Source organism: Leptosomus discolor, chromosome 1, assembly GCF_034619465.1.
Source record: "Leptosomus discolor isolate bLepDis1 chromosome 1, bLepDis1.hap2, whole genome shotgun sequence".
Taxonomy (NCBI): Eukaryota; Metazoa; Chordata; class Aves; order Leptosomiformes; family Leptosomidae; genus Leptosomus; species Leptosomus discolor.
Window position 1 is genome coordinate 19,394,899 of NC_141391.1, and position 71,672 is coordinate 19,466,570.

General features: G+C 41.6%; 2 protein-coding genes across 2 annotated transcripts in view; both read left to right on the forward strand.

Moving 5' to 3' along the window:
- PARP4 (poly(ADP-ribose) polymerase family member 4) overlaps positions 1–19,639 on the forward strand; it is a 23,346-nt gene extending 3,707 nt beyond the window's left edge. Inside the window, 18 exon segments of the mRNA XM_086475121.1 lie at positions 309–361; positions 364–406; positions 621–813; positions 1,569–1,586; positions 1,588–1,671; positions 4,560–4,720; positions 6,193–6,280; positions 6,680–6,807; positions 8,318–8,321; positions 8,490–8,689; positions 8,923–8,983; positions 10,461–10,620; positions 13,108–13,235; positions 14,319–14,484; positions 14,842–14,960; positions 16,771–16,849; positions 17,643–17,740; positions 19,406–19,639. Of these exon segments, the coding sequence (XP_086331247.1) occupies positions 309–361; positions 364–406; positions 621–813; positions 1,569–1,586; positions 1,588–1,671; positions 4,560–4,720; positions 6,193–6,280; positions 6,680–6,807; positions 8,318–8,321; positions 8,490–8,689; positions 8,923–8,983; positions 10,461–10,620; positions 13,108–13,235; positions 14,319–14,484; positions 14,842–14,960; positions 16,771–16,849; positions 17,643–17,740; positions 19,406–19,639 (2,017 nt within the window).
- A 10,762-nt stretch (positions 19,640–30,401) lies between these two features.
- On the forward strand, positions 30,402–56,033 carry MPHOSPH8 (M-phase phosphoprotein 8). Its single transcript, XM_086475399.1, has 14 exons — positions 30,402–30,677; positions 35,175–35,330; positions 36,228–37,082; positions 39,339–39,435; positions 40,557–40,805; positions 41,260–41,385; positions 41,472–41,560; positions 42,708–42,848; positions 44,500–44,586; positions 46,459–46,613; positions 51,047–51,201; positions 52,526–52,653; positions 53,356–53,439; positions 54,358–56,033. The coding sequence occupies exons 1-14, from the start codon at positions 30,402–30,404 to the stop codon at positions 54,397–54,399; spliced, it is 2,640 nt and encodes an 879-aa protein (XP_086331525.1). The 3' UTR covers positions 54,400–56,033.
- Positions 56,034–71,672: the final 15,639 nt, after the last annotated feature.

The following is a 71,672-nucleotide window of genomic DNA, read 5'->3' on the forward strand; positions in this document are numbered from 1 at the left end:
CTTATCTAATAACCAAAAAATTATTTTGAATATTTGCCAATGAATCCTGTAAATGCGTTGTTTTCTGCTAAATGAAAGCTAACAGACTTTATTGCTTATGTAATCAGTGTCTTGGTGATTAATATGACTTTGGGATTTATGTTTTTATGAATAGAATTGTTTTTTACTTGAGTGTCTATGGATGGTTTCTGTAAAGTGTATTTTGTTTGACTCCTCTGTGACTCGTAATTGCACAATGTGTATTAGCCCACACGCTGTACGCAAAAGTATTTTGTACTTCATTCACTGTGTGACCTTTTTTTCTCTAGACGACTCCTCATGCCGAAAGCGATTACTGAAGATCATGGCCTGGAAAGAACGGACTGGGGCGTCTGGGCAGTGGCATTTACTTCAGTGATTCTGTTAGGTCTCAAAAATTACAATATCTCTTTACTTTATCCTTTGTGTATTCTTTTGCTTTTCAAATTAAGTTGATATAATATTAATACTTTTAAGGTAATTTACTTATAAAGTTTATTCCTGTCCATCTGTTCAGAAGTACTTGTGTATCCTTAACCTCCTACGATGTTTACATTAATATAAATTCTAATAAAATATATATGATATTTCTTTAGATATAGCACCAGTATGAAGTGTCCTTCACCCAGTGAAATGGATGGATGGATAGAACCCAGCTCCCGGCACTTTGTGATGTGGCACCTTGGATCCTGCTTAGATTTGTATGAACAAGTTTGTTCATTAAATAATGCGCCATCAGGTTATAACAGTGTGCGTGGAGTCCATAAAATGGCGGACATCTCTTCAGACGTTGAGGTACTGATCCTGCAGTATTGGGCATTTGAAAAGGCACCAAGTTTTGGGTTTATTATACCACTGATAGATAATAGAATGAGTGTAACCTGCATTTCAATTCAGACACTAAATCACTAGACAGAGGTGCATAAAATCACTTTTGTCCGTCATTGCAGCCTGTAAAGTGCATATAAAACTTCAAAGCCTCTAAGCTGCTCTTTGTAAAGAACTCTTGTAAGAAAATAATACCTAGAAGAAAGATGTAAATATTGTATTTCATTATAACTGATTCGTCATATAAATATCTGGTCTGTGATATTTAACTTGTTACTTGGAAGCAATATTCTGTTTTGTATGGAATAATGAATCACTACCATAGAAGATTCATTGCTTTGTAAATGAATCCAGCTGATACAAATCCCTGTCCTTATAGGCTGGTACTCTAAGGCACGGATGATAGTTATAGTGGCACACTAACGGATACAGTTGCTGTCTAGATATCCACCACTTTTTACTTTTTTATTCTTGGTTATTTTGAGGAATGATTGTGCTTTATGGAGAAGAGGAAATATAAGGAGTGTGGAGCATACAAAATAAGAAGATAAGAGATCCAGGTGGGACTGATACAGAGATTAGGAAAGTGAAAATAAAAGCTGTCAGATTCTATTATTTTTCAAAAATTGTCATTTATGTTCATCTCTTAATCAATTTGCTTTTTTTTAGATATTATCTACAGCTTTGTTTTTATTGTAAAATACTTTCTTTGTTTCTACCAGGATGATGAATTTGTTGTGTAAAAAAACCTATGAGGTTGAAATTACATACATTGTTAAGTTTTGCCTTGCTGAAGATCAAACAAGAACCCTTTTCAGAGTAGTTGTATGAAGATAACATAGTAGAAAATAATTTGTAGTTTATTTGCAGATGTTGCTGAATTAGTGATTACCATGTGGCATCTGTGTAGCATCTGTTTAACAGATTTCCTGTAGGCATAACTACCAAGAGCAGTTGCAACTCCTCCTGTCACAGTGTGTTTCAAGAGGCGCAAAGGAAGCACTTTTGCGTAAATCATCAGATGGTCTTATGGTCTTTAAAGAATTCAGATGAAAGGTTCTAAACAAAGACCTTGTAAGACCTTAAAGAACTGTCACGAACTCATAGTCCCTTAGACAGACAGCCTACAGCTCAGCAGTACAACACAAGTATTCATACAGAAACTATTACTTCTGTGTTCTGAATTGCACAAATAAACATGGACTCTTGATTAGGAAGGATGATTGAAACTAATCCTGAATGTATATTTCAAAAAATGTCTTTTTAATCTTTCATAAACTCTTTATTTAGGCTCTGCGTTACCAAATGCAAATCTTTTGAATCCTGTAGAAACTGGTCTTCAGGACAGATTGGGAAATCCTCTCTGTCTGGAAGGTGTTTATATCAAGGCAAGGATAATAGGCTTTGTAGCACAAGTGGTGTATGCTATTTATTGTCCTAAATATTTAAGTATAAATATTTATATATTGTCCTAAATGTCCTATATATTTATATATTGTCCAAAATGTTTATTTCCATAACTCAGCTCTGAAAAATTAATCCGTTTGTTAAACAGTGTTTTAGTCAAAATGCTATTTAGTGTTTAGTTAATTGCCAAAAAAAAAGGCAATTTGATCGCTAAATGAAGGAAAGTCCTGAAACTGAGTGAAAACAGGTTTTATTCTTAGAGATGTACAGTCAAACAAATGCCAAAAGCCCTTTGGTCAGTGGAAGGCTTGGCTTTATATTTAGGTCTGTTTTCTACCTATGCATAATCAAGTCACCGTTGTACAGAAACTTTCTGCAGTAGTGTATGCGTTCTGTTGCCTTTATGAGATCTTCTTGGTGATCTGTGTGCCAGCTGAATTACAAACCAGTGGAAAATTGTAGAATCATAGAATGGTTTGGGTTGGAAGGGACCTCAAAGATCACTTAGTTCCAACCCCCTGCCATGGGCAGGAACACCTCCCACCAGACCAGGTTGCTCAAAGCCCCATCCAGCCTGGGCTTGAGCACTGCCAGGGAGGGGGCAGCCACAGCTTCTCTGGGCAACCTGTTCCAGCATCTCACCACCCTCAGGGTGAAGAACTTCTTCCTTATACCTAGTCTAAACCTGCCCTCTCCCAGCTTCCAACTGTTACCCCTCATCCTATCACTACACTCCTTGATAAAAAGTCCCTCCCCACCTTTCCTGCAGGCCCCCTTCAGGGACTCGAAGGCCACTCTAAGGTCTCCCCAGAGCCTTCTCTTTTCCAGGCTGAACAAGCCCAGCTCTCTCAGCGTGTCCTCACAGGGGAGGTGCTCCAGCCCGCTGACAGTCTTGGTAGCCCTATAAATTAAAAAAAAAAAAAAAAAATATATATATATATATATATATATATATTTATATATAAATACATAAATACCTAGGATGATTAAAGGTTTTTGGAAATGTCTTTTGTGTTTTCTTTCTGACTTTGGTTAGACAACCTAAATTAGCTGTCACAAGTAAAATATCAATCAATGCAGAAGAACTTGCTATTCTATCCTGAAAATTAGTTAATAAAAGTTAGCCAAGCAGGTTAAAATAAGTCCCAGCTTGTTTTTTAGTACATGTGCCCTAAGAACACATTCTGTCAAGTCACAAATCTTTTCCAATCCTGTGACATAATTCCACAGTCTCCTCCCCCTTCAACTACATCCTGCCTGGAGCAGTCTTGATTATGCTAAATCTGTGGATTCACTGAGTTCTGTCACACGTGTGTCTCTGCACAAGAGTCTCTATTCAGGGGTTTTCAGTGCCAAAGTAGCTTCATAAACAATGGGTTTTTTCTATGTTGTTGCTAAAGCCTTAGAAAGCGAGCAGGGGAAAACAGGAAAGAAAAGAGTTTGAAAGAATTGCCTACAGATGAGTCTTTGCTTAAACTGTTCTGACACAACAGTCATCTGTTTGGTTTAATTCCTTTGAACAACTGTTGTTCTCATAAGGGGTTGTTGTGGGGGGTGGTGTTACGTTTGGTTTGGGTTTTGGTCTGGTTTCCTGTGGAATGTGTTACTATCCAGTGGCGTGTGTTCTATGACCCAGTCCATCAAAGCAGAAAACAGTCTATAAGGCTGAGGTACAGGACACAAACCAGAAATGATCATATGACAAGGGACAATAAGAATGGCAGCAAAGGGGAATGAGGAATTGCTAGAATTTTGCTGAAGTAAACAGAAGAGCGGATGTGAGAAGAAAGTCAGATCTGCCACCTGAGAGACAGAAATTCTGTCATTAGAAGATGGATCCTTTACATATAGAAGTAACATGCTTTTCCAAACATCCCTTTAGTATATCATAAAAACAGAACAATTTTTGTGGAGGTTTACTCTTCCTTCTTCTTTAGTCCTTACTGGCTTGAAACTATTACAGACATGCTGCAGTGATGGCTTCTTTTGTAGGTAATAGCTTGACAGCTCCAGCTCTGCCAGTATATCAAATAACCTTTAGAAGGTCATGTTTTACTTTTCTGGAAGAGATTCAATTAATGATTTAGAGATTAAAAGTTCTATGGCTCCTTGCACGTTTCTAGAAATATCTATTTGTCAAGCACTGATGAATGTTATACCTTCGTTTCTAAGGTATAAATAGAAGTTCCAGTTGTGGCATGCCTACTGACATTTTGCGGTGCAAGCAGTTATGCTGTTACACTTGAAGTGTTGATGTTTTAATCACATTTTAATCATTACAGTTACATAAAAAATATTAATTTCAGGTAGTAATGTTTCTGACCTACACCAATCAAAACAGTAAACCAATTGAAGCTAAATATGTCTTTCCTTTGGATGATAAAGCTGCTGTTTGTGGATTTGAAGCTTTTATCAGTGGAAAATACATCATTGGAGAGGTAAAATGTATTTGTACTTTGCCTTTGATGTAGGTCCTTCAATCTCAAGATCTGAAAGCACTTAATTATTAATGAATGCAACACTAATGTTGGTTTCCGTCATGTCCTATATTGTTAGCACTTGACTGGATTTCAAGGTAGTCATGTCATTTAAGAGAATATTGGTTATGTTTTCTGTCTGTAGAGATTAAATGACTTATTTTGGAACAATCTTTCATAGTTTAAAGAAAATAAATAAGCACATAGGGAATATCAGAAAGCTATCAGACAGGGTGATGGAGCTTATCTAATGGAGCAGGATGCACCAGTATGTTGAATATTATGGTTTAGTACCTACTTGAAAATTTTGCAGTTGTTGAATTACAGATTCTTTGCTGAATCATGTCTTTGTTGGGAAACTCCTTTTTACTAGAACTTATTTGGACCATACATTTGACCATCGTTGAAAACAATAATTGTTTCTTTAAATATGTACTATGGCTTGCACAAAACAGGTATTTATCTTTCAGGTGGACTCTTTTATTAAAATAGGCCCATGTAACAAAAATGCTGTGAGACTGACAAACGAAAGGCTATGTGTAGATGAAATGATTGCAGCTCTACACATCTACACCCTGGGAGATTGTATTCTGGGATACAGTGACTATCACTAACCCAGGGTTTATTACCCACCCAGTGAGTCAACAACCTGGAATGAACAACCATTGTGATACTATGGCAAAAATAGCTAATACAGTCCCAAAATATACAAACCAAAAAGTAGTGAAGATCATCTTACTTTGTCAAGCAAGACTGACTGGAATTGGCAAAATGCCAATCTAAACACCTTAAAAAAATAAAAAGCTAACCAAAACATAAAAGATCCAAAACACAACAACAACAACAAAAACAACCTCGAGGACACACACATTGACCTCTGTCTGCAAACTGGGAGGTGATTCCATGACATCATATGGTACCTTGTGTCTTTTATGTATCTTGTATTGCATGGTTGCACCTATCAAATTGCTTCTTCATGTCGTTACAGAAATAAAGTAAGAAGTAAAGACTGGAAATTAAAGCTGAGTAAGAAAAAAAGACATGCGGTTTTAGCAGTGAGGTTTGGAACAGTTAGCCAGGGAAAACTATGAACTCACCTTCTCTAAAATCCAGTTTTGGTGTCTGTTATGAAGCTTTGCTTTAGACAATAAAACTTTAGGTTAAATGAGAAGATAATTGGCTAAAATGTTATGTAATGTGTTATGGAGGAGATCAGGTCAAATGACCTCTTGATCCCTTCTAACATTTTAAACGATGAATACCCGTAGTGAATCAGCGCGTTTATTCTTTGGGTATCCTAGGGACCGAAACTTGTCTAACTAGTTCTGTATTCTCCACTTTCATCCAAAGAGTTAAAAAAAGGACAGGAAACATTGCTCCTTTTCATGGAGATGTCATGGCATGAAGATTAAACATCATCTTCCCTGGAGTGCTATTTGGGTTTTTTCTTCTTTTTATTTAGTGGATTTTCCATGGATATGTCTATTGAGATGCCATTTAATATTGAACGCATATGTAGTTGGACTCATAAACTTAAAATAAAGGTAAATTAATTTCACTGTAACTATGCCTCTGCCTTGGCAGTTCTGTGTATTTAAAATGGAACTTTTGTCCTAGAAAAAGCTTGTGCCAGATCTGTCTGGCTTTCTGCACTGTTCATTCTGCAAACAGCTTGATCCTCCTTTCAGATGAAAATTTCTGTTCTGCTTGAAGCCTTTCTGTTTTGGTTGTCTTCTTATCTAAAAATACATGCAGGAAAGTTAATGATATTTTAAAGAATGTGGTATGTAAATAGAAACTGTACCTTGTAAAATTTCTATAACCTTTTTCACAAAAAGCTTTGGGAATACCCCTATTAAATCTGCTGTCATTACTCCCTGTCCTCACAAAGTAAATAATATTCACTGTATTGTTATTAAATAAATATTTAACTGCCTGTCTTTCTTCTAGAAAACAAGGCTGTAATTAAGACTATGGAGAGCAGCTCCTTGGACATTAGCGGTTTTGTTCTAGATAAGTGGATTTCTCACGTCTGCCTACCTCAAATATGGGTAGAGAAGCATCCCAAACAAAATGAGTGAGGTACTGCATAACTTGTACTGTTCATGAGGTAATACTGAATATGCTAAAACATAATAAACAGGAACAGCTTAGTTTTGATGGGTAAAAGATGAAGAACAATTTCATACCATGGCCAGTGATCGATTTGATCTATTTTATTAAGCTGAGTATTCTCCAGAAATGAGTTTTCAGTTGCATAGAATCTTGTTGCTTTTGTTTTCTCCTTTGCCTTGTAAATGTTTCAACACAGTATCCAATCATTTCTCTTAAAACACTTTTTTTCTAACTGTTGTGTTGCTGTTTGTATTTCACAGAAATGTGACTACAATGTTTGATACAGATGTTGCATTTGCAGAAGTGCAAGTGAACAAATAAGTCATGGCTGAGGCTGGAAATAAGTAGCTTCAGTCATGCAATCTCTATACTAATACTAATTTAAAAAATATAAAATTTTAAACCATTACATTTGTAGGGCTGTATTCACAACTTACAAATATTTATAGAATCTGTCAGTGATTTGTTTTAAGGCGCTTGGCCTTCCTAGAAGATTTTGCATTCTGTTGTAGTTATTACTGCTGCATTGATTATTCTCAAAGGCATTTGAATCTTCCTTTTCACTAGTAAGTTAAAAAGACATAGCTAGCACTTCTGGTACTCTGGAGCACCCAGAAACAGAATCCAGCTGTGCCTCTGTCATGGAAGAGCTCATTGTCACCACTGAAAAACATTAATAAAAGGTTAGGTAGGAAAAGAAGGATCAGTTCAAAGCCTTTTACTTTCACCCACAGTAACTCCTTGCCTGAGAAATACATTTAAAACTGAAGAGTGTACCTTGAAATATGTGATTCCGGGTTGTTAGAAGCTGTTTCATTCTCCCACATTTTTTCTGAAGTCCTTGGTACTTTTAGTTATTTTCAGCTCCTTTTTGGTTTTGGGTTTTTTTTTTTCTTAAATAAGATAAAATACTGCAGAGGTGAAATGTAAAGTTTTGGTGTTACCTGCCTGTCAATCCAATGTTGAAATTGATTAAAATAAGTAAAATGACAGATAAGACTGTTTTCTTTCTGACAATGATGTCTTTTATTTTTCTTCCTTTTAATCAGAGTTGCTTGGTTTAAATGTATTAGTTTAGGGATTTATTTCTGATGACTGGAATAATACTGATACTCCCCAAAGAAAGAGATTCCTATTTGTGTTTCCAAATGCAAACCTTTCCTTCCCTATTGGAAACAATTTCACTTCTTCAAGCATTTCATTGTTCCACTTTTGAAAGCCTTGGTTTTTTACAGATCTCTGTTCATAGCAAGGACAGTATGCACTTCTGGTTTACATATTTTTTTAATTCTAGTACTCCTCATAAACTGATGGTGGCAGTGATGATTGTAAAACATGATATCTGTGATTTTTTATTTTTTTTTTAACTTGTAGAAGAGTGTTTGCAGAAGAGTGAGTCAGAAAAGAACATGAAACCACATAATTCCTTTTTCCATTTTTCATGTGAGACCTAGGATATAGGTAAAGGACAGGGAAGTTGCACTTTTCAGGCATTAAGAGTAAGGAACATATATTTTCTGTAACTTTAAAATATGGCTGTATTCTGCTCTCATTCCATAATAAGAAAAATGAAGATGCTTGGATACACTTCTAATGCAGTACTATTTATCCACTGCTCTGATGATTTTGTTTCTCTCTCTATAGGATTACATGCTTGTATTCCAACCAGAGTTTGAAACAGCATTTGAAGGAGAGCAGCTGTCCAGTGAAATTATTATTTTATTAGATTGCTCAAATTCTATGGCAGGTTCAGCTCCACCCCAAGCAAAGCAGATTGCTTTACATATTTTGGAACTATTTTGTTTCAGACCAAGAGTGAATGTAGTCAAATTGGGCACAAGTGAGTTTCTCTATTTCCTTTTTACCTGAGAGCCACCTTTTACCTTCTTGCCATGGCTTAATTTTATGCACATTGTTATTATCAAACCAGCATAATACCCTGAACTGCCACCAGGAAGTGTAGCAGTATGGCATACTTCTACTCTGATACTCTGGTTATAAAACTTAAAATTGTATTTCCATGTGGTTGCTACATGCTTAGTATTTTAATGCCTTTAATATGAATCTTTGTTCACAGATAATTTTCTTCTTGTTCAATGGACATAAATTATTCGGCATCACTGAAGGAGTCTATTTCAGTAATTAAATCAGTTTGGTTGTATTCTAAAGAATGCTTCTTTATGGGAAGCTTATCATTGAAAAACAACTTTTCCTCTTTTTTGCTTTTTCTTTAGGCCAACTTCTAATATTTTTCTGTAATTTAGACTATTTGAAGTCTATTTTCCCTAGTAACAAGCACAGCCACATCTGAATATTAATTCCAGTTTGGTTTTAAGTGATTGCTCAAGTTGTTATTTTGAAGTTGAGTAGCTATTGGTGTTAGGATATTTTTCAGCGTTTCCTCCTAAATTTATCTTTTGGAGTTTCATACCTCTCATTGCCTGCTCACAGCCGAAAGAGAGGAAATTATTTACTTCCTTCTGGAAATCTGTAATTTGTAAGTGAAGGCAGCACTTACACCAAAGGACTTTCAGTGAAAAGGAAAAAGATCAAAGGTAGACTACTTAGGTACCTAGGTTTTGGTTAGTACCGAATCTTGTCAGTGTCGGAAGTAGGCTTCTCATCTGTAACTAAAGCTCCTTGATACATGATGTGTAAGATACCAATATATGTGTGTCTTGAAAATGGGATGGTAAGATACAAATGATGATCAATGCAGAGTAACACGAAGGGGAAAACAACATTAACTCTACCTGTACAATGTTGGGCTTCATCCAGAAAAGAGATGCCGGAGCCATCCTGAATAGTCCTTTTTAAATGGTAGCCCAGTGTTCAGTAGCAGTCAAAAATGTAAACACTTAGGTAGCTGTATAAATCTGTATCGCTGTGGCATCTTGAGTACTGTAGGCACTTCTGATCACTCCATCTCAAAGAGAAGAGCTAGAGAGACAGGAAACAAAGACGACCACATATATGGAAGACCTGTCCTGATTTTTTTTAGCCTCTGTTGAATCCTTACACAGTAATCTCTTTTCCAGGATAAACAGAGGAGAAGGGGAATAGGGATGGTTACGTGCTGTTTCTCACCTCTTAAGGATAGCAGGACACACAGTAAAATGGTCAGTCAGCAGATTTAAAACAAAAACCAAACAGTCCTTTTCATGCATAATAAATAGCAGAACTTCTCGTTGTGCTTGATATTGAGGCTAAACTGTAATTCAATTCAGAAAGTGGGTTAAGCAAATTAAAAGGTAGAGCTATAAATAGCTTTCAGATGCAATAGTCTGAATGAAAACTCCAGTTCAAGAAGTTACCAGACCACTGGTTACTGAAAGCTCTGAAAATAATGTAAGAATAGAATTTAGCATTTTTCTTAACTATTTTGCCTGTGCCTTTTCCCTAAGCCAGGGAAGATACAGGTTTAGGTGGACCTTAAGCTCCATCTTTAATAGTAATTATAGGAGAGCAGGAGCAAATAAAATTCAGTAATTAATCATTTATGTTTGGAAACCAGGAGTAATGTATAATGAAATAAAAATTAAATTATACGTTGTATGTTATTTTAGGAAAAAATAAATTAAATTCAAACTAGAATTGTAATACATTACTTTTCAGTCTGCTACCGCAACATTGGGAAACACTGATTTATGGAGGAGCTTATGTTACTTAAGTGTGCTATTTCCTTCTCAAGAATGCTATAGCATTCTTCTTATATCAAATGGACACATTCAGAATAAGAGTATGAGCTTCCAGATTGTGAAAGATAATGTCCAACATAGCGATGAAGTGATTTTTTCTACTTTTGTATGAATCTTTTAGGTTTGCTAACATTTGAATTGGGGGTTGTGAAACTATGTGAAACTTTGGGTCTTGAAACTCTGCATAGACTGCTGGTGGAAGAGAAATGTAGGGAAGCTGCATGAACAGCAGGAGCTCCCTAAAAGCTGAGTGCAAAGCTATCTATACATACCAGATATCAAGGAGACATCAAGGAGACAAAGCTATCTACACATGCCAGATGTTAAGGGGATGCCACGGAGGTGCCTAGCAAACATCTACATGACTGGTTGTTAAGGGTTGCAGAACAAACAAGAGGTTGCATCAGAAAAGGGGACCTGTCTTGTGCTCGAGAAGGAGGATTCAACTAGAGGATGTCCTGAGGAAGACTACAGACAATCACTAGAGACCCTCGAAAGACCACCAACCCATTTAATTCTGCTTGATAGAGCATGCACAAGGGGGAAGGAACCTATGTAAAACATTTCTGGGAAATCATTAGAATAACACTGCCTTTTCAGGGAAAGATAATGAATGTATAATGAGAAAGGTCTAGAAAGGATGTAACCAAAAAGTGCACTTACCTTTGTGAAATAATTGACGTGTGCGCCCAGCGCTGCAGTAAAGAATGCCTTGCTTTCTAAAACCTGCAAACTGGTCTTAGAGAGTTATTGATCCTATATTTCGGTAGCAATACAACATTATTTACATAAGCTATTGGTAAGTACAAAGTTAGCTAGCAATTGTATTTTGTTTAAAATCACTGGTAATTTACTTGAAGTGAGACGTTAATAAGCTGAGAACTATCAGATGTACTGACTTAAATATACATGTATGTTTAAATTAAATGTAGAAATGTTTGCATACCTTTAATAACAGAATGGAAAATATGTAAGGAATTTCAAAGGTCAGATGCCAACAATAATGTTACTTCCATGTCCAGGTAGTCTTACCTATTCATATCTTTCCTCTTTGTAACAACTTTACTATTTAAGAATATAAGTGGAAAATGCAAGAATTAATATTTTATAACTTTACATTTCATATTTTGGTATAGTCTCATTTTATTAGTGCAATTTCAATGTAATGTTAATAGTTGTATAATTTTATTATTTAATTTTCATTTGTTTTGTAAGGTAATTACTTAGACAAAGTAGGCACCGGACTTCTCAATGATCAGAACAGGCAAAACCTCGCTGGAATTCACTGTAATGTCGTTTGATCGTTTTCAGTAACAACAAACTGGAAAGATACGTACATGACTGAAAGAACTTTTTTAAAAAACTGGGTTACAGTTGCAAATTTCATATTGTGAGGCATAAATGGGAAAGTGTTAGGTTCTTACCATATCCTGGGAGGGCTGGCAAGTATACATCAAAATAAAGACCAGTGGTGAAGGTCATGTTCTTGTAGGACTGGTTTTTTTAAATAACAACTTCACCATAGCTCTCACAACATTCCCCACATTTCACAGCTGTGGGCCCTCTCCCAGCACTGGGCGAGCACACCCTTCAGGCCAAGTACCAGACATCGCAGTGCTCTTCCAGAGTAATTGTACGTTGTGACTATAATTGAATTTACATCAACACACAGTAAAGAACAGATGGTATGTGTCCATTAGCAGCAAGCTGACACCATTTTCAACATACTTACGTATCTGTTATGTTGGTGTTCAGCATATTTACATTCATTGATTATTGGTTGTTGATATGATGGAATTAGGCCTGGCAATGGATTACCACAGTGCTGGTAGGCTGAGAGGGCATAGCTTTTAATAATGGTTCCTCTAGACTACTAACGTTAATGTGCAGCAATTTGCTTTCAGTAGGCAGGCTCTGTATTTAATGTGTTACACTGGTAAAATAATAATAGCGAAGAGATGTAAAAGAGAAGTTCACACTTATGTAGACAAAGACAGTGTTTTCTAGAAGGCTGAATTAATAGAGAATACTACACCTGTTTTATCTGTGATAATTTTCTGCAGGTAAATGAAAAAAAGTATTTTTAAACAGTGGAAGATTTGTACTTTACGGAGTTGTGCAAGGCAGCAAAAACTAGAAAAAGACTTTTAAAATATCAGTAAACTTTAAACTCAAGATGTTATGCATTCTTAGCGTAGCTACAATTGTACTATTTAATTTTGCCTTGAAGGGCTTTGGTGAGGATTCAACTAGGTAACTAAGACAGTAGAATGGTCCTGTTGAGGAATGAATCTCTCTGACAAAGATTCGAGACATACTGTGGTGCTTCTCACCCAAAAGAATTCTCGTCTGCTTAACTGTTCTCCTTTAATCCTCTGTAAAGCTCTCATTTGTATATAAAACAATGAAATAGCTTCACAGTAGTCAGAAGGTGACAACAACTCTGCTGTTGCTGAGCAGAGCCTGCTGTTCTCAGGCTAATAAGTTTTATCATATTGGTTATATCCATGCTGTCCAGATAGTTTAGAAACAGTATCAGATTACCAATTTAATTCAATAATTACATAAAGAATTTTTTTTTGTTGTTATTAGTTCCACAGCAAATCAACACATGCTGAAATCTTTGTCCCAACATGCTGCTGGAGCATTTGAATACTTTGACCCAAAATCAAAGTATAACTGGGAGGCAAAGGTACATTATAGATCTTGAATATATTCGGTACATGATCATTGTCTGATATATCAATATCTGATACCGAATATCTTCAGTATCTTGGAAGCATAGAATGGTTTTGGTTGGGAGGAACCTCAAAGACCGTCTGGTTCCAACCCCCCTGCCATGGGCAGGGACACCTTCCACCAGACCAGGTTGCTCAAAGCCCCATCCAGCCTGGCCTTGAACACTGCCAGGGAGGGGGCAGCCACAGCTTCTCTGGGCAACCTGCTCCAGTGTCTCACCACCCTCACAGTGAAGAATTTCTTCCTAATATCTGATCTAAATCTCCCCTCTTTCAGTTTGAAGCTGTTACCCTTCATCCTATCACTGCACTCCCTGATCAAGAGTCCCTCCCCACCTTTCCTGCAGGCCTCCTTTAGGTACAGGGAGGCCGCTCTAAAGTCTCTCCGGAGCCTTCTCTGAAGGCTGAACAACCCGAACTCTCAGCCTGCCCTCATAGGGGAGGTGCTCCAGCCCCCTGATCATCTTTGTGTAGTTATGTGTCTACAGCGCTATCCTGTGCCTTGAATCTGGTCCCTCCTGGAACAGTGACAGTAGAGAACACGTTACAGCAAGGCTAGTATCTGGCATATTTTTTCCTGGGGGAATGGATGAAAGCATAGATTTCTCCTCTTACTATTCTGGCTGTCATTTGAGTGATATATGCAGAACTATCCAGAGCAAGCCATGGAGATGTGCAGAACTGTTCGCATATCTCAAAGTTCACATGTAGAAGATGGTGCTAAGTGTAACAGGCCATATTCCCTAGACTGTTTGGCAACCCTGATGAATAGAAATTTTACTCTCAAATTTCAGCTTTCACTGAAAAGAAGTACCATTATTTCAGAAGCCAGGACAATAATGGCTGAGTGATTCTCCTTATTACCTCCAAACATTAGACTCATTTTTGCAGGTAATAGTATGTGGCTTGTCTAAGTTGTTACAAAAATAAATTAGTTCCATTCACATGGGAAATACGTTATTTTCTATTGAGATATTAAGTTTTCATTTGAAAGCCTACTAACAAACAGAGATAATTTGTTCTGCTTCTTCACACAGATACAGAGCCAAGTGTCTAGAATATTTTCTCCAGGATGCAGTTCAGTTTCTATTAAATGACAACAGTTTAATACAGGTGCACCAGAGCCAATGCAGGCTCCTGCTCAAATGCAGTCTTTATTTAACAATGAAAGGCTTCTTCTCTGTGCATTCATCCCTCACTGTAGTCGGATAAAGACTGGAATACATATGCACTACTGGATGGAAATTCACATGTAAAACAATCACAAAGCACATATATTGTATTATACGTCCTTGATGCAGCATAGCTTCTTTTTCATTGCTAAATGTAATCAAGTTACTATTTAATTGCTGTTATTAGTCTTCCCTCTAAGAAGTAGGGAGGCAAACCTTGTCTAATTTAATGTTCCTATCATTGTGCTTTGATAAATACAGAATTCCTCTACTTGTGAATGTCCTCTTGTTGTAAGGAGAAATATTTATAAACCTAGACATGCAAAGACTTACTGATTTGAGTTATATTCAGGAGACAGAACAGCATGCATGTGTGCAGGTAACACAGCCCAAGAGAGAAGGAAACAGCATTTTTTTTACTTTTAGGCCACCTTAAGAGCAGAAATAAATGGCCAAGAGCTACAGACCATGGAGTCAACTACTAAACTACAGAAGACAACAGGAACAGTGAGCTTGGCCAACTTTATTTGTACATGCCATAGTGAGACAAGCTGCTTTAAACAACTATGTGCTGCTTCATGCTCTTTTGAAGGACTTGAAACCCCTGTTTTAAACAGCTCTTGCACTGTTATTTTTGCTTCTAGTATTTTAACACAGACCTTCAGTTTTCAGACTTTTAAAGGAAAACTGTTTTCCATAGAAGTGTCACCTTTCTCTGTGCTTTCTAACACAAAACTTAAGCTTCTCAGAATAGGAAGTGCTGCTTCTTATTTTGGCAGCCTGTTTGGGTTTTATCTTTGGGTTGGCTGTTCTTCAGGAGACCTCTGTGAAGAAGCTGCTGCAGCATTCTCTTTCATGTTGTAAATTGTTCCTGTGTGGTTCATCTCATCTCTAGTTTGTCATCTCTAGAGATGTATGGAAAAAGAGACAGTAAAGTGTTACTGGCCTTTCCTCTGCTTCAGTAACAATTAAGTGAGGAGTCTTTATGCAGAGGAAAGCACAGCACCCATCTTGAAAAGGGAAACAAGCTAAAAAGAACAATTTATTAAATCTAACAGGTGTCTACACTCGAAAAACTGAAAGAATAGTAACCTTTAGTAATAATTCTGATATGACTGTCACCCCTTCCCCACTAAGAGAAGCTGATTTGTTTTCAGATAGAAATTATTTTGTTCCCTATTTAGTGCAATCTTCTTCGAAAGCTTCTATCATAGTTTGGTTTCCATGGACATGGTTGTGTTGGTTTCCATAAGGACAGTTTCCAGGGACATGCCCTTCCACAGGCAAATAATATTGGCAAGCAGAAGCAATGTGTCTGTTTGCCATAATGAGTTTTTGCTTTTACAAAAATACCCGTACTACAAATTCCAGGTACAGTTAAAAAAAAGAAGTTTTGAAAAGTGTAAACTAAAATGGCAAAATTATAAAAAACAGGATCAAAATTAAAAACAAATTATTAATTCCTGATGCTTTAGATGAACTCTGAGAATTCCTACCTGTTTCTTTTGCTGATTTACCTTAGCTCAAAAAATAACTATTAGTTTAAGAGGTTTTCTTCAGAAGTGGCTCTCTTTGGCAACTATATTATTCTTCCAAAAATGAGACGGTGGGAATATTTTGGCGATTGGAACTGGAATACAGCTGGACTTCACCACATTGTCCCCACAAAGCTCCTTCTTTTTCTCAGCTTTTTTGTATTGAAGAGACCAAAATTGGTCTTTTCTATGAAAGACTGGTCAGTATTTCCCTTTTCTGTGTATAACCCCTCAGGTCAAAAATTACTTGATTGTGGTAGACCTAATGATTTTTTAAAGTTGAACGCTCTAGACTCACTTTACTTTTCCCTTAAATTCTGTATTTTTATGGACAGAATTAATTTACCTAACTTCACCTATATAGGTATTGTTTAAATCAGAGGTAGTTGTCCAGGCTCTGATTACAGTCACTGGAGAAAAATGTGTACATCCAGAAGGGACATTCTTCCTACCTCTTTTAATTAGCTGTTTCAAGTCGGGATTAACGGCCTGGTGGATTTTTTCTGTTGGTTTGCATGCTTGCTTTTTTTCCCTCACCCTTGACTCTAGAGAGAATGTGCGCAACAAGCAGACCTGGGTATTTTTTCATTTGCTGAAACGAAATTAAACAAAAATGTACCTTAGTTGCTTTTCAAATGGAAAATTAGCTTGACCCTTCCTTAGAAAACAGAATTCTGTGTTAATATGGAAGCTAATTGCGTGAAGCTGGACCTCATAAATAAAAGGAAGAAATAAAAAAAAAAGTTGCTACTCTTTTATCATCAGTTTTGCTTTCTTTCTAGGTGCTGCACAAACTCACAGCAAGAGCTTTCATTAATGACTATGGAGATGGGATTCTTCATGAGAATGAAACAGAACATGAGACTTGATAATCTGAAATAAAAAGCAGATATTTAAAAAGCTAAACGGTAAACATTTCAGTGGCAGAGAGAAGAATTTCTTGCTTTGTTAAACGTAACTAGAAGGTTGCAATCTTAATATCATTTTAAGGTTAAAGTCACCATATAGTAATATCCTCACAGATAAGATTTTGCAAAATTTGGGGACAGTCTTTTCTTCTCCTCCATTGTAAGAATGTCCTCTGTTGGCATGTGTGCATATTTTTCCTCATCTATACTCTGTCATTGTAGGCCATTGGTGGTTCCTCTTGTCCTGTTTACATACAACAATTTAGTTTTGTGAAGATCAATATGTATTAGTTCAGCGAAAGTCCATAGCTTTTGTACAGGATATGGTGGAAGATAATGACCTGTATTTTACAGATAGACAGACTTAATGGCCTGATCATGTGTTAAAAAAAAATGGCTTTTAGCTAGTTCAACACTTACCATATTGCCATCTTGGCTTATTTGAGACTTTAGACTAATTCTTCTTATAAAATACAACTGCTTCTTACATTAGAGAAGGATAGAAATGAAAGAAATCTAACTAGAGGAAATACATATCCCTGCCCAAAGCTGAGTAAAGGAGTAGAGAAAGTTAGAAGGGAATAGAGAGTTAGGTAGGTCAGTATATTCGCATGAGCTCTTCCTTTCACATGTCCCTTTTTAGAATGCGTGTGTTTACAGGTATATATTCAGTTTTGAAATAAACTTTTCTTTTATCTGATATTGTATTTTTTCTACCTGATTGATTTTTTAATACTTAACACTACAAACAAAGAAACGAATCTTGAAAAACATGATTATTCACCTCAGCTTGGAGAGCTCAATTATAAGCCAGTTTACAAGTTTCATTGTGGTTGAGAAAAGGGTATGTTTTCTATATGGTATCTTGTTCCCACTAGCTTCTCAGAAGATTCTAAATTCTGTAACCTTCTACATATCAGCACCAGTCTTCCTTTTGCTGAACAATTATTCTTTTATAATAGAGCTAAAAATATTTTTTGCTTTATTTTGGTTTCTTCTGCAATACAGCAAGTTATTTTCCTTTTCTGTTTCTTATATCGCTTGTTCTTACTTTATGATCAGTTTGTCAAGCTGTGTGTTCCTGTTGTGATTTGCTACAAGGGTTTGTAATTCCTGATAGTGCTGTGGGAGCCAGACAGGTCAAAGGACAAGGCCAGATGAAGAGTACTCTTCAATCCTTGGTGCATAAGCCACAGAACCCTTTCTCATAAAAAGTAAGGATGCCAAACTATAGCAAACTGGCCACTCTAGCCATGGGTTGCCAAAGTAAAGGATTTTGTATGGGCAAAAGTCATTCTAGGGGAGTCTATCAGACAGAAGTGAAAAGGAAAGCAAAATTTAAAAAAACCTGTCATTAATATTGCAGTAAACTATGGACCTTTTCCATTTGCTTTCAATATTAGAACAGTGGTAGGAGAAAGAAAAGCTATGCAGCAAACGGAAGGAAATACCTATAAATTACAACCTTGAAATTGAAGTGTCAGTAAGAGAGTTTTCAAATGGAAAGCTGTATCATGATAAGTAAGATCACATCAGTTGGATTAAGTATTAGATGGGGCACAGAAAATGCGATTCATCTGGCCCAATACATGTGTGTACCTTTAGCAATAGATGAGTCACCTTTGCCTTCCTCTCATGGTCAATGTAAATAAACAGATATTTCTAAAGCTTGATTAATCTCACACTAAAGTTAAATACCTAAAACAGTGCAGATTAATTTTCTCAAGAGGTGTTTTTCTCAGCACTGATTTTAGGGGCTGCCTATAGTCACTATTTCAGATTCAAGAATGGCTTCCTCCAAGCTCAAGAGCAGTCTATCCCAATGAACAGGGAGTCAAGCAAAAATGCCAGGAGGCCTAGTGTGAACATAGATGAACAAGGAATTCCTGGAAAAACTCAGACATAAAAAGGAAGTATACTGACAGTGGAAGCAGGCACAGGTAACCTGCAAGGAATACGGAGACACTATCTGAGCATGCAGAGACATCGCTAGGAAAGCCAAAATTCCACATGGAGTTGAATCTGGCAAGAGATGTCAAAGACAAGATGAAGGGCTTCTGAAAGTACATAAGTGGAAAAAGGAAGACTAGGGAAAATGTAGGCCTGCTGCTGAATGGGGCAGGAGAACCGGTGACACAGGACATGGAAAAAGCTTTGTTGCCTCAGTCTTTACTACCAAGACCAGCCTTTGGAAATTCAAAACACCAGGGACTAGGGGGAAGTTTAGAGCAAGGAAGATGTACCCTTGGTGGAAGAGGATCAGGTCAAGGAATATTTAAGCAAACCAGACATACATAAGTCCATGGACCCTGGTGGGATGCACCCATGAGTGTCAAGGGAGCTAGTTGATGTCATTGAGAGGCCACTCTCAAAAATCTTTGAATGATCATGGCAGTTGGGAGAATTGCCTGAAGACCAGAAGAAAGTGTTCACTCCTATGTTCAAGAAGGGCAAGGAGGAGGAGCCAAGGAACTACAGGCTGGTCAGCCTCACCTTGATCCCTGGGCAGGTGGTGGAACAGCTAATCCTGGAAACCATTTCCAGGCACATGAAGAAAGTCATCAGAAGTAGCCAATATGGATTCACCATGGGGAAGCGTCACAGAGGCACCCACACAACAAGCAGAACAGTCACTCAGAACACCCCTACAGACCTGAGCAAACCGCAAACGTGGATGCCAGGCAGAGGCACTCACAAAACAGAGTCAGCAACTACTCCAAAAATGAAGATTTATTCCAACTAAAGTTAGATAGCACTCTGACAGACAAAAATAAGGTTCAGATGTCAGTTGGGAATATATTACTACACAGCTGTCTTAAAAATTTCTAAATTACTCAAACAGGCCTGTTAGGAAAACAATCCAAAGTGCCCACTTGTTCACCCATGAAAGGTACCCAGAAGCTATAATCACTCACCCAAAAGGGCAAGGGCTCAAAGATAGATCCAGCAGAAATCATTCACCCAAGATGGCGGGTGAGGGCGCTCGGCCTTGGGGAGTTTCCTCAGGCAGTGCCTTGACCCTGGGCAGAGTCCCGGACCCCAGGGAGAGCCCCCAACTGCAGAGCCTCTGCTCCGAGGAGGACTGAAGCAGCTCTGACCAGTGCTCCAGTGGGGCCCCATTTATACCTGAGTCAAGCCTGACCCATGGTCAGTTCCTACCACCACCGGGCGCTTTGTCTGCTCCCCTGAAGGTCTGATGGTTACCAGGCCTTTGGCAGGCACCGGTTGGCCAGGTCAGGGCAATGGGCCACAATCCACCCTGTGACCGTGGTCATGGCTCAACTGGTTTCCTTGGAGTGGTGGTGCAGTCACCTCTTGCCTCCAAAGTAAAAAGTGAGCACAGTCTGACTGAGCTGTAGTGCTCATTGTGGATCGTCATTCCTTAATTAGGCTAATATCCAATACACAAACAAGGTTCAAGGAGGTACAGTCTACCATTAACACAGGTTTCACTACTGTGCACCTACTACAGCTTATTACAATACAAATTACAGCAACCGTAATTACAATCACCTATTAAAGAAAATCTAAACATATCAAAACTTTTCTCAACCCATTAGTCCCCAGTATAGCAACAACTACTTCTGAAGTGACATCGATACATTCTGGGATGTGAAATGCAGCGTTTGCATTGCACCGAGCACCATATTCAGCAGTTCCCCACAGAACATTAAAACATAGCGTAGTGTTGTTCCAATTCACACCCTGTGACATTTATTCATCAGCAGGTAGGGAAAAGAGAGTAAGTTCCTTATTCCAGTGAATCCCACTATCATTTTCATCACCACGTTGTCATCCAAGTCCTGGTTGTCACCACTGTCACCACTTCAGTAGGAACACCAAGGCAATCCTCTTTTCATCGTCCTGTAAGAAAACATAGAGCTGGCCTCAGCTTAGAAACTGGGATTCAAGATTAGAAATTGGGGATTATCCACCCAGCACTATACAATGGGGTTTTCCACTCCCACCCAGTGCTTCCCAGGCATATAAGCCTCTGGGTTTTTAATCTCTTGTTCAGGACTTTGACACCCGAAAGGCAGGATGGATAGCCCATTTTTAGTTAGCAGATTCCAGATGGCTTCAGCCATTTGCCCTACCTGTTCCTTATTCTCTCCACTAATTAGGATGTCACGTATATATTAATATACGTGGATGCCTGATGGCACTTCTATGGTAGCAAGAAGTTTAGCTAAAGCATTGTGAGCAATGGTAGGGGAATGTTTATACCCCTGAGGTAGCCAGTTAAAGGTATACTGCACCCCTTCCGAAGTGAAGGCAAACTGCGGTTTAACCTCTTCCCTCAGTGGGATCATAAAGAACATATCTTTAACATCTAAAGCAGCCATCCACGGGTGGGTGGCAGCCTGTACTGCTGTTACTATTGAGGTTATACTTGGGATGGAAGCTGTTAATGACACGGTGTTATTATTCCATCTTCTCTAATCAACTCTTAAACGTCATCATCAATCAGGCTGGTCGGACGGACGGGCCAGACTGGAGAATTGTAAGGAGAACGGGTGTGGCTTATTATCTGCCTCTTCTCCAGGTCGTCAGTCACTTCTGTGATGCCCCGTTTGCTGCGGCTGGCAGCGGGTACAGAGCAATGCAGGTTACATTGCATTGCAGCAGTGTAGGAGCTGCAGGGGTCGGACACGAGCAATGTCCACCCCGCGGCCTCCGAAATGCCACATGCTGCCATGGGGCAGACACCACCGCTTGCCTGCCAATACATCAAATCCCGAAATATTCCCTTTGTAAGGGCACAGAGCCACCTCCACGGCTGTCATCCGTTTTTCCCCAGGCAGGCAAAACTAAGTTCGAGCTATGGGACATTTTTCTGCTGCACCCGTTGCTCCTATTATGTTTACAGTTTTCCTCGAGGGTTTAATTCCTAGGTCCTCGGCTTGTTGCTTATTTTTAACACTGATTTGGGCTCCTGTATCAACTAAGAACTCTAAGCTTATTCGTTCTGAGCCCACGGGGATATGTATGTAAGGTTCCCTGATAGCGGACCATTGGCAAGAATTCACCATGCGGAGCGGAGCGGCCGGCCCGAGCCCCACACCGCGACTTCCAGTTTTTTAACCCTTTCGGTTTCTCTCGCAGGGGCGCGAAAGGGTTAACTGCGCTCCCCTGCGGAGGGGCGGTTTCCCGCGTTTCTCCCCGGCCTCCCTCACCTTCCCCTGCAGCAGCTCCGCCAGCCGCTGGGTACGGCCGGCGGGCAGCCCCTGCGGCGCCGACCGGGGCACCCCCAGCGCCGGCGCCTGTCGACGAAGGTCGCCGCTGCCCGCCTCGCGGGCCCGACCCGCTTTGTCTCGGAAGGGCTCAGGCTCCCGGGGGGACGGTCGGTCGGGGGGAGGTTTGCGACCGACTTGCCGGACCCTCCTGTTCCTGCCGGCGCAGCCGCCTGGGTCAGCCCACCCCATCGCGCGCCCAGAGGTGTCTGTATTGTGCAGTGTGTCTGCCTACGTCACTGCGTGTGCGGGCGGATTCTGAGGGGTTTTCTGATTTTGTTCTACGGCGCCCTGACTGTTTTCTCTGAGAGCTTGGACACGTATCTTTAAAGCGTCCGGCAGCCCTTTACTGAGCGGCCTGAAGTGGCCGGGCCCCACGGGCGCAGCCATCGGTGTCCCGTGCCGCCCCCTGTCGTACACAGCCTGGACACACGCAGCCTTTCGCACTCCTGCCGCCAGCTCCGGCAGTCCCTCCACCCGGATGGTGGCGGGCTCTCCCCTCTCTTTGGGGTACACACCCCCAGCCCAATAAGCCACTCGGGACGTGATCGACGGGTCACCTGCCGGCCCCTCGCTCAGAAACACTCCGGGGCCCCAAAACACTCCTGCCTCCTCACCGGAGTTGGGCTCGTTCAGCCTGAAGAAGAGAAGGCTCTGGGGAGACCTTAGAGCAGCCTTCCTTCCAGTCCCTCAAGGAGGCCTACAGGAAGGCTGAGGAGGGACTTTTCACAAGGGCCTGCAGCGACAGGACGAGGGGTAATGGTTGGAAGCTGGGAGAGGGCAGGTTTAGACTAGGTACCAGGAAGAAGTTCTTCACCCTGAGGGTGGTGAGACAGTGGAACAGGTTGCCTAAAGAAGTTGTGGATGCTCCATCCCTGACAGTGTTCAAGGCCAGGCTGGATGGAGCCTTGAGCAGCCTGGTCTATTGGGAGGTGTCACTGCCATGGCAGGGGGGTTGGAACTAGGTAATCTTTGAGGTCCCTCCCAACCCAAACCATTCTGTGATTCTATGACTTCAGTAAGGCTTTTGACACCGTCTCCCATATGATGCTCATACAGAAGCTGATGAAGTACGGGCTGGATGAGGAGACAGTGAGGTGGATTGAAAACTGGCTGAATGGCCAGGCCCAGAGGGTGGTGATCAGTGGCAGGAAGTATAGTTGGAGGTTAGTGACTCAGTGGACAATAGTGGAGTCTGTCCTGTTCAAAATCTTCATTGATGTTCTGGATGATGGGACAGAGTTGTACCTTCAGCAAGCTTGCTAATGATACAAAACTGGGAAGAGTGGCTATACAAACCAGAAGTACCTCAATAGGCTGGACAAATGGGCTGACAGGAACCTCATGAAGTTCAAAAAGGAGAACTTCTACAGCTTTTTACAGTGTCCAAACCAGTTATTTTGTCATCACAATTCACTATTTCACATGGTATGTTAATATAAGTAAAAGTAGACCTGAATTAAGAATTCAGTGGAGACGCTGGATAAAACATGAATCCCTTTTCCTATTTTTACTGTTTTGCCTTGGTGTTTACCTTATTATGAAAAATACAATACCCGTAGCATATGTACATTGTAAGAGTTAGATTTTTCTCGAAATACTGCTTTCCTGAGTAACAACTCCAACATTTGCGATTAAAGATCAAAGACAGACAAGCATTTCAAAAACCCTCTGATTAAGAAGCAATTATAAAATGCAATGTTGCAAAGTTATTGGAAATTCCCATACCAAGGACTACTTTTCAAAATAAGCTAACTCAACTGGGTCAATTTAAATACCTTTCTGTAGTGCATCTGAATATTCCATCTGGTACATAACAGAAGCAATATTCAGAAGAAAAGATCTGTTGCAGATTAGCAAGGGAACACCTGTGTGATTTCATGAACAAGTAACAAACAGAAGGAGGTTTTCAAGAGTATCTAATTGAAAAAGCCACCATGGGATGCCCTCAGTGGAGACTCCTGTCATTTATCGGCAGAGATCGGGCCATTCAGCATGGTGGTATGTTGAATTCCCTTTTGCTGGGCATATACCCGTACACTAGATTCGGTAAGTCTCCCAGGTGCCCCAGCTTCATGTTCCTTTGTGCAGAGAGTCCACCTAGTATTTGCATCCTTATGACTCTTGCTATTTTTTTTAAAGCATTGCTTCATTCTGTGTGTAATTAACTTTATTTACGTACGAAGTTTGTATGTGAAAGTAGTAAAGCATAACCAACCTCAGCATTAAGAAGAGATACATATTTTTCCTGTATTTTTGACGGGACACTTTGATCCAATTATTTCTAAACACTGAACCATTACCCCATGCCACATGGATACAGTTGGGATTAGAGTAGTAGCCTTGTGATTGACTTTTGTGGGAATTAACTCTCGAAGTGCAGTTCAACATTTCTTCTGTTTCAGCAGAACTGCCAACTTGTATATTAAAAAGAAAAGTTTTCACAGTTTTTTACGATAATTAAACTTAACATTCTACAGATTTTCACTTTTTACACAATTTGGATAATTACTATCTGAACATCCATTTAGAATCATATATTATCTTCTAAATTACCTTAAATAAATGGTTATAGATTTGTGCCTACAGTTACAGTTTTCTGAGCCATAAAGCTGCAAGAACAGGTAGAGTTTCAAAAGTGTTTAATATTGAAGAATAAGCACTTGCACATCCTGTTGAAAGCCTGTCTTCCATCTGACCTGAGGGTAGAAAACCATTTGGCAGATAATTTTAATTATGAGAGTTGTCTAATTTTTGGCAGGGAAAGTCAGATAAAATAAGATTGTTTTTATTAATATTGTACTTAACATATACAGTAAACGTCATAATTTTATAGAGACTTTGCATTCTCAGCAGAAGAGAGGGATCCTTTATTTTTTCTTTTGAGTAAGAGGAATGCTTATTTTTTAGCACCTTTAAAAATAACTTTCAGAAGGAATTTGTTTGAAATAAATTTGAAAAGGCTGGTGTTGTCACTGTGCATACTTTATATTGGACTGATTTCAAAATTACTTTGTTCTTACTGTTTGAGGCTTTTTTACGAGGTAGGCTAACTACAACATTCCAGGTCAATTACAGACATTTGATGGTATAGCAAAGGTTTTTGAAGTTCAGTCTTTGTATCACCTAAATTGATTATGTGGATTTCAGTTTTTGTGTTTGTGTAATCTTTTTAAAAATTATTTAAAGTAATTCTGCTATGACTATTTTGTTCTTGCCAAATACATTTTCAGTGTCCTGAATCTTTGGCTTAGCCCTGCCTTTGTTTATTCCATAGGATGGCTCTTGGTATCTCAGTCCACAGTTAGGAAAAATCTTGACATTCTAATAAGGAAATTAACCATTTCCTTATTAGAAAAGACATTCAGTCACTTGGTAAATACTTTTCTGTCATTAAAAGGCAGTACATTGTATTATATTTCCTATCTGTATGTGTTATTATTCTATATGTCTAGTGGAACTCCCAATAAGATCGGCTCAGAATTTAAATGGAGCTTTTAACTTAAAGTTTTCAAAAGTACCTGATTTTAATAATACGGTTTCTTCTCAACTTCTCTCACAATATAGTGAGCACATCTCCTGGAGAAAGGTGGGGAGGATGTGAGATAGTTGGAGTAGCAATAGAGGTTCTTTTATCTCAATTATTGTATCTGCTATATTAATATCTACTGAAGAAAAAAAGGGAAAAGTCTTCATGGGAGACAGGCAGAGATCACTTCTGCTTGTCACATTTCAAATAATATTAATAATATTTATATAATTCTCCTCCTCACTCCCACTGTCTGGAGCATTCAGTATACACTCCACCTATACACGCTTTGCTGTTTGATTCTGTCAATCAGTGCTCCTTGCTGGCAGCAGACCAGAAAACTTGGGGCTAAAAAAGGCAATTCCTTCCCTCTAAATTATTAAAGGATGCAATCAATGCTTCCTTGAATGACAGAAATCTTACAAATTTCCTATTATCGCATGCATTAAAATCAAAGTAGATTAGAACCCAAGCAAATACAAACTGCAGAAATCCCAGTAAAGCATTACCAAGCTTAAGTTTAAAAGCCAGGAGCATGTTTGTCGAATCACTAACGTGAATACCCTTGCTAGTAGTGATTGTATGATGAAACGATCAAATAGCGTTAGGATAATCGATGTTTTCAAGTGATATGGAGTACTTTGCAGAAAGTACCTTTCCTGCTGTCAAGAAATCATGTAAATAGTAATACTGCTTCCCTGTTCTTCTTAGGCCCAAATGGAAAAGAAAAGCTACTGCAGTTTATCACTACTCTTCTTGTGTGATGGTTCATACGCTGCACAGTGGAACTGAAAGGGGTGGTTTTCAAAACACTGATGCAACTGGATGACTCACCTACTTCAAGCAGCGCTTTTAAATAAAATCTTAAAATTTAATGTAGTAATATAAACCTTCTCAACAAACACAATTAATTTCACCATGGAGAGTCAATGAGTACACTACAGGATATGGCTGTAGAAAAGGGAATGGAAGGTATTAATCGTATTGGTGGCACATGGTTTCTTTTAAGAGGATAGATGAAGGAGCACTTTGTGAAATATGATACAAAATTTGAGAAGTATAAAAAGTAGTAAAAGATATTTTATACTTCTTAATAGAATCATTGAATAATTCAGGTTGGATATGACATCTGGAGGTCATCTCTTCCTTAAAGCAGGTCAAAGTCAGATGTTGGATATGTTGTTCAGGATCTCACCCAGCTGAGTTTTAAATGTCTTTAAGGACTGAGATTGGTTAACTTCAACTTCTTAAGGGTAACCTTTTGCAGTGCTTAATACCACTTATTTTAGAAATTAGGAAAAAAAATCTGTCAGACTTTTCCTTCATGTAACTTGTGCCTTTGGCCTGCACCCTTTTTTAGGATTATTTTTATGGCTTGGTGCTCTTCAAAAGCATACACCATAAAGTATTCTGGACAAGACTTTTGAAATTATTAGAGCAGATGATTCTTCACAGAACAACTTCCACCCTTTCCTTTAGCTGTGGGGAATGCTGGTGCTGGCTCATTCTGAACCCTGTCCCACTCACTTCTGTTTGTCCCAGTGCTCTACTCTCTTTTGAATATAGGGTCCCTGCGCCCGGGAATTCCCTTTCTTTGGGGGTGAAGCAAACAACTGTTCACTGGCAAGTTTTTTTGGTATAGAGGAAAGACAAAGTCTTAAAAGCCCCGTGAAGGAATAGGCCCCCAGTGAATCTGGATTGCCCCAGCCACTGACAGATTCCTTGTGCCAAAACGTGAAGCTTTTATACACTTTGTACGTTACAGGGGGTGTAGGAACAGGATAAAGAAGCAGTGAGGAGAAGCCTGGAAATCTTCCTCTCTCTTTTGAAACTCTTTGACAGAGGGGAAAAAATGTATAATTTTGGCCACTCTAGTCAGGAATAAAAATAAAATATGAAAGCAATTCTAGTGTATGTGAATGTACAAAGGAGGAGTCAAGTTTGCCTTTATGATTGCATAGTACTTCACTGTGGTGACTGGAATAGTGCAAATAAATGCAAGTCATGATTATGAGTCTACATGCTTCCCATGTGGAAGATTCTAAAAAGATAGGGTGGCTCGGATGTTGAGGTTTTCTGCATCAGATGATATTTTATAGAGGCTGGATCATCATACTCTAGAAAATTTTCTCATTCAAATAATTATCGTTAAATTATTTTCTCCTTTGGTGTGTTTACAGGCTTTTATTACAATAAAACTTCATGTCTACACACAGTGGTGTTCATTGGGCTTTTGAGTTGATCAAGAAAGCGATAGAGTGGGTAAGAAGAGTTGAGAGGCAATTTCCATCTATTTGTTATCGACTTGAACTTGGGAAAAACTGGGATTCTGCTACCAAGAGGATATTGAGTATCAAGTTTATCTAACATCAGTTCTCTTTTTACTTAAAATATTTAATCACATAATTCTTTAAGATAATAACAGAGTTAGCTTTCTTTGCAGTTTTACATAAAATGTTTAAATTGAGGACATTTGATCTTATTTTATTACTGAATAATAATTCTTATCATCACAGACTTAAAGGTATGGAAATAAAGGGTCTTATAGTTAGTAAATCTTGATTGTACACATATGTAGTATTTTAATTATCTGTAACTGTTAAATATACTTCAATATTTCATTTTTTTACATAAATCTCTTTGGTTCATGGCACATTATAAAGTACTTTTATAATATATTTGTTTTGTTTTCTCCTAAAAACTTATATACTTTAATGGCATGGTAAAGAAAGCATAATGTAGTAATTCAGTTAAATATGGCAGGAGATGTTTCGACAGATGCAAGAATGTGATAAACAAAGAACTAATAAATATCTTGATAACATAGCAGTGTTTTCAATTGGATGGTTTTGTAATTCCTGCAGTGTGCCTTGAAATGCAAACACCTGAATGGTTATTTTTCTTCTGCAACTGCTTTTCTTATCAGTCATGGGTGAATTTGTGAACACATAGGTCAATTTTGTTTTGCGGAATGGGTTCTCTGGGGGGTTTTTTCTGCTGTTAACTCTGTATTCTGATTTTATTCTGATGAAAAAGTGACTGATTAGTTTTATTTTATACCAGACCAAACACTGAAGCCTCATAACAAAAGCAGACTAAAAATGATTTATTTTAATTTAATGGCCTTTTCACAGGTGTTTGAATGAAAACATTACCTCTTCTAAATTAAGGAGCTGCACAGAATCACACTTTGGTACTTCATGATCTGTAGAAACGCGGTTAGAGACTCACTACAATTGCTTGCACTGGGGCGGGATCAAGTGTGTACAGAATATCCTCTACATTTGTTTGTCCAACCATTGAAAATATTCAGAAGCAGGAGATTCCACAGACACCGCACGTAATGTGGTGTTACACTGTGCCAGCAAAAGGAGAATGCTCCCTAGCAGTAATAGAGAAGTGAGAGTTTACTAAGGAAAACTGTGGAATCTCCTTCATAGATGTTTTCATGAGAATTTAAGCACAAATCTGCCAAGGATAGATTAGATGATACACTCGATCTTGTAGAGGAGGTGGCTAAGGGGAATATATATCCTGAGGTCCTTCTGTGTCCAAGGTGCTCTGAATCCTTTTTTCCATGTGTGTAAGATACTGGCTCTTTTTAGTAAAAAAAGCAAAGGAAATATTTGTACTACACTTTCTATTTGAGAAGAGCTAGGGTACGGGTTTCTTAAGAACTGGAAAGACTTCTCAATGTAGACAATGATAAACTAGTTTCTATATCTGCTGTTAAGTCTCTGTATGGTCAATTGCTGCATTGCTAGAGTTAACTTAGGAAGTAAGTGCTGGCAAAAATATGAATAAAAAAATATTTTTTTTTCCTTCGACTACTGCAGTCCATTATTCAAATAGTTTGGTGTTTTCACTGTTGCAGCAATACATCCAACATGGGTATGTACAGAAAGTATACATTCACGCTAAAGCCCAGTTTCATTTGAGCAACGTGTGTTCTTTAGGGAACTGTTTCTGAGATACAGTATATTAACACTGGCTCTAGCAAAGGCAGCCGAATAAGCAAACAGGGTGTGGTTTATTTGCTTTTTCTTACAAGATTGTCTTTTTTTTTTCTCCTGCATGTTACATCAAAAAAAAAAAAAAAAAAAAAAAAAAAGCTGTGCTTACCTATAGGCAATTATTTTAACATGCAAAACACTACGAAATTGAAAAGGATTCTTTTTGCTAGTGAGGAACCCTGTTCCCCAGCCGGACCCCGCACATCCTCCTTGTGCGCTCCCCAAAGCCTCACCCAGCGGAGGGCACGGAACACCTTTGTACCGGGATATTCACCGCGCTCCGTCTTTCTACCTGGACAAGCCAGGCCCACCGGGGCGCCGCATCTCCTGGCAGAAAGGTCAACAGCACGATCGTGCCCTCGAGCGCCTCCCACCTCCCTTCTCCGCGGAAGGGCCGCCGCGCCGGGCAGCCCGCCCCGGGACTAGCGGAGACGCCGCCTTCGCAGGGCGGGCGCGGCGAGAGGCCAGGCCGGGGCGGCCACCGGCGAGAGGCCAGGCCAGGCCGAGCCGAGCCGAGCCGAGCCGAGCCGAGCGGGCCCCCACCCCTCCGGCCATCGGCCTCCAGCGGCTGCCGCCGCCGCCCATCGGCCTCCGGGCTGGGGGCCCCGCCCCTGTGCGTCATGGACTGGCGGGGCGCCGATTGGCTGCGGGTACCGTCTCGCTCCCTCCTCGCCCGGCGGTGGATGTCGCAGCCGCATTTCACCGTTGTCGTTTGAAATTCGGCCCAAAATGGCGGCGGTGGCGGCAGGGAGCGGGGCTGAGGCGGCGGCGGCCAGGCTGGAGGGGGCGGAGGAAGAGGAGGAGACGGCGGCCGCGGCGGAGGATGAGGAGGACGGGGAGGAAGACGGTGGCGGGGCTGACAAGCCGGCGGGCGCGGCGGCGACGGTAGCAGTAGCAGCAGCCGCTGCCGGCGGGGAGGCCGGCGGCGGTGGCGGCGAGAGCGAGGAGGAGGAGGAGGAGGACGTGTTCGAGGTGGAGAAGATCCTTGACGTGAAGACCGAGGGGGTGAGTGCGCGGCGCCGCCGCCGCCTGTCCGCTCTCCGGGGGCTGCGGCGTGGCCTCCCGGGCGGGGCGGCGGCAGCGGGTCCTTGAGGGAGGCTGCCGCGGCGGGGCTGGCGGGCAGCCCGGCCGACCCCTGGCTGGGGCCGGCAGCTGCCCGGGGGTCGGGTTTCGCCCTGCTCCCCGGTTTCGCCCTGCCCCCCGAGGAGGTGCTCGGGAGCTGGGAGCGGTCGGGAGCCGTGCGCTGGCACAGGGTGGGCCTGGGCGCGCTCTTCCCTCGCGTTCCGTGCGAGGAGGCTGTGCAGGCTGCAGGGGCTCCTGCTCGGGCAGGTTTTCCTGCACGGTTCCTTTATACTTGGGCGAGAACCCTGCAGACATAATAATACCGTTATAACTGTAACTTAAAACACGTTGTGCATCATTTTGCAGGGAGCCTTTTTGTGGCTTACAGCTTTGACTAAAGACTAAATCTGGAGTATCTTACCAAGTTTTTTTGGTCCGCATTGTTAAACTATTCTTTGCTCTTACGGCCCAACTGTAGTAGTGTTTTGATATGAAGTGTTTGAGTGCAGAAATGGAAAGGATCGAATATAATGGAGAACTTGGAGGTGGTTTCAAGGTGTGTTTAGTGAGATTATGGTTACTGGCTTATAAAATATGTAAAGACCTCTTAAAATAAGAGAAACTTCTTCTAATTAAATTAGCTAGCTGTAGTGATCTTTGCTTTGTTTAGACAGAAATACTATACCTCCTCTTTTTCCTTTCAAAGCAGCCTAGACTGGTTGAAGTTCTAAAATTTCCTAAACCTCAAATACAAAAAATAATTAACACAGCTTTTTTTTTTTTTTTTCATGATTTTGTGTCTGAAAATATTTTAACTGATTTATGGGTTTTATTTTAGGCTTCAGTCAGGTACATGGTAGTGTAGAATTCTGCCTGTTTAGTGTAAAACATAAGGATTTTTAAACCCTTAGGTTGGAGAACCTTCAGATCAAGAATTTCTTAAATGCTATCGTGATTAGGTTGTATCTTGGCTGAAATATCTTGGTGGCATTTAAGAATGTTATGCTTTCAAAGTAATGCAGTATTTATAGCTTTGAAGAGTTGGTCAAAATAGTAAGTCAGTCTTGAAAACAAGAGGACTCCTTTTTTCTTTTTCCTTGCCCAACATAAAATCTGTACGCTGGCAGGGGGAGGGAGTCATACCATTCCAGACCCTTCTAAAGAGTACCAGAATACATCAGGTACCATCTCTTCAAAATGTCATTGGCATGTGCTGCTAAAGGTGTGTTACCCCCCTCTTTCTGTGCACTGCCTCCAAGTGCCCCATTCTGCAGCAGGGTCTGAGCTGTACACAGTTGAGGTTTCCAGGCTGGGTCAGCGCAGTTAGCTGTACTGTGTGCCTGTGCCTTACCCGGTATGTGTTGGTTGTAGGTTTGTAGCAGGGGCTCCGGTTGCATCAAGTCCCCTTTCCCTTGCTTTTCAGTGGGGACTGTCCTCCGGTGCTTCAGAAATACAGGGTAAGATGGATACTCGCGCCCAGTCCTGACTTCCAAAATGGCTGGAAAAAGCCGTGTGTTTCATTTGGTGGAGTATATTTATGTAGTAGCCTGCTTTAGCCTAGTGGTTCCCAACTTGCAGATTCCCAAGTCTGCGAAGTCTGAGCAGATCCACCAAGTCAGGCACTGCCCGGCACAGCATAAGGCCAGTCAGTGTGTTCCTGTGTCACAGTTGCAGAAGCAGGAGAGCTGGAGAGCACTGCACAGAGAAGCTCTTTTCATTCACAGTCCTGATGTTGTTGAAGCTGGTAGTAGTGGTAGCATGAGACGCAGCACTTCGGGGATGGGATTTGGCTGGGGAGTTAAGACCTGCTCATAAGTGAAACGTTGACACGTACTACTTAAGAGAACAAGCAATAAAAATTTGGAAATGTTTCCTCTCAGCCTTTCATGCTGCACTACAATTGTACTAAAACAATAGGCTCCAATGCAAATCATGGCATTCCTCAGTGGAAATGGGTAACCATACCTCTGCTCTTTAATGACATGATGATGTCCCTTTCCATAGGAGTTGGTTCTAGCCCATCACTAGTGTTTGTAGAAGCTACAGCAGTATAAAAATGCTTGGAGGTATTCTGTTATTTGTCAGTGATGCAGAGGAAAGAAATAACAATGTTGAGTCCAGTAATGTTGACAGGCGAGTGAAAGGCAGCGTATTTATCTTTGGTATCTGGTATCTTTTCACTTAGCTGGATTTTTGTATCACTCTTCGTGTACTGGATGTAGTCATTCAACAGACAAATAGTCTTACCTTTGAATTCTAACTCATTCTGTACTTGAGTAACAACAGTGTAACAGTAAGTAACTCTGCCAGCTGACTGAAGTCCTGCACCTGAAATGGCATAGCACTGTACAAGCGGACAGGTGAGAGGCCAGCCAGCTAGCAAGCAGATTTGTGAGAAAGGAGCTTGGAGTCCCCACAGACAAGTAAGTTGAACATGAGTCAGCAGTTCTTGCAGCGAAGAAGGCCGACAGCATCCAAGTGTAGCCAGCAGGTCAAGGGAGATGCTTCTTCCTCTCTTCCCAGCACTGCTGAGATGCATCCAGAGTACTGTGTCAGGTTCTGAGCTCCCCAGGAGAGAAGAGACATGGGCATACTGGAGTGAATGGTTATGAAAATGGTTTAGGGAGCTGGAGCACAGGAGGCTGAGAGCTGGGTTTGCTCTGCCGTAAGAACAGAAGAATCAGGGGTGATCACAGTGTTATCTATATCTATTTAGTGGGAGGATCTAGAGAGGACAGGATCGGATCCTTCTCAGAGGTGCAGAGTGAAAGGATGGATGGGACGGGCAGTGGACACAAGCTGGAGCACAGGGAAATCTGAATAGATACACTGACTGGGCAGATTTCTAAATAACCTAAATTATTCTGTGACTGTAATAAGAAAGTTACTAGCCATTTATTTCACGAGTAACCCCATTCTAAGAAAGAGAGGCAGGTGAACATGATTTTGAAAACCAGTTCCTGAATCAAGAGTGTGTGGTTAAGCTCAATTATAAGAGAAGTATTACACTGATGTATCTGAATATAGGATATTTATTGATATGTCTGTGAAGCAAAATACAGAAGATTGTGTGTAGAGTTGATTGCTAAAGTTTAATGGCATATATATATATACACACACTTGGTCAAACGTTAATGGCAAAAACGTACATTTATGGATATAAATACGCTTAATTGTGTCAAATGACAGTTCTTTTGAAGCTTTCCTTCTCCAGGCTTGGTTAGAAGCATAGGATCTTTCAGAGCATTATCAATCTGTGTTTTGAAAGAAAGAGATACTATTATTTTCCTTCTCCATAGGTGCTTTCCTTAGTAGGTTTCCTAATAGCTTTTTCTTTTTTAGAAAATAATTTCAGGAATGGCTGTGTTGCCTTGTATTCAGTATTCGCTTTTTTGTATGACAGTGGGTTTTCTTAATTTGGCGCTAGCTTTTGTTTAAAGAGGCTGCAGGTTTAATCAATAAAGGTGACTGCATTGATTTCATGGGATGTGTCTCCTTTTCAGTTAAGCTTCATGCAGGAGGCCCTGAGTTGCCACTTGTCTGGATATACTAGCCAAGTCCGAGCTAATAAGCCTTGCTTCTCAGCAAGAAGAGGAGTCCATCTTGAGAAACATAAGGATTCAGACTACTTAATTTATTTAGGAGAAAAGCAAGAGATAATTTGGTGGAAAGCTGCTTTTTTTTTTTTTTTAAATGATAAAAAAACTTTCTAATCTAGTGAAAAAACAGGATAGAGACTAAAAGGTGCAATTTCACCCTATGGTGAAGTTAAATACTTGAAACAGTTGGTCTAGGGCTTTCATGTGTAATCTTTAACCAAATCTTTGTAACTAACTCTCCACTGAGACGCACGCACTCAGATTTTGTCTAGGTTTAACTTGATCTTATTGGTGGGTGTTTTTTTTTCCCTCTAATTGTTGGTATTTCAGTTTCTCAAAAGTGGCATTGATTACAAATCTAACGTAAGTTATAAATTCCAATATAAAACTGGGTGAATGGTGTTAATGCATCGTGAATCTTCAGATTTTATATCAACTTCTTCAGCCAAGAATAGGGATTCAAGCTGGAAATTTTTATAGAATAAATACTAAAACTTTTAAAAAAAAAGTTTTAAAAAAACTTGTCAGAAAATCCCATTTCAGTAAAATGGCCGTGACTTTGATTTGTACATTGTGGCTGTGGTTCTGAACAAATTTTAGATATTACAAATATTTTGGATAAAACCTCTGCAACTACTGAAACACTTTACAAACTACTCAGTTCAGTATGTGATGCAGATGGAAATAATTCTGGGAATTCTTAATGTCAACATTGGGTTGAACTCTCATTATATTCATTTCTGTATGCACAAAATGATACATCCACTGAGATCCCCAAGAATTGAGTAGGTGATGCAATACTATGCTGTGTTGCATTAAACATTGTTTTTTTTCCTTACAGGGTAAAATTCTCTACAAAGTACGGTGGAAAGGATATACCTCTGATGATGATACCTGGGAACCAGAGGTTCATTTGGAAGACTGCAAAGAAGTGCTGCTCGAATTCCGAAAAAAAATTGTGGACAATAAGCCCAGACCTCTTAAAAAAGACATACAGGTGTGTTTCACCTTCCAGTATCTTATGCTGAAGACGTATTCCCTGTCTAGGCTCTGCTAAGAGGAGGAGGGAGAAGGGAAGACATTTGGGATAGGAATTAAGAAGACTTAAAGTATCTCTTAAATCTAAAAATGTTTTATTTCATGTGAAACTGTATATTGTTACTGCTCTCTGGTTAGGGATTTTTTTTTGTTGATTGACAAGTGTGCTTGTAGACTCGAAATCCATCTAAGTATTTCAGTTTTTAGTGGGACTAAATAAGTGATGTATGGTCAGTTTAGTTTGGTTTTGACAACATAAGTAACTCCCTTTCCCTACCACGTGCATATTATCTTGTCAGTGAAGCTGGGTGCTGCTCAATTCGCCCTGTTGCTTTGTGAAGCAGATTGATGAATTTTTGCATGTTGACCATTAAATTTGGTAAGATAGGAATACAGAAAAATTAATTGCAAGAAGGCAGCATAGGGCTTTTTCTTTTCTTTTTTAACTGCTCGGTCAGTTTGAAAATGAAGCTTAAGAATATTTTTTTGAAAACTACTTCAGGGAAACCTACAGGTAAATTTTACAAAATAAGGTTAATTGTTTTTAATGTAAAATAGTTCAGATTGAGTTCTGGTCTGGAATCTGGTTGGTGGATGTCCGATTGGTTTGCTTGACTTGTTTATGTATTAATTCTCATCCAACGATTAGTAACGTAATTTAGGTAAATGAGCTAGAATTATATTTACAAATTTTTTGATTTGGCAATGAGGAATTATGTTTGCAGTGATAAAATTATTAAGGTGTTTAAAAATTTACTTTTCCCAAGCACCAGCACTACCATTTTTGTGTACTTTACACCAAAGTGATACAGTTTAATGGGGAAAGAAATCTTTTCTTTTTTTCCCTACCTTTTAGAAACTGTCTTTAAATGATGATGTGTTTGAAGCAGACTCTGACAGTGACTGGCAAAGTGAAACAAAAGGTGATATTTCACCAAGGAAGAAAAAGAAGAAGTCAAAAGATGGAGAGGATAGAAATCCAGATGACCTGAAGAAGAAAAAGTCTAAGTCTGCAAAACTCAAAGAAAAACCCAGAACAGAATGTGAAAATTCCTCCGATACTTTGGTTTTAGATTCAAAACCAAAAAAAAGGACTTCGGAAACAAAGGAGGATTCAAAGGACCCAAAGAAGCAAAGGAAAGAAGATACTAAAGAAATCAAGAAGAAGAAGGGAGAAGTTAAAGACTTAAAAATAAAATCTAAAGAAGATTCTAAAGAAAGTAAAAAATCACGGAAGGAGAAGCATGGAGATGTTAATTTTGACTCAGAATCAACTACTCTAGACGATGTATTTTCTCAAGGAACTGATAATGAAAATTCAGACTTAAATTCTGAAAGTAAAGATGAGAAGCAGAAGGTAGTAAGTGGAGAAGAGGGATTGGAACAAGAAATTGCTGAAAAAGATTCCATTGCTGATAGGCATCTTGATGGATCAGCAAGTAATGAAGATGATAGTATTGATGTTAAGGTTAAAAGAAAGAAGAAAAAAATTCAGAAAGCTGAAGATTATAAAGAGGAAGATAGAAAAGTGGAAACTCAGGATTCCTATTTGGAGAAGAAGAGCATGCACAAAAAGCAAAAAGGTCAAGAAAAGGTAAAAATGGTACCAGGAGAGTTGGAGAAAACGTCACCTGCTCCTTCACCAGTGCAGAAAAGTTTGAAATTGAGTACTGATGAGAGAGGGCGCAAGTCCAGTGATTCAGCTGGGGAGGTAAGCAGTGTTAAGGCATTGGGCTGGAGGCTGGGGATTAAATCCAACATCTTTGAGGTACAGGTGTCTCAAAAGGCTACTGCTCATGATGCCAAAGAGAAAAATACAAATTGGAAAGTTAATGAGCTGGTTGAAGCTGCAGAAAGGCCCACCTCACCATGTATAGGAGAGACTGAAAAATTTCTGAACGCTATAAAGGAGGGGACACTTAGGGAGAGAAGGGTGTCTTTAAATGTGAAAGTACAAATTTCTCCTGTTTGTTATGTGTACTTACTTAGAATGAAATTTTGTGTTCCTCCCAAACAGTAGTTGTAGCTTTGTTCCCTCCACCTTCAACAGTTGCCTCAGTTTGAATTCTTTGTACTTGTGTAGTAAGACACTCAGTCTTGAGCAACTGTCCATCCAACACAGCACAATGAAGTGCACCTTTGCGCTAAAACACACACTTGATCTCTCTCAAAAGCCAGCTGCTCTGTTATACCTTACATGCGCTAGCACCTGCCTGAGAATTGGAATGCTGGAATCACTTCTAAACCCAAGTCTCACAGGTGATTGTGCAGCTGGCTTGTCTTGTGAGAATTCCTGGGGTGCTTGTAGCAAATACTTCTTCGTGACACGGTTTCATATGAATTACGAGTGCTGTACCTGTTCTAAGAAATGAGCTAAGCAAATAACTGGAATATTTATTTTTTCTTATTTAATAGAGTAGTGTTTTAAGAAAAGCAGCATAGTAAAGGTAAAAGAAGAAAAAAGTAATGGAACCCCCCCCCAATATTTCTGGAATATTTCTGAGAACGTAATTTCTTTCAGCTGCTTCAGACTGTTCTAATACAGTTTGCAGTTCATAAAACTTTGCTCAGAGAAACGCCTTTCTGATTTGTAACAGGATTGCCGCCAAAACACCTCGATACTTACTGGATTATATCCTACTTCTTCTGAGGCAATAATTCAGTGGTGCCAAGTTTGTTCTGTAGGTTCAGCTGTGGTCCTCTGCTTAAGGTTGTATGTATGGAGTAACCGCCTTTAAACATAAGGAAGTTGGCTTTTGGGGTAGAGAATTACATGGCATAATCTCAGAGCAGAACTACACAAAATAGTGTTTTTGCAGGAGCTTAGTGGTGAAAGCTCTTGGAAACAAGGTTAAGCAATTGCTGTGAGGCGTAGCCCAGTTTCAAAAAGTTACTTAACTGAAATGGTATGGCCCTTTATTACTCAAGTATTTTCTTATAGTTCAAGGCTGTAGCATTCATGGGAGACACGTCAGTGATGAAAAGCTGACGTTTTGGAGAGGGGAAGGCGGGGTGAAAAAAGACAAATGCCTTAGTTCTGCTAACACATGATACACCAAATTATTTTAATTGACGTTTTTCCTACGTCAAAGAAATGGTAGCATTTAATGATAAATTCAGTCTATAGTTCTTGTGAGATCTTCTTTTGGGGCAGTTTTTCAGAAAGCCACTGCTATTCCACGTACCAGGTTAGTGTTGGGGCTGATACAAAGCCATGCCGAGGAGCCTTGTCCCACCTCTCTGCAGTTTGTAATTTGCTTGGCTGAATGGAGAGAGGGGATTACAGGAGAAGAAAGGCAACCATTGGTGGAGGCAGTTGAATTCTGTTTCGGCAAATTTGATTGTCTACATCTACCATAAATTTATTCTGTAATACTGGGTGTTGTTAAACTCAAATCTTCTGCGTGCACATGGTGGGCTTGGGTGGATTTTCCTCGCTGCCTGTTTTTGACAAATGACTGTTGCCATAACGTTCTGTATGTGTAAATTGGAAAATTCGGAACCTTCTGTACAAAAATGTCAAGTTTTCTCTGTTAAGGTTCAAGCCAGTGCTGTCATAACTGCTTTGAATATGGTGCTACAAAGGTGTTAAATATTTTGAAATATTTACATTCTATTCAGGTTCAGTATTTGGAACAAATGAAAAGTTTGTCATTTTGAATTTCCTTCAAAATGCTGGTTTTAGCATACCTGCACCTCATGCCATAAAGCACCTCACGTGGCTGGGATGCAGTAAAAATCTGAATTGAAGTTGTTTTATTTTTGGAAGTGACACCTCTTCTTTTATGGAAGAAGCCTTCACAGACTTAACTTTTCACTTGCTTGTTAAATTATTCTCTTAGGAATGTCCACAGGTCTGTTATGTTACAGGTTTCAGTAGTATTCACCATTGGAGTGGTGAAAGGAGTTTATTTTCTATTTTTTTTTTTCTCTACTACATTCATTTGATCTTTGTTCTCGGTATCAGGAGAAAGAAGTAAAGAAAACTGAAACAAAAGAAAAATCTCAAAAAAAGGAGCCTGAGAAAGAAGAAAAGAGCAGAAAAGAGCAAAAGGGCCTAAAAAGTAAGTGCTAAGTGCTTAAAAGAGAGAAGGGAAAGACCCTTCAGGACATTCTCTTATTTTTACAAGAGTGGATATTGTATAGTTTTGTAACACATACCAGAAACAAGAATTTCTTCCTTTTATTTTAGGAAGCAGAAGTCTGCTGTTTAATGGCTCTGTTAATATATGCTTCATGGGAATGCTGTATGTACTTTCATGTATGAAGCCTGGAAGTGTATAGAAATCTCTTAAAGTTTTCATAGACAAGTCAAGATTTTGCCCTTTTTCATTTAATATTGTCTGCTGTGCTTCTGTGGCATGTAACAGTAATAATTTTTTTTTAGAGGAATTCATCCAACTATTGGCTATTTCCAGAAGTGTTCTGATGATACTATGAATACATACTTTCTATGTTTAGAAAGACTAGTAGAGGTTCCCATCAGACAAACTTCTTGCCTCTTGCTTTAGCTGCAATAATGAGTTATATTATACAACCCTTAAAATATCACCAGAAATGGATGATTTGATGCATGAAGAACAATATCTAGGCTGTATTTCTGTTCTTAATAATATAATGGAGTATTAATGTTGCCACTCTTGATCTCAGTAAAATTCTGAATGATTTTATTCAGGATAAATTCTCTCACGATTGTGGTGAGGGTGAACCGAGGAAAATTAGGTAACTCCACCTTTGATAATCATAAATGTATGTAGGAGGAGCTACGATGCTTCAAATAGCTGTTGCTAGAGAAACCTTTCACTGAAAGTAGCATGGATGCTTACAGTGCTAATAAAAGTAGTAACAAAGAGAATGGCTAATTATTGTTCCTCATACAGCACATGTCCTTCATCTGTTCATCACAGATACTGAACCATATATTCAAAGTAGTGATTGATGCATAATTCTAAACTAGATTTCTTGAAATGGACTTGGACTTGCCAGGGTAGCTGGAGGTGAACTAGCTGTCCCCAATTTTTGGCTTACGTTGTTAAGCTTGCTCTCCTATGCTTCAGCAGCGAGTAACTTCTAGAAAGAGAACAGACCATTTCTAAATGGACTCTAGTCACTCTCTTAAGTTTTGTTATGTAATAGTCTTTAGTGGCTCAAGTAGTCACTCTTGGTAACTGTCTTAATATTCTAGGCTTTAAGGACATCAAAAGTGCATTTGACTTGTTTAATGTAGCTTCAGAAGAAAAAAGTGAATATTCTGAGAATAACTGCAAAAGAGAAGAATCTTCGCTAGAATATAAATTCATAGAAGAATTAAAATCAAAAGACAGCAAGGTGTACAAGGAAAGGAGGAACGTAAGAGATGAAACAGACACATGGACTTACATTGCTGCAGAAGGTGATCGAGAAGTAGTGGATGTGTGTCAAATGGAGAACTCTGGTGAGCAGTAGAAACAAATGCAGGGGAAAGTTGAGCACTGGCAGTTAAATATTTTCTTCATTCCTGCTTGCATCTTTTAGCGCTCCAGTTCTTGTCTCCGCAGGAGGCTGAAATGATGTTTTCTTTTGAAACTCACTGATAACTTTTCAGTGTGGTTCCAGAGTGTTTCTATTAACGTAATGGAGTGTTCACCATCTCTTGTCAGTTCAGCCTAATTTGTTACAACAGATAAACAGTATTTTTCAGGTAAAAGCATTTTATGTCTGTTTGTAACATAGCCTTCATTGTTTGGAACCATTCCACGCTGACTTCCAGAGTCTATTTGAATGAAAAGTAGTAGTACATTAAGCTGCTGATCGTTGAAGCAATGGCAAGCAATGAATGGTTTGGAAATTTATAAGTTAGTTATTACTTATTTTACATTTTTTCTTCCGTAAAATCAAATACATGACAGATGGCAAGCAACAAGTCTTGAGTTTGGGTATGGACATGCAGTTAGAATGGCTGACACTAGAAGACTTTCAGAAGCATCTTGATGGAGAAGATGAGAATCATGTGTCAACAGAACCAATATCAAGTAGTGAGTAGTTGCTGGGAGGAAGGGACATTTCTTAGCTGGTGTTTCACAGTGAAATATCTTGTAACTGCATTGAATTTATTTTCTAGCTCTCCTGAGGGATGCTGTTAAAAGTGGTGATTATATGACAGTAAAGATGGCGCTCTCATCAAATGAGCAATATAATCTGGATCAAGAGGTAATTTTTCTGCAATAGAACTGTTGGAGAGAGGCGGGAGGGAAGAGTACAAATTTGGATTGTTTGAAAAGTTTTCCCCTTTTGGTAGCAGCAGACTTCTGTCTCACCTTGGGGAAAAAAAAAAGGCACAAGGTGAGAAAGGGAGTACAAATTTGAGCATTCAGTGTTTGTTATCTGATTCTTCCAAAGGAAAAAGGAGTTTGATAGAATTAAAGTTTGGTAGAAGCATCCCAGTAGCTGGATTTGCTACAAATTTGCCCCCTGGATTTAACTGGATATTAAATGTAGAACTTTACATGGTATAAGGAATGAAGTGGCTGAACTATGTAGAAAAATCTATACATGCGAAAAAAAATAAAATTGAATGATCTGTTTGACAGACTGGGACCACTTTACTCCATGAATAATTAGTTTTCTGCCAGGTCTTCATCAGCGGTGTTCTTAGTGGTTTTTCTTTCAAGGATCTAATTTCCTGTTAAATAGTACTATAGTTCCATTTTTGGGGATTAAAATCTCTGATACCAGTATTTTCACTGGTGATCTTGTGTAGTTCATGTAATATTTTGAGAACTATACATATGTTGAGACTTCTGTAGTGTTGTAGAAAAGATGCCAAATGAAATACTGAGGCAAGCATGTGTTCTTTGAGTTGTAGTGTCTGATGGAAGATGCAAGAATGAGCGAGGAGACTGGCCACTCACAGAAGTCTCTTCATACTTTCACTCTAATAAAATCCAACAGCAGCATTGTGGTAGCAGCTCACTTGAGCTTTTGTGGTTTTCCTCCAGTGGCTGCAGATTCTTTTTCCACTCTCTTGCTGTCTTCTGCACCCTCAAGTGCCTTGCTGCCTTTTTTCCTGGCTCATTCTGTTTGTTTTTTTTCTTCCTTCCTGGTCTTCGGAATGTTATGGGTTTTGCAGATTATGGAGCTCAGAGCGTGAAGCCTGTGGACAAGAGAAGTGGGAGGTGATAGTTTGTCGCTATCTGGCAGCTGTGTATGTGTGAATTCTTCTGCCAGGGAGGGGAATCTTTGTGAAACCTGTTGACATACTTGCAATTTTTGTCTTGCAGCTTTCATTTGTCTTAAGTTGTGGGGTTTTTGTTGTTGTTTTTTTTTTTTTTTAAACTGGCAATGATTCTTGTTTCAGGACTCGAGTGGCATGACCCTGGTAATGCTTGCTGCTGCTGGTGGGCATGATGACCTTCTCCGAGTCCTAATCAGGAAAGGAGCTAAAGTTAATGGTAGACAGAAAAATGGAACAACTGCATTGATACATGCAGCTGAAAAGGTTGGCTTGGTTATTGTCATATTTGTGGTGGTTGGCTCTTTCACTTATGTTTAAAAATGGCACACAATTTTTTTTCACTTGGATGAAGCCTAAAACGTAGTTAGAGGGATATAGCAGAGTGACCTTAACTGCATAATTTCAACAGCTGTGGTTACTGTAGTGTACACAAATCCTGGTCACAAAGCCTACCCTGGGTAGAGAATATCATAGTGCTACCTAGAGGGGAAGTGGGGGCAAAGGATATCTCTGTCATGGAGGCGGAAGTTCTTGTGTTAGAATTGCTTTTTATGATCTCTGGCTACACAGGATCCAGTCTTAGGACACTTTGAAAGCAAACCTCTGATTAAGTAGGGTTTACTATTTGAGAGTTGGGAGATGGTGGCAAGCTCTTTTCAAACAAAGACCAGCTAGACTAGTAAGTTAGAGGATGTTTCATGGTTGCACTCTTTTTGTTCAAGCTGGTTCATGTGTTTTCCCATGTACAGTAGATACTTCTGGCTGAAGGACAGAGCTCAGAGTTGTGATCAGTGGTGCTGAGTCTAGTTGGAGGCCTGTGGCCAGCGGTGTTCCCCAGGGGTCAGTACTGGGTCCCGTCTTGTTCAACATATTCATCAATAACCTGGATGAAGGGACAGAGCGCACCCTCAGCAAGTACCTTTGCCAATGACACAAAGCTGTGAGGAGTGGCTGATGCTGAATGGAAGCACAGCCTTATGGTGTGAGACCTGGGCAGGCTGGAGAGCTGGGCGGAGAGGAACCTTATGAGGTTCAGTAAGGGCAAGTGTAGGGTCCAGCACCTGGGGAGGAATAATCCCATGCACCAGTCCAGGCTGGGGGTCGACCTGCTGGAAAGTAGCTCTGCAGAGAAGGACCTGGGAGTCCTGGTGAACAGCAAATTGACCATGAGCCAGCAATGTGCCCTTGTGGCCAAGAAGGCCAGTGGTATCCAGGGGTACACTAAGACAAGTGTGGCCAGCAGGTTGAGGGAGGTTCTCCTCCCGCTTCACTCTGCCCTGATGAGGCCACATTGGGAGTACTGTGTCCAGTTCTAGGCTCACCAGTTCAAAAGAGACAAGGAGCTACTGGAGAGAGTCCAGTGGAGGGCTACTGAGATGATGAGGGGACTGGAGCATCTCTCCTATGAGGAGAGGCTGAGAGACCTGGGGCTGTTTAGCCTGGAGAAGAGAAGACTGAGAGGGGACCTTATCAACACTTATAAATACCTAAAGGGCAGGTGTCAAGAGGATGGGGCCAGGCTCTTTTCAGTGATGCCCAGCGACAGGACAAGGGGCAACGGGCACAAACTGGAGCACTGGGAGTTCCACCTGAACATGAGGAAAAAATTCTTTACTTTGAGGGTGACAGAGCCCTGGAACAGGCTGCCCAGGGAGGTTGTGGAGTCTCTGGAGATATTAAGAACCTACCTGGATGCAGTCCTGTGCAGCCTGCTGTGGGTGAACCTGTTTTGGCAGGGGGGTTGGACTAGATGATGTCCAGAGGTCCCTTCCAACCCCTACCGTTCTGTGATGCTGTGTCATGCCTCATGCTTTGGGTTTTACTGATGGATTTTAAATAAATGTCACTTTATATTCTGAAACAAAAGTGGTATATTTTCTACTTAGTTGTCTTGTGGTTATGTCTTTTTCTTCAGAATTTTCTAACAACAGTAGCTATACTTCTGGAAGCTGGGGCATATGTGAACATGCAGCAGAGCAGCGGTGAAACTGCTTTAATGAAGGTAAAGTCAATGTTTGTCCTGACGCGGTTTAATAGTAAATACTTTTGGCAAACTAATAAAACATAGAAGCATAGTTATAGAGTTGATTTAGTTGTTTATAGTAATATAAAATGCAGATGCCATTAGCATACAGTGCTAAATGTGGCTCATCATCCTCTTCCATTGTTTAGCTCAAAGAAATGCAGATGTGGTCTTAAAACTGAGATAATCTGGTTGTTAGCAGGAAGTGAAAAATTCTAGAAAGGAGAATCTTGCACTTGGGTGTTGCTGTGATTGACTTGTGTTATTTCATTGCAGACTAGAAACAAAATAATGGGTTTGCAGTCTCCTTCCCACTGCCTGTTCTGCACCTTTATGCCCCACCATCACAAAAAAAAAAAATGTTGTTTTAAGGGTCTTAGAATTTTCCCATTACAACAGTCTGTGCTCCTCTTAATACTGTTTTTGTTTATATCAAATAATTTCACAAAGTTCCTGTTCCTGATAAACCTGCTATATTTATATGTAGGCTGTTTAAGCCAATTTCTTTGCAGAAGAGATTACAAAAGCTTTTCTTTCCAAGACAGCGTGGTATTGTTTCTCCTCTCTCTCTTGCTAGGCTTAACAAGTGTGGGGAATTCACATTTTCTGTAAAGAAAATGATGACACATTTGTGGTTTCCTCAGCCACTATCAGTCCAAAATCTCTTCATAATTTGGCTACCTCCATGAACCTCGGGTTTGACTTCTTTGTTTTTAAAGGGTTTATTAGTATTTGATGCACAGCTGTACGTACTTTGATTGGCAGCCTGCAGTGACATATTCTGGATATTCGTTTTGCTGTGCAGGTACAAAGAGTAGGTTCTTCAGTTCCGTAACTGACTGGAACAAGTTTAGCCATGTGTGGATAAACATATAAATGCATTTATCAGGTCACTCTTACTTAACCTCAGGAGTTGGATCATACTTTTTAAAGGCGGGGGGGAAGTCTTGGCACTTAATTCCTTTCTCTGAGGTGGTGTGTGATTTTTGTCGGGGGGTTTTTTTGTGGATTTTTTGTTTGCAGGGGGCAGGTGAGTTTGTTTGTTTGTGGGAGATTATGGATTGAAAGCACGGGTGAAAGTTCAGAGCTGAGACAAACTTCAGAAGTTAACTTCTGTAGGGCCTCATAAAGATAGACATTTGTATCTCTTGAGCTTTGCCCTAATTTGTATGAGTGAAATGTTTGAAAACAAGCGACCAAGAGCGTGTGTTTACATTCTTCAGAGTAAAGCTTTCTTTAGACTTCCATGTGCTTTGTCAGTGCCCTGAAATTCTTGCTGTAGGTAACATTGAACAGCCTTGGACACTTGGGCAGTTGCTAACAGTGACTGTCTGCCATAGCTAAATAAAAATTTGGGCCAAATTCTGTTAATTTACTGCACACCTGAAGTACCGTTTGAACTGAGTTTCCTAGAAACAGATGCTTGGAAGTGTTACTTCAGTCATTCTGAATACTTCTGCAGGAGCCTGTTTATTCAGGTAAACAAACAATTGCAAGTAAGTTTATGGTTACTGAACTCCAGCAGATTAGATCTTTTCACAGAACTTTTGAGTTTGTTTTATCTATTTTTTTTTCCCCTAATTAAGTCCACTTGATAATCCTGTGTGCTGCTTCTGTGGGATCAGGTGTGTAGTGTTGCCTGGGTAAACATAAAATATTTGTGGAGTGTGGTCCTGAGTGTTGGGTTGTGTTAGCATTCGCAAAGTAAATACCTAGACTTGTTTTCTGCGTTGTAACAATTCAGAGTTTTAATTAATTTCTGCTGTTCTGCTTACTGCAATGTTATGGTCTGTTCTGAGGGGAGATTTGTCACTGTTGTCTATCCTTCCATCCTTCTCACTTTCTGCACAGGCTTGTAAAAGAGGGAATTCGGATATAGTGCGGCTGATGATTGAAAGCGGAGCAGACTGCAACATTCTGTCAAAGCATCAGAACAGCGCGCTGCATTTTGCGAAGCAATGTAATAATGTACTGGTGTACGAGCAGCTCAAGAGTCATTTGGAAACGTGAGTAAACTGTACTTTGAAGTTTGTTCTGGTGAAGTTTGCAATACTGGGCATGTCATAATTTTGGTTTAAGTCAAGGGGAAGAGGGGGAGAGTTCAGGAAAGAAAACCGATCTGATTTGGGCAGAAAGCTAATAAATCTTGTGGTTGAAATGAAAATGATGTGAGCTGCAGAATTAGCAAAGACTTGCTTAGACACTGAGTAAAAAAATGGAAAGGAGGAAAAGGGAGTTACTAGAAGTGAAAGATTCATTAGAATACAAATACAGCAATCAGGAAAAACGAGAAAGTGTATAAGCACTGGAAAGTTGAATGTAAACTCTTATTAGGGCGTGTCAAATAGAATACCTTGCTAAAAAGTGTTAAAAAATTAGAAATAAACAGAAGAACACCAAACAAAACCACCATAAAAGTCAGTGCAGATAGGGTGGTGTTGGACTCTTAGACATCAGCTGTGAGCCGAGAGTGCCAGAGTAAAGCTTTCATGTCAGAAAATGATGGAAATAAAAATCTTCATTGCACAACAGAATGACTGAGGAGCACTGCAGTGTGTGTGGTGTGTGAAGCGTTCGCGTAATATGGTCACGTAAAAATACACAGAGTTGATGAATGTGGATGCTAAATGGAGACAAAGAGAAGGAGCAAGCTCTTTAAATACAGTTTTGGAGGAACACTGATAGTTAATGTATCAGGGCAGAGAATCGTAACCAACAATCTCTAAACTTGGGGAAGACTCAAGGAGGGTCTTGGAGCTTCTGCAGCAGGTGAGATTTTGCCATGAATGCATAGTTAGTGCTGGAAGAACACTGTCTGAGTGCAAGATTCTTTTACTCTTTTATGATGATTTTATCCTAATGATTTGTCTATGTAATATAAAACAAATCTGTCAAGTAGTTTGTAGTCCAAGCTCATTCCGTTCTGTTTTAGTGTTTAGAAGGCCCTGGCTGTTTTCTGTGTCTCATTTGTTGTGTTTCCCAAGAGCTAACATCCTAAATCTGTCTTGACAGAAACTGCCTTGTAATGGTCACTGATATGTGTTGTAGTGTTACCAATGTTCTTATGCTATTTTAGATAGTTACTGGTGCTCTTTCCTTTAGAACCTTATTAAATACGAAATTTAAGCATACTGAGTCTAAAAAGAAAGATCTATAAGCAAACACTTCCATATGATCATTGCCATGGTGGTCACAGTGGAGGTTAGGGAGCCCTTCTGTAAAGGAGAGAAATTTGTGGAACGTTTGCAAAGTGAAATGTCAGGTAAAAAATGTTCTGTTGCGCACTAGTGAAACACAAATAAATACATTTCCAGGGCAAGGTTGTATTTGCCTGCGAACTCTAAAGGAACTCAGTTATGAAATTACAGAAACACAGCAACACAGAATAGTTGAGGTTGAAAGGGAGCTCTTGAGGTCATCTTGTCCAATGCCCTGCTCAAGCAGGGCCACCTGGAGCTGGTTACCTAGGACCCTGTCCAGACTGCTTTTGAATATCTCCAGTGATGGAGACCTCATAACCTCTCTGGGCAACCTCTGCCAGTGCTCAGTCACCCTCACAGCAAAAATGTATTGCCTGATGCTCAGGGGGAACCTCCTGTGTTTCAGTTTGTGCCTGTAGCCCCTTCTCCAGTCACTGGGCACCACTGAAAAGAGCCTGGTGCCGCCCTCTTTGCCCCCTCACTTCAGGTGTTTATTGATGTATACACGTTGATAGGATCCCTCTGAGCCTCCTCGTCTCCAGGCTGAACAGTCCCAGCTCTCTCAGCCTTTCCTTGTGTGTCAGATGCTCCAGTCCCTTCATCATCTTTGTGGCCCTTTGTTGGACTCTCTCCAGTATGTCCATGCTTCTCTTGTGGTGAGGAGCCCACAACTGGACACGGCACTCCAGGTGTGGCCTCACCGGTGCTGAGTAGAGGGGAAGGATCCCCTCCCTCGGCCCGCTGGCAACGCTCTGCCTGGTGCAGCTTAGGATGCTATCCACTGCCTTTGCAGCAAGGACACATTGCTGGCTCGTGTTCAGCCTGGTGTCCACCAGGTCCTTTTCTGCCAAGCTGCTTTCCAGCTGGGTGGCCCCCGGCATGTCCTGCTGCCTGGGGTTGTTTCTCCCCAGGTGCGGGACTCTGCACTTCTCTCTGTTGAACTTCATGAGGTTCCTGTTGGCCCATTTCCCCAGCCTATTGAGGTCCCGCTGGGTGGCAGCACAACCCCCTGGTGTATCAGCCACTCCTCCCAGTTTGGCGTCATTTGCAAACTTGCTGAGGGTACGCTGCCCCATCATCCAGGTCATTAATGAAGATTTGAACAGGACCAGACCCAGTATTGACCCCAGGGGTGCATCAGTAGCGCTACTCATTTTTGCTGAACTAACATGTTCTGATCCAGTTTCTTACCAGGAGGAAAATATTGTGATACCATATGCATGCACACACAAAGCTTGTCTGAGGTATTGTAGATCACTGCATTGAACTCCTGAGCAGACAGAAGCTATAAGGAATGTTTTCTTATAGCAGGCTAAGTGGAAAAAAAAAAAAGTGCTAAAAGCATAAAAATGAATAATAATATTTCAAATATAGAAAACTTGTTAAAGTGAGCAGGGGCAGTTAAAGTGGATAAATGGAGTCTGCTGATTCATCCCCAGGGAAGGAAATCATGACTTGTGAGTCAAGGTTTTGAAGGCAACAGCAAGCATGCTGATAAAAGTAATCCGGTAGCTGCTGTTCAGTGTATTGGGACTTCGTCACTCATTTGCTGTTTGATGTCTTTTCCAGTTTGTTCCCTATTTAAAATCTGCCACCTTTAGTTCAGGCTAATCTGAAAAACGAGTTTTGGAAGATCTTGAACGTGTGGTTTTACCAGCGAAATGGCAGTTGAAATTAAATGTTGATAAATGCAAAGTGATGTCCATGGGCTATGACCGTAGCAATGTGAATTATACCGGGATATATACAGCTCTTGCTAGTTGAGGAAACTTCTGGACTCATTACCTGAAAATACCAGTTCAGTGCTTCTTGTCAGTCAAAAAGGAAGATAAGGTAGTATCTGAAAATAAAATGTAAATCCATGGTTTCCGAACGCCTTAAATAGCACATGCCATTCCAGTTACCTGGTTTCAAAAACAGATGGAGCAAAAAGGAAAAGTAAAGATGATCAGACGTAAGGAGTAGCTTCTGTGAGGATAGACTGAGGGAGGTGATGCATGTCACCTTGGGACAGATTAAAAGGTCAAAATTGAAAATAAAATCAGAAGACAGTAACAACAGAAAACAACCCAAAGCCTTAAGGCAGGTTCTGCACGCTATCCTGTTAAGTGATTTAGTGATAGGTTTGCAATGGAGGAATATTTTTGCACAGAAAAACTGAATTATGGATCTCATTGCAGAATGCTGTGGGCACAAATGCGTTGGATTTTAGAAGGGATTAAGTAGATCTAAGGAGAGGTGCGATTTGGCTGCAGTCTCCAGTTTTGGAAACCTCTAAATCAGATTGCTGGAAACTAGGACAGTGTACCAAAAAAAGACAACTGTTTAATTTCCCATATTTCATACAGCTTTGTCTGGCATCTGGAAACTAGGCTAGATGGGCTTCAAGCCTTGCTGTCATATGGCAGTTCCTGTGGTTTCTTTCCAATCAAACACTTCAGTTTTAAATTGTGCAGAATCTCAGCTAGTGTGGCGGGGAAGCGTGCTCTGAATAACAGCTGAAAGAGGTACGGAGCTGAGGGAGTTGGGACCTTTGCCTTGCAAAAGCGTTTAAAACCCCTTTGTGTCCAAACAGCTTTCTGAAGAGGTTTGCTTAGTAACCTGCTTGTAAAGGTGCCTAATACTGTTGGTTAACGTGTCTCTATTTGAAGGCTAGGCTGCTTACTTAACTTAAACCTTTTCCCCCTCCCTGACCCAAAAAATCCCACTCCATCTTGGCTATTTAATGGTAGTGTTGCTCCTTTTTCACTGCATTCTTAGCAGAGTTTAACTGGGAACTGCCTTTTTCCAATAGTATTGTCAGTAAAATTTGTACAGCGACTTGTTTGTTTTTACGTTGTAATTGCAGTCAGGTTGGTAAATCAGCCACACTGATTTCTGTCTAGCCACTAGCTACATACCGGTATTTCGGGGATATCTTTCTACGTAAAGAGCCTTCAAAATACATGGCTAGTTGGAATTTTTTTAATCTGCTGCAGTCCATTTGTCTCAGGTTTTTATTTTTGTGGACCTGAAGATGAATTTCGCAAACAGATCACCAATAAAATGTTTTATTAACAAATTATTGGGACCTGGGGTTCGTCTGTGCATAAATGCTAGTGATGGAGGTGTTCACTGCTGAAAATCAGGAATCCAGCAAGATGGTCTGGATCCTTTTTTGCATCAGCTGTCACCAAGTCTGTGTCTGGTAAAGTAATTTTACTGTGTGGAGCACTGGCCTCACTTGTTTGGTCTTTTAGGCTCTCGAGAGTAGCAGAAGATACCATCAGGGATTATTTTGAAGCTCGTCTTGCTTTGCTGGAGCCAGTCTTCCCAATTGCGTGTCATCGTCTCTGTGAAGGGCCAGACTTCTCTACGGATTTTAACTATAACCCCCCACAAAATGTGCCAGAAGGTAGGGGGTGGTTGGTGGTGGTGGGTTTGTTGTTGTTGTTTTTTTTTTTTTTTTAAAAAAAAGGTAGAACAGTGTGTTAAGAAACTGCCTTTTAAGTATGTCTTAAAGTCTCTGCTATGCACCATTATTTTTGTGTGACATATTGCCGTACTTTAAGGATGCTCTGATTATGGAGCATAGGGAGAGCTGTGGGTTTTTGATGCATTGTGGGTGGGGTTTGTGTGTATTTTTTTGAGTTGTTTGGGTTTTTTTCCTTAGATACACAGCTGCCTTCTTGTGTTCATGGGTTATATTAGTGTTGTGAGGGTGACGTTAGCTAAGTGACAGGTATTATAGGAAAGGAGTGGTTTACCTTAGAATTAATGATTTTGAAAAATCTTCATCTAAGAGCATACTTAAAAATCTCGTAGTGGATCATCTTGTTTTGCAGACAGCACCTAACACACTGGAGTCTTGGCTTACAGTCGCAGCACCGTCATGATAGAAATGCAGTCTAGAAATACTACAAAAAAGAAGCCAGCGTCGTTCCACTCAGTTTTGCGCACAGACCCTTTGAAAAAGCTGGAAATCAAATTCCCAAGATACTAGGGAATGAGTCTTCATCCTTTCAGGAATCCAAATACTAATCTCCAATGCTTGGCTTAGTTGAGTTAGTTTTATTCACCTTTTGAGTGTATCAGGGAAGTATCTACTGATACTGATTTTTTTCGAAATAATACATTATTGTGACTGAAATACTACTTAAACTAGGATTTAAAGTGGCTGTGTCTGCTCGATTTTTCTGGTTGTTAGAGCTGTAAGTCTTCCAGTTCTTGATTATAGGTGTCCTTTAGAGAATTAAGAGACCTTATATAAGTTCGGTATTAAAATGAGGCATTTGTGGGTATTGGAGGTTGTTGCTTACTGAATTTCAGTGTGGTTCATAAAGATCTGCAGTTGACGGGGCTCACTTGTCCTTACCAAGGGAACAGACAATCCAAACCACGTTGAATCCTGCAACTCTCTGTAGGTAAACCTAAAACCACAGAGGTGAACAATACGGAGGATTATTGCTGTGTACGTTTTGATTTCCTTTCTAACAGCCACATAAAACTATTTCTGCTGCCAGACTTGGTGACCAAGTCTGTTGTGTTCTGTCCTGGGATCCTCTGGCTTGGGAGGTTGGGTTTCTGCAGGTTACTTCGATAATCCATTGGGATTTAATATATACTTTATAATATTTTTATATATATTTGTACCTGTCTTCAAAGGTTCAGTGTATGCAGTTGTTCTAAATGATGGATCTCATTTCAAATTCATGTGACTGAATTGTCTTCCTTTTCAGGATCTGGAATTCTTCTCTTTGTTTTCCATGCAAATTTTTTCGGTAAAGAAGTCATTGCTCGGCTCTGTGGACCATGCAGTGTACAAGCTGTGGTTTTAAATGACAAATTCCAGCTCCCTGTATTTTTGGTAAATCTTTTCATGTAACTGATTGTAAAACTGCTTTATAGGAGCAGCCTGGGATGTCTTAGTGCCTTAATTTGGAGTATTGTGATGAAGCATTTCATTAATCATGATCAGATTTTGAGTTAGTTTGTAGGTTTTTTTCAAATGAAACTTAATTATTCTTTTTATATGGAGAGAAGTACAAACCTTGTGTGTAACAGACTCCATAAAAATGTGATTTAAAAGGCAGGAATGTAGTGCTGGACAGCTTGCTTCTAGGTGGTGCTGCTTGAGCAGGGGGTTGGACCAGATGGCCTTGAGAGGTCCCCTCCAACCTCAACCCTTCTGTGATTCTGTGACTTCAGAACTGAGGGTTTGAGCAGGCAGGTGAGAATTCTGAATTTAAAGCTGTTTCACTTCCCAAATTCACCTAGCCTCTCAAAAGCTTCACCCAAGTAAGTTCTTCAATATTTGTTTTAACAACCTACTTCATATTTCTAGAGATTAATTTTTATTTTTTTTATTTTAACCTATTAAATGCATCACTTTGCACAATTTTCAAGTCCTCTTGTTTTGTCTGTGGTTGCAGCAAAGGTTCTTTGCAGTTTATACAACTTTGTTTCATCAAATGCGTAGTGAGAATGTCGTGTTCTGTTAGTCCACTCGCATAGCACTTTTTCAGATGTATCCTGCTGTTAACTTTGTCCATTTTCTTTTTCCTTCTAGGATAGTCACTTTATTTATTCCTTCAGCCCTACTGCAGGCCTTAACAAGCTTTTTATACGGTTGGCAGAAGCTCCTACTGCCAAGGTACAAAATGTTGTCAAAATTAAATGTGGACGTTAATCTGTTGTGCAAGAACTCTTCCATAGTCTAAATGCTTCTACTCGTATGTTGCAAATGTTGCAAATGTAAAACTAAGGACTTCCCACCATCTTCTCATTGCGGTTCCCATCAGTTACAGTTCCATCCCCTGACATTGCCAGAACTTAGGAACGTTGCCAAGGGTGTTACTTCTGTCATAATTAAATGGTTTTATGCTGCAGTCAGAAAATAGTTCATGCACCAGGATAAAGTAAAGTTACAGCTAAACGTTTTCCCCATCTATGTTGTGAATTTAATGACTGACCGGTACGTGGAGCGTCAGTTTTTTGTATACAGATGTTCTTGCTTGTGTGTTTAGGAGGACTTGGAAGTACTTACTAGGATACACAGTCTGCTTTTAAATAGTCTGTGTAGTCTGTTGTATTTTCCAGGTGCTTTGGGCATTAGTCCCACTGCATGCTGTAGGATGAGTAACAGATCCTGTTCTGGTGGCGTTTTTTTTGTTCTTGGAAGACACACCAGTAAATTTTCTGGATCTTCAGATTTAAAACTTACACTCTCAAATGTTGTACTGTGCACTTCTTGGTTTTAAAAGGGAACAAAAAAGTTGAACTCGTACTCAGATGGAAGTGTATGTCTGTGTCTAGTTCAGATTTGGTTTAACTTGTTCAACCGCCACCTCGTGCAGTAGGATTCTACTTGAGTCCCTGTACAAGCCGATTGTATTTCAGTAGGGCCCCTAGAAGCTGATTTTATTAACAGCAGATTATAAGTTCCTTTTTTCCCCTTTTTCAGTCCCTGTCAGTTGTGTGCCTTCTCTCAGGCTGCTCGGAGATGAGCAGTGCTTAACACAGTAGTTCCGCCTGAGCGATCTTTATGTGAAACCTTTGTCTGCTTTTACAGGTAAAGCTGCTAATTGGAGCGTACAGAGTGCAGCTGCAGTGACCTCACAGCTGCCGTGTGTTCAGTGGGACTGACACTTTTTTGGATATACTTCTGATTCCTTTGTTCAGAGACTGACAAAGCAGTTTGGAACTTTTTTGGCACCACTCTCTTCAGGCTAAGTCCCATCTCGCTGTGGCTCGTTGGCAGTCGCACAGGACAGTGTGTTGGAGAGCAGCTGAACACGCTGCGCTGGTGGGACAGGGTTATCGGCTTTTTTTACTTTGTACAGATGTAGATGTAAGTATTTGTGCCAATACATGTAATTCTGTTTTTCGTTAACTTGTGGAGTCCAGACTGCATATTTCAGCTTTTCCACAATGTGGAATGGTGCATATAAGAACTATTTAAGGTAACTACGTGAAATTTCTTTTTTAATAGAAAGATCTTTTCCATTTGTAAACTAAAATTTTCTACTTACTCTTTAACTGTAATGTTTCTATGTAAAATGCAGAATTGTCATATTCTTGGAGCTGTGGGTAGAGATTACACTTGGAAGTCACTGCATTAGATGTAACTTTGAATTGCTGAGGGCTGTGTTCTGGTTTGAAACTGTTCCTGCTGCTGTCTCCCGCTGAGAAAGCAGGTGTGCTTAGAGTGATCCCTTTGGACACACAGTTGGGTCTGCCGGTATGGACAAAGGCATCCGACCTAGGGTCGGTTCGTAGAGGATCGCAGTGGGATTCCGAGTTGTATCAGTGTTTTAAAACTACTTTGTGTTAGAGAAGCAACTGATAGTCCTACAGACATCTTAATTTTTGAGTTCTCAGTCAAGTGACGTATGGGGAAACATACAAGCCAAAAATAGCAAACCAGAAAGCTTGTAACTACCTTAAGTGTGCAGGCAGTGCTTTTTGTAGACATGAAGATACACCCAGGGGATTTCAGATGTTCTCAGCCTGACAGATGAGAACGTGTATTGTCCTTTAAAATTCAGTTCCTCAGTGCAAAGAGCTGCTATCTTTTTTTTTTTTTTAATTTTTATTTAAATGACCCATTTTATCAGACAGTAGTTCTGTAATGGTCCTGTGATATAAAATATAAATGTCATACTTCTATGTGAAGTATAGGATATTTTTCTTTGTAAATTAATCAACATCTTGAAAAGTTTAAAAAAAAAAAAAAAGGGGGAGGGGTGGAGAAAAGAAAAAAAGAAATCCAGATTGTGCCTTTGCTGTTCTGGTTGCCACATGTAGTTTACATACCACTATGTGCCTATATTATTAGCAGAACTATTGTGGATAAAAGTTCTTAATGTATTTGAGTGCTCACCATCAAAATGGTGCAGCTGTGTTAAGTATCCTTTTAGGAACTGTGACCTTTTAATATAAAGTTAAATAACCAGTTTTTAATTTTTGGTTCTTGAAAGTTTAAAACTTTCATATTTGATATGCCAAATGAGCAGGTAACAAAGCACACTATTTCAATTTTGTGGAATGTCACATTAATCTATGTAAAACTAGAACAGCAACACGACATACAAATGTTCATTTCTGGTTTGATTTAGAGTAGTTGCCTATCTGTTCGCAAACAGTATTGATGGGATGTTAACAAGTCTGGGTTTTGAACAGACTTGGTACCTCCACCTCTGAAATACGTGATACCTCATTTTGCTGAGTGTGACCACCTGAAATGCAGAAGTACTGGCCGAGCATCAGGTGTGTCACTGTCAGCGCTTGGGACTTTGTGTAGCTCTGTTTAGTTTCAGTCACTGTGCATAACCCTGGAAGGTGAAGGAGAAAGGGGGATGTTCCAAAGTGTTTCCTTACGTTGGAGTGGCAGTTTCCGTGGACGTGGCTACCCCTTCCTCAGTTCCTCCTGCATTGTTCACCTAACAGTCAGTGCAGCGCATCTGCCGACAGGCTCTGCAAGTCAGTGGGAAAGGGTGGGGCTGTTCAAGGTGGGGGCAAAAGGTTTTTGAACAAATGTCCATATAATATAGATGCTATTTAGAAACTGTTGACAGTCTAACCTAAAAATGTCTAGTAATGCTCCAAGAGTTGACATAGCAAGTAGTTTGTCAAAGGCTGTTGATTTTGGGAGGTTTTGTTTGGGGTTTTGTGTTTGTGGTTTGTTTTTTGTTTTTTTTGTTTTTTTTTTTTTCCTTGAGGCATGTGGGAGACAGGGAGGAGTTCTACATGACACGGGAATGAAATTTGGATTCGTTGATGCTTTTAAGGGATGGATTTTGCAGCCCTCTTGCTTTCAGTTGGTGCTACAAATTCAAAATCCCTACTGAAGATACATAAAAAGCATATGAAAAGATGTTTGAAGCTGGTTTTTGTCTGATTTTATTACATGTTTTTAATCCAATTGCTAAGAAAAAGGTTTTGGTGGACAAAGGATGAAGAAAAAGTAGCTACAATAAAAAACAATTCTTTAGGCACTGTGGAGAAATCCCTTCAAAGTACTTGCTCAGTTTCTTCTTGCTGCTGCCAGCAAGGCTAAAAGTAGCTGCAGTTACTGTGAACTGCAGAGACAATAAATGGTTCTGAAGGCTTGGATTCGTTACGTTTCAGTGCTGCATCATCAGTACTTGTGCTCCTGGCTTCTTTCACAGATACTGAAGGTTGGTGGGTGATGCACCCGACTTTACGCACCCATTTTTCAGAAACAAGATGGGTTTTGATCAGTCTGGATGGAAGGAAGCTGTTCCAATACATGGAAGAGACAGACAGCACAGGGTGCAGCTGCCATCTTCACCAGCCTGAGGTCCAGCCTAAAGTGTTCTGCCTGTCTGTACCTGCTACAGTTCTGTTCTTGCCCCTTGCCTTCCATCCCATACAGGAAAACAGCCACTGTAAAACCCCTTTCCTTTGGGGCAGTCTTCCAGAGCAGTGGCAGTCCAGGAGCCGAGATGCCCCTGCACGATGCATTCCTATAGCAGCACTTTTAGTTGTGCTGGAGTCTCCCTCTCTAATGGGGAGCTCTAATCGAGTCTTATCTTTTAAGAATGGAAGAGAACTATAAAGGCCGCGTTTTGCTAAGCTACAGGTGCACCATGGGCATCGCTCCTGCACTTGGAAATTCCTCAGCGTTTGTGTCCCACATCAATGGAGAAAATATTTTTCAGATTCTGAACCTGTCTTAAAATGTCTGAGTGAAAGACAAGACAAGAGTTAGGGAAAAAAAATACTAAAAGCAGACAAAAGGCAGCACGGAATATGAATTTGAGCAGGACTGAGGCAGCAGTAAAAATTAAGGCTGAAAAGGGGTCTTGAGATGTTTGAGATACTATTTTTTTTTTTAAGTGTAGCAGCTAGGAAGATGGGATGAGGCAGAAAAAGGTTCTCTGATTTCACGTGAACTGCTTCTCTACAGCCAAGTCTCAACTGTCACGCAGGAGAGCTATAACTGCATCTTTTTCAAGAATTTCTGTAATACTTTTCACATGGTTTGAACTCCTCTGTGGTTAGTTCCTGTTGTCACTGACTCAGTTACAGTCGATGGGTCAGACCTCAGCATTGCCTAGCTCCTGTTGTGCACATGCTGCTCTTAAAACGAGGGCAGGCACAGCTCTGCTTTTAAGAGCCAAAACCATGGGTTTGGGAACCGAAAACATCATCACCATCCCTAGGGTGGCTGCTGCCTGCCCCAAAACCAGGCTTATCACAATGGTTTGGGCACAGATGTTACCAACCAGAGCTGGAGGACAGTATTACCCATGTGGTGACATCCTGATCTGTATCACAAGCCCACGCCTTCTGACAAGAGGTCTTGTTCGCTGGAGCTGTTACTTGTACAAACTTTCCATAGCCAAGTGGAGAGAAGGAGAATGTGGGGAAGAGAAGCCCCATTAGGCCGGTTACAGCAGTTCCACATCTTACACTGAACGCAGTCATCCATGTTGTGGGGGAAAAGCTGCTCTCCCTGCCACAAACGCTAACAGCCAGAGCCCCAGCCTGTGCTCACATGCATGTTTGTTTGGTTTTTTTCAAAAGGGCTTTACCCAGCTGTGTGGAAAAGTTTGCAGAGGAAATGTGCAAGCATTTGCGAGTTCCCTTGCTTTCCTGGATCTGTCAGCTCTCCTGTCTTAATATTTCTGTGAACATCACCCCCCCACACACACCACCATCCACCCTTCCTGAAACAAAAGCGTTCCAGGACCTCCCTGTGGCTCCACGGTGTGGGGAGACCAATTAAGTACAGCAAGGCAGTACTGGCTTGCACTGGTTTTAGGGGTACGATGCAGCACAGACGTACACTGACAGTCAGGCAAGATGTCCTCACTGCTGTGCACCACTAAGGTGAGCCTGGCTCCATCTTCTCTGCTCCCTTCTGTTACACAGCTGAAGATTTCCTGCCCCCCGACGTGCTTTCCATGCCCACTCCCTCTCCCCAGGGCTCCTATGCTCCAGCCTCCCGATGGCCTCCCTGGCCGCGTTCCCATACACATCTTGCCTTCAGAGCCCAGCACTGGTTGGAGCGCTCCAGCTGCAGTCTCAGAAGCGCTGAACAGAGAAGTTGCTGTCCTTGCCCCTGCTCAGCTGTGCTCCTCTGATGGAGCCCAGAATGGGGCTGGACACCTTCATCTTCACTTGTCCCTCAGGCCTCCCTGGTCAGCTTCTGCAAAGCTGCACCAAGCTGATTCAGCACCCACTTGCAGGATGTATTTGCCTTTTTTGACCTCTGTGAGGTTCCTGTCAGGCCTTTGATCCATGTTCACTGCCTTGGTGATTTCAGGAAATAGAAAATTAAGCATTGTGTTTGTTAGTCACTGATTAATTTGAAACAGTTTTATCATAGAACAGAGTTTTATCACTCTGAAAAAAACCTGGTGATGTTACAGCACAATGTTAAAATCACACTGCATCAAAAGTAATTTTTTATTATTCATTTCAGTCATGTGTTTTGTTTTTCATCTTTTTATTGGGCTACATTAAGACAGCAGGCATTTTTATTGTAACTTCCAACTCAGACTTAACTGCATGGACAGTGAAATCTCACAGCAGCTTTAATCTCCCCCCTGGTTAACATTTTCTTCCAGGCCTTCTCAGCTGTTGCTGGCTTATAACAATTTTCTCCAGGTAACTTAATTTTTCTGTGGTCTTTTAAACTCTACTGCAACTTAAAACACAACCCACACTATTGTTTTTTCTTTAAATAGAAAACCCACCACTTTCCTATCTTTTGTCACATATTTCAGTGCTTGAAAATATTTTCTTACTCATTTAATTTACGTCTAAAGGCTTTTTTTTTTAGTCCAAACCCAATCGTTTAACTAAGGAGCAGTCTTTTAATAGATCATTTACTCCCATTCCTGTAGTAGCATGCACAAACTTTAATCCTTGTATCAACACCATTTCCCAGCGCTAGTATTTATCTGGAGTCCATCTGTCAGAGAAGGGGAGGAGCATCTTTTCACGGTAGGCTTGCCAAGCTGGCAAAGAGGCTTTTAAACTAAAGTTGCTGCGGGAGGGGAACCTCAACCCACCCCGCTCCAACCAGCAATAGATGCCCAGAGCCTGGAAAGGGATCTCAGGTCAGCAGAAAGGAATTCCAGCCAGTAAGTCCGCTTTGGCAGAGGCCCAGCTTCAGCGCCTCTGTGCGAACGCACACAGCATGGGGAGCGACGGTCAGAGGCACAGACACGCCTAGGGCTGGAGCGCTGGGAGGGAAGGATACACGCTCTTCCGGAGGGGTTGTCACCCTCTATGTCAATGACCACCTGCAGGGCATGGAGCTCTGCCTGGGGATGGATGAGTTTATGGGTCAGGACTAAAGGCAGGGCAGGGACAGGTGACATTATAGTGGGGCTCTGCTACAGGCTGCCCGACCACAAAGATGGAGCAGATGACACCCTCTAGAGACAGACAGGAGCAGCCTCACAGTCACAAACCCTGGTCCTCATGGGGGACTTCACCAACCCAGATCTGTTACAGGGACAACACAGCACGGCACAAACAGGTTCCTGAACTGTGTTGATGATCAATTCCTTCTCCAAGTTGTAGAGCAGCCAAGGAGAGGTGCTATGCTGGACCTTGTTCTCACCAACAAGGAGGGGCTGGTGGGGAATGTGAAGCTCAAGGGCAGCCTTGGCTGCAGTGAGCATGAGATGGTGGAGTTCAAGATCCTGAGTGCAGCAAGGACCACACACCGCAAGCTCACTAGCCTGGACTTCAGGAGAGCAGACTTTGGCCTCTTCAGGGAACTGCTTGGCAGAGTACCATGGGATAAAGCCCTGGAGGGAAGAGGGGCCCAAGATAGCTGGTCAGTATTCAAGGATCACCTCCAAGCTCAGGGGCAATGCATCCCAACAAAAAGGAAGTTGGGCAAAAACACCAGGAGGCCTGCATGGATGAACAAGGAGCTCCTGGACAAACTCAAAAAAAGGAAGCCTACAGAGGGTGGAAACAAGGACAGGTAGCCTGGAAAGAATACAGAGAAATTGTCCGAGCAGCCAGGGATCAGGTTAGGAAAGCCAGAGCCCTGATCGAATTAAATCTCGCCAGGGACATCAAGGGCAACAAGAAAAACTTCTATACCTACCAAAAGGAAGACCAGAGATAATGTGAGACCTGGTTACCCAGGATATAGAGAAGGCTGAGGTACTCAAGAACTTTTTTGCCTCAGTCTTCACCAGCAAGTGCTCCAGCCACACTGCCCAAGTCGCAGAAGGCAAAGGCAAGGACTGACAGAATGAAGAACCTCCCACTGTAGGAGATCAGGTTTGAGACCAGCCAAGGAACCTGAAGGTGCACAAGTCCATGGGAGCTGATGAGATGCATCCGCAGGTCTCGAGGGAACTAGCCGATGAAGTGGCTAAGCCACTATCCATCATATTTAAGAAGTCATGGCAGTCTGGTGAAGTTCCCGTTGAGAGGAAAAGAGGAAACTTAAGCCCCGTTTTTAAAAAGGGAGAAAAGGAAGACCCAAGAAATTACAGGCCAGTCAGTCTCACCTCTGTGCCCGGCAAGATCATGGAGCAGATCCTCCTGGAAACTATGCTAGGGCATGCAGAAAATCAGGAGGTAACTGGTGACAGTCAGCATGGCTTGACCAAGGGCAAATTGTGCCTGACAAACTTGGTGGCCTTCTATGACAGGGTTACAGCATTGGTGCATAAAGGAAGAGCCACTGATGTCATCTACCTGGACTTGTGCAAAGCATTCCACACTGTCCCACACAACATCCCTGTCTCTAAATTGGAAAGACGTACACTTGACAAACGCACCACCCCGTGGATCAGGAATTGGCTGGATGGTCCCACTCAAAAAGTCACAGACAACAGCTCGATGTCCAAGTGGAGACTGGTGGTGAGTGATGTTCCTCAAGGGTCAGTATTTGGACTGGTGCTATTTAACATCTTTGTCAGCAACATGGGCAGTGGGATTGAGTGCACCCTCAGCAAGTTTGATGATGACACCAAGCTGTGAGGTGCAGTCGACACGCTGGAGGGAAGGGAGGCCATCCAGAGGGACCTGGACAGGCTGGAGAGGTGGGCCTGTGCAAACCTTATGAAGTTCCACAAGGCCAAGTGCAAGGTCCTGCACCTGGGACGGGGCAATCCCAAGCACAGATACAGGCTGGGTGTTGAATGGATCGAGAGCAGCCCTGCAGAGGAGGAACTGGGGGTGTTGGTGGATGAAAGACTGACTATGAGCCAGCAATGTGCGCTTGCAGCCCAGAAAGCCAATTGCATCCTGGGCTGCATCAAGACAAGTGTGGCCAGCAGGTGGGGGGAGGTGATTCTGCCCCTCTACTCTGCTCTGGTGAGACCCCACCTGCAGTGCTGCGTCCAGCTCTGGGGCCCCCACCACAACAAAGACATGGACCTGCTCAAGTGGGTCCAGAGGAGGGCCATGAAGATGATCAGCGGGCTGGAGCACCTCCCCTGTGAGGACAGGCTGAGAGAGTTGGAGTTGTTCAGCCTGGAGAAGAGAAGGCTCAGGGAGACCTTACAGTGGCCTTCCAGTACCTGAAGGGGGCCTACAGGAAAGGTGGGGAGGAATTCTTTGTCAGGGAGTGCAGTAATAGGACAAGGGGTAACGGTTTCAAACTGAAAGAGGGGAGATTTAGATTAGACATTAGGAAGAAGTTCTTCACTGTGAGGGTGGTGAGACACTAGAAGAGGTTGGCCAGAGCAGCTGTAGCTGCCCCCTCCCTGGCAGCATTCAAGACCAGGTTGGATGGAGCCTTGAGCAACCTGGTCTGGTGGAAGGTGTCCCAACATCAGAGTTGGCCAACATCAGCTTTACTATCTAATGTTCAACTTTGCTTAATGCTGGGTACCACCTTCTGTGCCAGAGGCTGAAGACAGTAACATCACAGAAGCTGTAACTCCTCTCCTCCTACAGGAAAAGGCACCTTTAACCTCGTAAGCAGGTGTCATAGTCAGATTCTTTGGATGTGTCTTTTTAAATGCGGGGTGCTGGTGAAGGACACACCATCTCCATGCTGGTCCCCTTCCCATCTTCTCAAAGAGCTCTATTCCCTCAGGTCTCACAGTGCAGACCTGTCCACAAGCAGAAAGAATACAGCTTAAGTGACAGTGATCAGTTCATCCCTACCCACTGCGCTCAGACAGGTGCTACAGATTTATTTACTATTTTATTAGATAACTGCATTATTGTTGTGCCCAAGAAAGACAAAAGCAAACCACGTATTAAGCACAAAAATAATACAAAGAGACTGGTAACTGAGCACAAAGGAAACAGATTTCATCACAAAAGTCACAACCACTGTTAAGTGCTCTAATGAGTGATAACACAATTATATTCTCACCCCGATGGTCCTTGTAATTCCAACTTGAAGAGCAGCATTTTGCACATGACCATGGTGTAGTTGAAAGCCTTCAGTTCTGAGGGTGTGTAGCCACCAGCGGTTTTCACTGAAACCTAATGCAATGGAGAACATTTTCAGGAAATAAGTATGATTCAGGCTGAGGAATTACAAGAGACATTTAAGTGGTAACTTCCTTGGAAAATGTACTTTTGTAATCAAAGTACAGCAAACCACAAGAATGAAATGGCAAACCAAGAGCAATGCAATAGCCCATAGAGCTGGATAAAGACCCGGGAAATACTAATGCTTTCCAAGATAGCCCTTCCAAAAGGTTACCTAGAATCATCTACCACTGTTGAGGAACCCCAGCAGCAGGCAGCCTGACACCACATTTTGACCTCACTACAAATTAAGTCAGAGTCCAGTGCATTTTCTGCTGTAATAAAACTATATGCAAATTTATTTCGGAGCTGAAGAAGGGAATGCAATGGCACACCAAGGCCAGCTCTCATCTCTACAAGTCTGCTCAGCAACAAGCTAAGGAACATCAAACTGAGCAGATGTAACTTTTTATGTGACTGATTTGGCTCACTCTCCCAGCCTTTTGCAGCTTTTTCATAGTTTGCTATTGTACACTCTGACCCAAATACAATGCAATCCGCTCACTTTTTATCTAGTCTTCCCTCAATTTTTAATGCAATTTAATTGGGCCATTAGGCTTTGTCAGCCAGGTTCAGGCTGCAATCTGCTGTGCACACACACGAACGAATAATGGGAAAAGAGAAAGAAAGGATTTTATTACTCCACTAAGACAAGGAGCCATTGTTCAGCCAGTCAAAGAAACACTTCTATCTCCAAGGAACCCTGGCCATCCCCTCTTCCCTTCACAGGAAGGAAACTGTAAGTTGAGGACAGAAAAATTCTGAGATGCCTGGGAAACATGCCAAACGCCGAGGCTCCTAAATGGCTCTTTTGCACAGGGGCAGTCTGATACCGAAGGACAAGCAAGACTTGGTTCCCAACAGGTACACTGTCAAGAGAAAATGTCAGCTAGATTAAAAAAATAATTTTTGAGTCAAACTTCAAAAAATTAAAGTGTTTTTTCTGTTGTCACTACTACTTTTCTGATAAAGACTTTTAACTATATTGACTTTTTTAGATTTTGTGAGTAAATGCTTGTAGCTTGCTTATTTCCATAGCCTGGTGTATATTCCACAGTATTGTGTGATTATTTTTATATTACAATTTTATTGTGATTTCACAGAATCACAGAATGTTAGGGGTTGGAAGGGACCTCTGGAGATCATCTAGTCCAACCCCCCTGCCAGAGCAGGACCACCTAGAGCAGGTCACACAGGAACGCGTCCAGGCGGGTTTGGAATGTCTCCAGAGAAGGAGAGTCCACAACCTCTCTGGGCAGCCTGTTCCAGTGCTCTGTCACCCTCACAGTGAAAAAGGTTTTCCTTATGTTAATGTGGAACCTCCTGTGCTCCAGCTTGCACCCGTTGCCCCTTGTCCTGTCATTGGCCATCACCGAGAAGAGCCTGGCTCCATCCTCCTGACACTCGCCCTTTCCATATTTATAAACATTAATGAGGTCAGCCCTCAGTTTCCTCCAAGCTAAAGAGACCCAGCTCCCTCAGCCTTTCATCAGAAGGGAGATGTTCCACCCCTTAACCATCTCTGTGGCTCTGCACTGGACTCTTTCAAGCAGTTCCCTGTCCTTCTTGAACTGAGGGGCCCAGAACTGGACACACTATTCCAGATGGGGTCTCACCAGGGCAGAGTAGAGGGGAAGGAGAACCTCTCTCGACCTACTGACCACATCCCTTCTGATACACCCCAGGATGCCATTGGCCTTCTTGGCCACGAGGGCACATTGCTGGCTCGTGGTCATCCTGCTCTCCACCAGGACCCCCAGGTCCCTTTCCCCTATGCTACTCTCTAACAGCTCAGTCCCCAACCTGTACTGGTCCATGGGGTTGTTCTTTCCCAGATGCAAGACTCTACACTTGCCCTTGTGTATTTCATTACATTTCTCCCCACCCAGCTCTCCAGCCTGTCCAGGTCTCTCTGAAGGGCAGCACAGCCTTGTGGTGGGTCAGCCACTCCTCCCAGTTCTGTGTCATCAGCAAACTTGCTGGCAGTGCACTCTGTTCCCTCGTCCAGGTCATTGATGAATACATTGAATAGTTCTGCTCCCAGTACCGACCCCTGAGGGACTCCACTAGATACAGGCCTCCAACTAGACTCTGTCCCATTGACCACAACTCTCTGACTTCTTTTCTTCAACCAATTCACAATCCACCTCACTACCCGATCATCCAGACCACACTTTCTCAGTTTAGCTGCGAGGATGCTGTGGCAGATGGTGTCAAATGCTTTACTGAAATCAAGATAAGCCACATCCACTGCACTCCCATCATGTATCCACCTGGTTATGTCTTCATAAAAGGCTATCACGTTGGTCAAACATGACTTCCCCTTGGAGAAGCCATGTTGACTGCTCCTAATGACCCTCTTATCCTTGATATGCCTAGAGACAGCACCAAGGATAAGTTGTTCCATCACTTTTCCAGGGATGGAGGTGACGCTGACCCGTCTGTAGTTACTCAGGTCCTCCTTCTTGCTCTTTTTGAAGTCTGGAGTGACACTTGCTTTCCTCCAATCCTCAGGCACCTCACCTGTTCCCCAAGACTTACCCAAGATGATGGAGAGTGGTCTAGCAATGACTTCCGCCAGCTCCCTCAGCACCCGCGGGAGCATCCCATCAGGGCCCATGGATTTATGTATGTCCAGCTTGCTCAACTGATCCCTAACCCAGTCCTCATCAACCAAGGCAAACTCCTTTATCCTGACTTCCTCTGGGGCCTCAGGGGTCTGGAGCTCCTGAGGACAGTCTCCAGCAGTATAGACAGAGGCAAAGAAGGCATTCAGTAGCTCCGCCGTCTTTGTATCCTCTGTCACCAGGGCACCCGCCTCATTCAACAGTGGGCCTACATTGCCTCTAGTGTTAATTATGTCTGCGGTGTGTTTGAAGAAGCCTTTTCTGCTGTCCTTGACCTCCCTTGCAAGGCTTAACTCCAAGAAGGCCTTAGCTTTCCTAGTTGCCTCCCTACATCCTCTGACAACAGTCTTACAGTCCTCGCAAGTGGCCATCCCCTCCTTCCAAGATCTATAGACTCTTCTTCCACTTGAGTTTGCCCATCAGATCCCTGTTTAACCATGCGGGTCTCCTGGCTCCCTTTCTTGATTTCCTACCCACTGGGATGCTCTGATCTTGAGCTTGGAAAAAGTGGCCCTTGACTATAAACCAACTCTCTTGGGCCCCTTTACCTTCTAGTACCCTAGGGATTTCCCCTAGCAAGTGCTTGGAAAGGCCAAAGTTGGCCCTGCTGAAGTCCAGGGTTGTGATCCTGCTTGGTATTCTGTTCCTACTGCACAAGGTCCTGAACTCCACCATCTCATGATCACTGCAGCCAAGTCTGCCCTCAACCTTCACCACTTCAACTAGACCCTGCTTGTTAGTGAGTCTAAGATCTAGCAGTGCTCCTCTCCTAGTTGGCTCATCCACCACTTGCATCGAGCAGTTATCATTGATGCACTGGAGAAACCTCCTGGACTGTGAATGGCTGTACAGGCCTTCCAGCAAATACCTGGGCAGTTCAAATCCCCCATGAGTACCAGGGCCTGTGATTGTGAGGCTGCTGTCAGCTGCCTGTAGAAGGCCTCATCAACTTCCTCATCCTGATCAGGTGGCCTGTAATAGACACCCACAACATATCTCCCCTGCGAGTCTGCGCCTTGATTCTCACCCGCAAACTCTCAACCTGCTCCTCGTCCACCCCTGGCCAGAACTCAATACATTCTAGTTGCTCTCTCACGTAAAGAGCAACTCACCTCCTCACCTTGTTGGCCTATCTTTCCTAAGAAGGGCACAGCCATCCATGACTACATTCCATCATGTGAGCTGTCCCACCATGTCTCTGTAATTGCCACCAGATCATAACCCCTTGACTGCACACGGATTTTAACTCCTCCTGTTTGTTCCCCATGCTGTGTGCATCGGTATACAGGCATTTCAGGGAGCGAGCTGAGCAGACTGTGGGGGGATGGGAGGCCTTCTGGTCCTCATTAATACTGGAACACTGCCCCAGCATTGCAAACCCATCCCCCTTCGAATCCAGTTTAAAGCTCTATGTATGAGCCCTCCTAATTGTTGCCCTAGAACCCTTTTCCCGCTACAAGAGAAGCCCTTCCCATTTATTACCATCAGGTCTGGTGTCTTATAAAACCAGCCATTATCAAAGCACCCAAAACTCTGCCCGTAGCACCAGTCTTGGAGCCAGGTATTTACGAACTGGATCCTTCTATTGCTTCCCATATCATCACCCCCAACTGGAAGGAGGGAAGAGAAAACTTGCGCACCAGACTCTTTCCATAATTGTCCCAAAGCCCTGAAATCTCTCTTCATTCCCCATGGGCTACAGGATGCAGCTTCCTCCCCTCCTGCCTGGAAGACCAGTAGCAGCCGATAGTCTGATGACTGCACTAGGTTGGGGAGTTTCCTAGCAATATCCCTAATTTGAGCTCCAGGAAGACTACAGGCTTCCCTATAATAAGGGTCAACCCAACATATCGGACTCTCTGTTCCCTTTAGAAGTGAGTCTCCAACAACTTTTCTTCCTTGTGGAAGAGGTTGCTATACAGCTGGAAGATCTACCTGACTCTGGCGAGATCTCCGGTATAGGTTGTCTATCATCCACATCCTCATTAGACTGGGCATCCTCCAGCAGGGCCTTGTATCTGTTTCTCAGAGGCACCTGGGGAGGTGAGGCAGGCAAGGAGGGCACTCACCTTCTGTCACAGCCAACTTGCCTCCACTTTACTTTTACTACAACTAGAAAATAACAGGGAACTCCTTAGTAAAGGGCAAGGCAAAACCACAAAACAAGGTTTCCCACCTCCTCAGTGTGCCTCCACCAATACCGAATAGGTAACCGGGTCCAGGTTAGTGAACACTTAAACTGGACCCAAGTTACATGCGTTGGGCCTGATGGGAGGAGCAGCCACAAGTGCTGAGGGAACTGGCTGCTGGCACTGCTGAAAGGGCATGGCAACTGGGAGAGGTGTGCGAGGACTAAGGGAAAGCAAATGTCACTCCTACCTTCAAGGAGGGCCGGAAGGAGGACCCAAGGAACTGCAGGCGCTGGGAAGGTGATGGACCAACTACTCCTGGAAACCATTTCCAGACCGAGAAGGACAAGAAGGTAACTGGGTGTAGTCACCATGGATTTAGAAAGGGGTAATTTGCAGATCCTTAAGGATCCTAACCTGATAGCCTGCTGTGATAAGGTGACCAGTTCAGTGGACACAGGGAGAGCAGTGGATTGTCACTACCTTGACTTCAGGAAGGCTTTTGATGCTGTCTGCCATAATATTTTCATTGACAAGCAGACAAAGTACAGTGTACAATGAGGTGGACTCAAAACTGGCTGAACAGCTGGGCCCAGAAGGTTGTGATCAATGGCACAGAGGCCAGTACATAGCAGAGTACCCCAGGAATCAGTACTGAGGCCAGTCCCTTTCATCATCTTCGCTTATAACCTGGTTGATGGGACAGAGTGCATCCTCAGCAACTTTGCAGGTGATAGAAAGGTGAGAGGAGTGGCTGATATGCCAGAGGGTCACATGCTGTCATCCAGAGGGACCTCAACAGGCTAGAGAAATGGGCCCAAAGGATCTCATGAAGCTCAACAGAGAGAAATGCCGTATCCTGCACCTGGGGAGGAATAATCCCAGGACAGGCTGGAGACCAACTGGCTGCAAAGCAGCTTTGCACGTAAGGATCTGGGGGTCCTGGTGAACACCAAGTCCAAGAACCAGCATGAGCAAAGAATGTGACCTGGCCACAGGGCGGCCAATGGCATCCTGCACTGCATTGCAAAGAAAGTTGCCAGCATATGGAGAGACACACATGGAGGGCTCTGCTCAGCACTGGTGAGACGTCTGGAGTGTTGTGTCCTGTGTTGGGCTCCCCAGTGCAAGAGACACGGACATACTGGATTAAGTTCAATGAATGGAAGACAACCGAGGAAGCGGAGCATGGGACTGTTCAGCCTCAAGAAGGTGAGGCAAAATCTTACAAATATTTATAAACATCTAATGAGAGAGTATAAAGATGTCAGAGTCTCCCCAGTGGTGCCCAGGGACAGGAACAGAGGCAACGAGCACGAATTGGAACACAGGAGGTTCTCTGTGAACATCAAAATTTTACTGTGAGGGTGACCAAGCACCGGTACAGGTTGCCCAGAGAGGCTGTGGAGTCTCCACTCCTTGGAGACCAAACCCAAATGGACATAGTGCAGGGTAACCTGCTCTACCTGAAATTCTGCTTTTGAGCAGGGGGTTGACATGATCTCCACAGCACCCTTCCAACTTCAGATATTCTGGGATTCTGTGAAAAGCCTGCCCCAATTTCAGCTGCAGAGGTGAGATGGGAGTTGGTACTGCAGGGCTTGGGAGAGAAGCCATTCCCAGTAGTAAGGGTAAGTAGCACGTTTCTGGGGGGACCTGAACACTAGGGAGGGGAACAGGGCTCCAACTCTTCATCCGAAGCACACGCAGAGAAAATTTTTCCTTTGGAAAAATAGTTTACAAAGCAGTGCTACCTAAGTGAAAGATGAAGCAAGGCAGAGCAGGTAGAAAGTAAAAGGCAGAAAAAAGGAGACAGCGCTTCTGTGGAGAGTATAATAGGATTCTGCCTGTCTTGGGTCTTGAACTATTTCAGCTGCTGGAATCGAAGACCACAGACAATTTTTCAGTACTACTTATAACTCAGTTGAGTTTGAGATGTATTACCACAGGAAGATTTCTTCTCTCATGTTGTCCTTCCCATGCCTTTCACAGAATGACAAAGGACCCCATCATGGTTATACTTCCCATGTAACTCTGTTTTACTGCTTACTTCCCACGCTTAATTTAACAGCTAACTTGGAAATCAGTGAAAGGACCCCTCTAATTAACAATAAATCATATAGATTGCTACTATACAGTCACAGAATGGTTTGGGTTGGAAGGGACCTTTGAGTATCACCTAGCCCAACCTCCAACATCTCTCCATCTTTCACATGTCATTAATAAATGGCTCGATCTATCTTGTTCTTCATACATCTAGTTTTCTCTTTACTGTTAACACAACTATAGAGACAGGTCCGAGTACATTCACTAAGCCAAACAAACACAGAGGAGAACTAACCCAAAGTCCTCTTGCTCTATCAGTAGAACTTGCACATCTCAGTCAAATTCCATCAGTGTTTAAAGTTACTTTATAAAAGGAATTGGTATTTTGGAATTTCGGAACTACCAGAACTACTGAACCAAGCTGCATAAATCTCCCTTTAAAACCTTCACAGCTGTCAGTCCCACAAGAGATACTTCAACACCCAGGGCAGATGACGCTACATACCTGTGCATACGCAAACTGAACTCTGCAGAGTGCACAGACACAGCCTTCCAGACCAAAGCCTACTGGCTAGTCTCGAGGACTGTTCCGAATCAGAAACTACAATGCTGATCGTACAAACTGGAATCTGAGCGCAGTGCATCAACAACATCCAGTAGCTCAGATGCAGCACCATATTAATGTGGCATTACGGTTTTTGGATGTAAGACACCTTATGGCCAGCTAGATTTTGAGCTGTCTGCAAGAGGCTGTGTACACATACTTCAAGTCCTTTAAAAATATGGTAACGTATGACAGGAATTACGCAAGGAATTACATTATTTGAAAGCGAGCATTAGTTGAAGTGTCGAAGCAGAATTACTCTACATCAAATTGCAAATGTGAACAAAAAGAGGGCTCCTAATTTCAGTAATTGGTAATTGCTGAATAAAGCCAAATATCCTAATACATACCTCGTACTAAAACTTGGTTTGGGATTCCCCCTTTTGTATGCATAAGATAGCAGAAGGATTCTGCACAAGCCAGTCTTCATCTGCATTTTAAGATTTTAATAGTAACCTAAAAAATAAAGAGACAGTAAATAACTGTGACACTTCAAATAAACTAGACAATACAGTAGCTTCTATTTTCAAATACCCGTAAATGTAATATGGAGAAGTAAACCATAATAAAACATCACATTACCAGGAAAAAAAAAAAAAATCTATTTATTCTTTACCCATTCTTACCACTTAGTTGTTACTACACAGATTTCTCTGAAGATTTCAAATTTACTATCTCAGCAGTTAAAAAACAGCTGTTCTGAAAACATTAACGATTTCCTAGACTTTCACACTTCTGCTTGGAGTAGATTAAGTGCAGTTCTGCTCCAAAGAGCCCAAAAAGTCATTTCTCTTTGCAGGGTTTTAAAAACACACACATCAAACATAACACTGTTGTCTTCTTCTATGCCTGCCAATGCACATGGCCAAAGTGACATTTCATCCTTCTCGTATTATTGCCACTACAACAATTAGGATCCCTGCACACAAAGCAGTTATTAATGAAACTTGAGAACTAACTGCTCTCTCTGTAGTTGTACTGAGGG

Excerpts from the sequence above, each read along its gene's own strand:
- MPHOSPH8 (XM_086475399.1), top strand. The coding sequence starts at position 30,402 with ATGGCGGCGGTGGCGGCAGGGAGCGGGGCTGAGGCGGCGGCGGCCAGG. Across the intron at positions 30,678-35,174 it reads TTGACGTGAAGACCGAGGGG|GGTAAAATTCTCTACAAAGT; the intron begins GTGAGTGCGCGG and ends TTTTCCTTACAG. Across the intron at positions 41,561-42,707 it reads AATATAATCTGGATCAAGAG|GACTCGAGTGGCATGACCCT; the intron begins GTAATTTTTCTG and ends TTCTTGTTTCAG.